The 72,089-nt window shown below is 38.5% G+C and overlaps 3 protein-coding genes across 3 annotated transcripts; 2 read left to right on the forward strand and 1 right to left on the reverse strand.

Moving 5' to 3' along the window:
* Positions 1–9,424: 9,424 nt before the first annotated feature.
* On the forward strand, positions 9,425–10,530 carry LOC141641727 (uncharacterized). Its single transcript, XM_074450378.1, has 2 exons — positions 9,425–9,775; positions 9,895–10,530. The coding sequence occupies exons 1-2, from the start codon at positions 9,425–9,427 to the stop codon at positions 10,528–10,530; spliced, it is 987 nt and encodes a 328-aa protein (XP_074306479.1).
* A 19,434-nt stretch (positions 10,531–29,964) lies between these two features.
* LOC141643555 (mitochondrial outer membrane protein porin 2) lies at positions 29,965–41,413 on the reverse strand. The gene is made up of 6 exons (XM_074452752.1): positions 41,124–41,413; positions 40,966–41,033; positions 31,661–31,771; positions 31,500–31,586; positions 31,209–31,417; positions 29,965–30,530 (listed from the first exon to the last, which is right to left on the reverse strand). The coding sequence occupies exons 1-6, from the start codon at positions 41,170–41,172 to the stop codon at positions 30,224–30,226; spliced, it is 831 nt and encodes a 276-aa protein (XP_074308853.1). The 5' UTR covers positions 41,173–41,413; the 3' UTR covers positions 29,965–30,223.
* Positions 41,414–43,898: 2,485 nt separating this feature from the next.
* LOC141643556 (large ribosomal subunit protein uL24z-like) lies at positions 43,899–44,562 on the forward strand. The gene has a single exon (XM_074452753.1). It carries the CDS (start codon positions 43,968–43,970, stop codon positions 44,406–44,408), a length of 441 nt encoding a protein of 146 aa, XP_074308854.1. The 5' UTR covers positions 43,899–43,967; the 3' UTR covers positions 44,409–44,562.
* Positions 44,563–72,089: the final 27,527 nt, after the last annotated feature.

Raw genomic sequence — 72,089 nt, forward strand, 5'->3', positions numbered from 1 at the left:
CGTTTTCTAGTCATAAAATTAAGACATTTTCAGTAACATATTGTATTTTATTAATGAATTGTTCATCTCAACTCAAAAATTATTGAGTTGAGATAATGTTTTGTATGTTTACTTAAAAACTATTAACCCGTGTTAAATCTATTTATGCACAGGGATTAGAGCCTAGAAGAGCTAAATTAGTAGATCAACATATTACACATCTGTGACTAAGTCGAGGTATCAACTTCAACGATGTCATTTGTTGGTTCAGCTACAAATCTTACGCGCATTTGCAAAAATTAAAACAGGAGTATTCTATTATTGGTTTGGATTATTAATTAATAAAGTTAAAGTATTAGGTTAGCAATAATGCAAGAGTGCAGAGTGGTACTATATTTAAAATTCAAATGGCAGTTTGTAAGCAATAGACAATGATCGTGTCCGTTCCGCGTAACGATGTGAAACATGGGCTACCACAACTATCCAATCCTTGCTAATTTTTGCAACTTTGCAAAATGTATGCACCCCGGGTCTTCCTTGACTCAGCTAAAAAACAAGGCAACATATCGTGGATGGTAGGACGGAAACTCTTTTAACCATTACTCGACTCTATAGATGAGATAAAAAAGTAATATCTACGAAAGGACAAAACTTTATCTTAATTCTTGTCTGTCTATATAATGGCACAAATTCTCATTGAAGATATGACATATCCGTCACAAGCTGAAGACGGATACCATTTTACCTCACAATGTACCCACTTTTTCTCTCTCTGCAACATTATTCATGTGGTCCCCTTTCTCCACTAATCCATTTTGTTACCATTTTATCTCACAAAATATCCGTCACAAATGGTAACCCGTCACAAGGGAGACCAATTAATATAATGGAGTATTTGGCTGAATTGGCTCATATTTTAGCTATAAAACGGATATTTTAGCCATAATGGAGACGGATTAGTAAGAATAAATTTACGTAGTTGCGATTTTTACTTAAATCATGGATACATTTTTTCATAAAATTGACACACACTAGTACACCAATGAGGACTCTCTCCATTTCCTAAAAGAAATGTTGGGTCCATTTCTTTTTAACGAACAAGATTTCATTTGAGGACGATCCAACGCTTCGGGTTTTATCGCGACAAATAAAGGCAAAAGGTAGTAAAGAGAGGAGTGTAATATAATATTACATTGTAAGAGAGAAATGGACTCTCCATTTCTTTTAAGAAATGGAGAGGATTCATACTCCTAGTACACTACCCTTTCTATCACTCACCCCTCCCTTCACAAATTATTATCCGTCATCTCACAATAGCCCTCCCAAGAGTCCCAACCACCATGCCTCCTCCCAATAAGCCACCTAGTCTGCACCATCGCCACCACTGCGTTCTGTTTCATCGACTCCATCACCATCGTAATACTTGAGCAACGATACCCCATCTGAAACTGGGGAGAAACGTTAGGTAGGCTCACCAAAAACTTTCTCTCTCTTAAAGTTTAGAGAGAGCTTTTTTCTCTCTTTTGTGAGAGCACGTGACTCTTTCATTTCCCAAAAAATTAATCATCACTTCCTTTTCAATCTAATTGGGTATGCTGTATGTAAAGTATGGGTAGAATTGTGTGAATTGTATTGATGAATTAACTGATTGCAAACATGTGAATATATACTAGCATATACATTAACAAAAGCCTAAATCTAAGGTAACTAGAAGCTACAATCTAGGATAAGATATGAACAAACATTGACTAACATATAGACATGTGCTAATTATTTTGTTGATGAGGTTGTTGCACAATGAACGTGGACATTGGATTGTATATTGTTAACATTCCCGCTCAAGATGGACGGTCGGAGACGAAGACCAATCTTGGAAGATAATTCATAGAATCGAGGCTTATGTAGTGGCTTCGTTAAGGTGTCAGCGAGTTGGTCCGTCCCGTTAATGTGATGTATTCGAATTGTGCCTTGACGAACATGTTCCTTGACAAAATGAAAAGCGATGACAAGATGCTTCATCCAAGAATGGAAAACCGGATTGACGGGAGTAAGTGGTGGCGCTGAGATTGTCGCAATAAATCGTTGGAGCTGGGACATTAGTGATACCAAGTTCATGAAGAAGAGAATTGAGCCACAACAGTTCGGTGGTCGTAGCAGCAATGGCACGAACTCGCCTTAGTGGAGGATCGAGATAAGGCGCGCTGCTTTTTAGAGGACCAAGAAATCGGATTGCCACCCAAGTAAACAAGGTACCCAGTCGTTGATACATAGTCCGAAGGGTCACCACCCCAATCGGCGTCACAATATGCGTGAAGACGGAGTGGGGAGGAACGACTGAAGTGAACACCAAGATGTAAAGTACCATGGAGATAACGCAATAAACGTTTAAGAGCAACCCAGTGTCCATGTGTCGGGTTGGTTAAAAATTGTGCTAGTTTGTTGACCGGAAACGCAATATCGGGTCGGGTCAACGAAAGGTATTGTAGGCTACCAATGATAGCCCTATAGTCACCATGGTTTTCGACAGGTTGTAAAGGTTCGGCAATTAAAGGTGGGTGAGATAGCATAGGGGTAGGGGCGGGTTTGCAGTCTTGAAGATTAAATTTATGAAGAAGGTCGGACAAATATTTTGATTGATTTAAGTGTAACCCGGTTCTAGTAGGTGTGACCTCAATTCCTAAGAAATAAGAAAGAGGTCCTAAATCTTTTAATGAAAATTTTTTTGACAAATGTGAAATAAATTGTAATATGTGGTCTTGATTTGGTCCTGTGACGATAATGTCGTCGACATAAACAAGAACAAACAGTTTAATTTGTGGTTGGTTTAAAATAAACAGTGACGGGTCCGAGATTGAGTTTCGAAAACCGTGACTGACCAGGTAGGTTTTGAGAGAAGTGTGTCATGCTCTCGGGGCTTGTTTGAGACCATAGATTGCTTTTTGAAGTTTACACACATAGTTGGGTTTTTCCGGGTCAATAAACCCGGGTGGTTGTGCCATAAAAACAGAGTCATGTAATTTACCTTGTAGAAAAGCATTGTTTATATCCAATTGATGAAGGTGCCAATTTTGTGTCACGGCAATGGTCAAAATCAGACGAATGGTAGTTGGCTTGATTACCGGACTAAAAGTTTCCGAGTAGTCGATGTCAGGTCGTTGATGAAAACCTTTGGCAACGAGTCTTGCTTTGTGTTGCTTGATGCTTCCATCAATGTTGTATTTGACTCGAAAAACCCATTTACAACCAACAATGTTAGGGGCTTGAGTTTTGGGGACAAGAGTCCAGGTTTCATTGCGTAATAAGGCTTGGTGTTCTTCGGTCATAGCGTGTCTCCATCGTGGGTCAATAAGGGCCTGTTTGGTCGTTGTTGGGGTGGTATGAGCGGAAGAAAGGGTGGTTGTTTTGGCTGTTTTAAAGTACTTTGGGTTAGGTTTAATAATGTTGTGGCAAAGTCTAGTGATGGAACGGTTGTTAGGTGGGGGTGGCGGTGGTGGAGGTGGAGGTGGGGAGGAGGTGGCAGGAGAGGAGAGGGGTGTGGTAGGTGATGTGGGTTGAGAGGAAGTGTCGGGGTTGGTTGTGGCAGGCGAAGTGGGCGAGTTTGGGAGGGGTGTGGAGGTGGCAGGGGTCGTGGTATTTGGAGGGAGTGGAGGAGGTGGTGGTGAGGCTGCTGGGGTGGGTTCGAGTGAGGGAGGTAGGATGGGAAGGGTAAGGGTACACCACTTGTCCGGGGAGGGTAGTGTCGAGGGAGAGGTTTTGGTGAGCTCGACATAGGGAAACTCGGTCTCAATGAATCGTACATAACGGGAGGTGTAGAGCCGGTTAGAAATGGGTTCAGGGCATAGGTATGCACTTTGGGTTGTAGAGTATCCAACAAACACGCAAGGTTTCGATTTGGGTTCGAGCTTGTGATTGTTGTAAGGGCGAAGCCAAGGGTAGCATAGGCAACCAAAAGGGCCTAAGCTTATGGTAATTTGGATTTTGAGTGAAGATAATTTTGTATGGAGAGTCGTTGTTTAAGGTAGTGGATGGTAGTCGATTAATTAAGTAGGTGGCAGCGGAGAAGACGAGTGGCCAGAATGTGAGGGGCATTTGAGCTTGAGTAAGAAGAGCAAGACCCATTTCAACAACATGGCGGTGCCGTCGTTCGGCAAAGCCATTGTGTTCGGGAGTATGAGGTGGGGAGGTGAGGTGTTTTATACCCGAGTTAAGGAGGGTAGGCGTGAGCTTTTTGTATTCGCCACCGTTGTCGGAATAAAATTGTTTAATCGGTTTCTTAAAGTAATTCTCGACAATGGCTTTGAATTGTTTAAAAATTGATAAAGAGTCGGATTTGTTTTTAATTGGATATAACCAGAAATAATGAGAGAAGTGGTCGACAAATATAATGTAATATTTGAATGAGTCATAAGACGATATTGGGGAACACCATACGTCGGAGAAAATGAGGTCGAGTGGGCCGTGTGAGGCTAGCGTGGAATCGGAAAATGGAAGCTTGTGACTTTTATTAGTTAAACAAGCATTACAATGTAAAAAGTTCGAAATACGAAAATTAAATGCGGAATTCAATAAATTTAGAGTAGCTGAGGAAGGGTGTCATAAGCGATTGTGCCACAAGCTGCTAGGGTTGGAGACGGCCGAGTGTGCAATGGGCCGTGGTGAAGACGGGTGCCACTGGTAGGATCCGTCATGGTACGGTCCTTGTAGAAGGTTCGCTCCCGTCGTAGTTTCCTTAAAACAAAAAGAAGTTTGTGAGAAAGAAGCAGTAGCATGATTATCGAGACAAAATTAAGAAACGGAAAGTAAGTTGCGTGAAATTGTGAGTACAACAAGCACATTATTAAAAATAAGGGTGTGAGTAGGAGTAGAGATAGAGTATGAACCAATATGAGTGATGGGAAGGGACGAGCCGTCGCCGATAATTAAGTCATCGGGTCCATCGTAGGGTTGATGCATAGATAGTGCTTGAAGATCATTGGTGACATGATGTGAGGCTCCGCTATCGATAAGATAGGAAGCAGTGGGTTGTTGTGAGACGGTAGCAGTGTAAGCATATGGGCGGTTTTGACGAGGTGGTGGTGGAGGGAACACAACATTCGGGTAGTCGCGTTTGAAGTCGGGGCAGCTACTAATAACATGACCCGTGGTACGACAATATTGACATTTCCCTTTGAATGGTTTGGGTTGGTTGTCATAGTGGTCACGATTGTTGTTGTTTTGATGGTAGGGCTGGCGGTTTTGGTTTGTGGATTGAGCGGCAGTAGAGTGATAGGTGGTGGATTGGTGTGGCCGAGAGTGGTTGGAGTGGTGACGGGTTATAGCCGCATGTGCAGACGGCGTGAAAGGCGTGGAGGTGACGGGTTGTTTGCTAACGATGAGTTTATGATGAATAAGTTTCTCATGAAGAACATCGAAGGTGATGGGTACGTCACGAGCACGAATTGCATCGATGACGGGTTTGTAAAGTTCTTGGTCAAGGCCATCGAGTATTTGGCTGGTGATATCTTCACTATCAACAGGTTTAGCAAGTTGAGCAAGGGTCGCGGCACAAGTTTTGATTTCAAGCATGTAATCGGTGATGGACTTATCACCGTGGGTAATGTGTTTTAAACGGTCTTTTAGTTGGAGAATGTGGCCTCGGGATGGGTTAGCATAGGTCGAGGCAAGTAGGTTCCAAGCATCATGGGAAGTGGTGCAATCAAGGATTATGGGTGCAACGGTGTCGTGAAGTGTACCCGCGATTGCTCCGAGTATGAGTTGGTCCTGTTTGAACCAAGTGTTGTAGGAGGGGTTTGGAACGGGTTCGGGTGTGGGTTTCTCAGTCGTGGGTGCGGGTGTACTGGTCGGTGGTGGTGGGGTTTTGGAACCATCAAGGAAGTTGAATAAGCCAAACCCTTGAAGGAGTCGGGTGATTTAGAATCGCCAAGAGCGATAGGTCGTAGGAGTGAGTTTTGTGCAGGTTGGGAACGAGATTGAGATGAGGGGCTTGTTTGGTTCGTCGACATTGGGGACGAGGTTGTTGGAGTTGGCCATGGGTGTTTGGTTGTCAAATACAACAGTGAGTAGAAGAAGAGTAGTTAGGATCGTAAGTCGGGATGATACCATGTAAAGTATGGGTAGAATTGTGTGAATTGTATTGATGAATTAACTGATTACAAACATGTGAATATATACTAGCATATACATTAACAAAAGCCTAAATCTAAGGTAACTAGAAGCTACAATCTAGGATAATATATTAACAAACATTGACTAACATATAGACATGTGCTAATTATCTTGTTGATGAGGTTGTTGCACAATGAACGTGGACATTGGATTGTATATTGTTAACACTGTAAACCCTAATCTTTTTCTCTGCAAAAAGAAGATTGCTTTCTTCTAAATCTTTCTTTATTATTGTCATCATTGGTTTTCGTCTTAAAGTATTGGGCGTCCTTTCTTTTGAGTTTTCCAAGCGTTTCATCCCCAATCCGCTTGCATCCTTTCATCTTCCATTGGGGATTTGCTGGGTAGGGCAACGGATTTCTGGGGTTTCTATGGGTTATTTAAGGGATTCAATGGCTAGGGTTCTTAATCCATCAAAAACTATTCTTCTTCCATCCTTAATTTCCAGAATAAATAAATAAATCAAAAAATATAATAATCGTTGTTTCCTTAAGTCTTCCATCTACCAGTTTCTATCTATGGATTTTGAGACTCAATTTGAGAGATTCGTTAATGGTGCTGAGGGTTTTGTGCAACCAGATGGTCCTGATGTTCATCAAAATTTCTATAACCATCAACCTTTTCAGCAGAATACGAACAACCCTGAGTTTAACCCCCTTAACCCTCTGCATGCTAATGTTTGGAGGTATCCGAGGAGTGGGGGAGTTGTTAATATTGATCCGGGTTTTCTGGGACAATCTAGGGAATATTGGGGTAATTGTATTTTAGGGTTTTTAGTGGATTATCGTCTGTTTTCGCCGGCGTTTGTAAGTGATGTGATAAGGAAGAAATGGAAGACAAGGGGCCTGATTACTGTCCACAAGATGGGGGATATCTATGTGCTTCACTGTGCTGAGAGTGAAGATATGGAGGGTTTATTGAGAAGGACGACGGCTACTATTGATGGAGCTATAATGGTGTTTGCCCGTTGGTATCCGGATACCATTCCTAGAACGGTGCGATTCCCCTATGCTGAGGTCAAGGTCCGTGTTTGTGGGCTGCCGTTTGAGTATCTCTCCATGCATGTTGCTCAAGTAGCGGGTAAGCTTCTTAGTCACTTCTTCCAAGTTGAGTCGTTTGAGGTAATACCACAAATTGATTACTTAAGGTTAAAAGTTTGTGTGAAACTGAATGAACCATTGATGCCTGGGTTCTTTTTGGCTATGGATGGGGGTTATTTGCTTTGGATACAGTTCAAGTATGAGGAGATCTTTAAGTATTGTGTTAAGTGCGGTAAAGTGGGTCATAGGGGGGCTCAATGTAGGGAGTCTATTATGACTATCGTCTCAAGCATAAATGGGATGTTGGATAGGACTATGAACAAAGGGTTTGTGGTTTTCCATGCTAACAGTAACCATACTATGTTTAATATGGACCTACGTGCTACCCCATCGACCACTAAGTTTATTTCTTCTGATGTTCGCCTGGTACGTGAGAGGGTGGATAGGGGTCGTGAGAGGCAGAGGGAATCACCTGAGAGGCTGGTGGATTTTGAGTTGGGAACCACCCTTGGTGGTAGGGTGTTCCCTGGGATGCGTTTTGCTGTGACTGATCAACCTTTTGCTGCACCAGTTATTTATCCCATGGGCTTTGCTGGGGGTGCTATGGGGGGAAATGCTGCTGGTAACCAGGGTACTCGTGATGCTGCTGAGGGTCAGAGGAGCCAAGGGGATGCAACTCTGGTTGATGTGCAGGGTTCCCAGGTTAATAGGGAGGGGGTGAATGAAGGGGTGCATTTGGGTGAGGGTAATCAAGCTTTAGGGGTCCAACATGGGTGTGATGCTTCAAGGGTTGGAGGAAATATCCAGGACCAGGTTCCAAGAGGTTTTGGTCAAGGAGCTGCTGAAGATAGCCGTCCAGGGATGGGAGGGTGGTTACATGGGGAGTCCTCTCAGCCTGGTGGTGGGAATAGGGTTCTTTCTGAGCAAGTGTCTGCTGTTGTTCCTGTCAATAATAATAATAGTAACTCTGATGACTATCACAGTGCCCCTGAGGACTTTGATCAGTCAGGAAATCCACTTCATGGGTTGCCAAGTTTCATTCATCAAGTACAAGCTGTTGATCCATACTTGCTTTATACTGGGGCTAGTAGTTCAAGGGGAGGGTTGGACCGTGATTTAAGAATTCAGGAAGCCATTTTGAATAGGGTGGAGAGTGATGTTGACTGGGCAAGAATAGAGGATGATCATCGTGGTCTGAACCAGACTTTTGATCCCCCACCTCAGGGCCTGCCAATTATTTATCACTATCCAGAAGGAGTTGGGCATCAACCTGGGACTGGGGAGGAAGGATCTGATGACATGGAGTTGGGTTCTCCCTCTGAGGATATGGGTACTCCTTAAGAGGATTCTTCTGTTGAGGTTATTGTTATTAGCTCTGATTCAGATTCTGATAGGGGTCCTCCTGCCTGTTCTTGGGTGTTGAATCCAGCCATGTTGGGTCGTTCTTCTGATGAGTCTTCTGAGTTCCATCATAGCAGTGCTATTAATCTAATATCTTCTTCTGAGGAGGCAGCTAAGGTCACTTCTGATATGCGTGTTAATGTTGTTGTTGATGAAAGGGGTGCTGGGGTGAATAGGGTCGACGCTGGCATTGAGGGGAGTGGAGTGGGTAACAGGGAGGACAGGGTGCATTCTACACTCTCTTCTACTGGAATTGCTCTGATGGAGGCTAAGTTGAATGCTGTTGAGGAAGCTCTGAACAAGAAAATTGTTACTCTTAGGGCAGCTGAGGTTAGGGATACTACTGCCCGTTTGAAGATGAAAGGATTACTCATTGAGGAGACCATGTCTTCTCCTCAGGATGGCTTTCCCTTGTCCTCAACATGCCGCCCTTCTGCTAAGCTCATTGCTGTCATGGATGAGGGCAGAGAGGTCAGAGCTGGTCTATCTGATGGGTTTATGGGAACTGCTGACTTGTATCATCACTCTGATAATTTGGAGGCTAAGAGGGAAGTTATTTGGGGGGATAGGAAGAGGAAGTGTTGTACTACTGTGGAGGACGTGGTGCTTCCTGCTGCTGCTATTGATTCAGTTGAGAGTGCAAAATTCTACCTTGTTCAGTTGGCTAAGAGACTTTGCAGTGGAAAGGGCATTCATGGTGACAAGGGAGCGGTGGGCAAGGGTTTTCGCCTAACTGTACCTGACTTGGTGTTGGATGATTCATCTGAGTCATCTGTTAATGTTGCTGATGCTGATGGTTTTGCGGAGGTTGGGCCGTCACAACCTCCTCGTTCACCATGATGGGATTGGCTTGGAATTGTAGGGGGCTTGGTAATGCGCTCTCCCCTACAATTCCTAAGATAAGAGCGCTTCTTAGTAAGAAGTATTATGATTTTATCTTTCTTATGGAGACAAAATGTAATGTTAGTTCGATTAGCCCTTTGTTTCGTAGTTTTGGTTTTGAAATGTATGTTGGTATGGATGCTATAGGCGCATCGAGAGGTTTATGGGTGGGATGGCGTAGTGGTGAAAAAATAAGCCATGTCTACTCTTGTATGAATTTTGTCATCCTCCGTATTGCGAAATATAATGGGCTTTTGTGGTATTTGGTTCTTTTCTATGGGGCTCCGAAAGCATCTATGCGAGCTTCGGTGTAGCACGATTTGGAAGGCTGTCTTGCTTCTTTTGATTATCCTTATTTAATAGTTGGAGATTTTAATCAAGTAGAGTATTCATGTGATAAATGGGGCTTTAATTCTAATACGCTTAGGGCCTTAGGGGTGCCGCGGTTTTTAATGAATGGAAGGTACGAATTGAGCTTGTGGACATTCCCTTCAAAGGACCGTGCTTCACTTGGTGTAATAATAGAAAAGGTCTAAATCGTGTGTATGAACGAATTGACAAGGCGTTAGCTTCTAAGGATTGGTTTGCGGTCTTCCCTAATATTGGGTTGAAACATTATCCGATACAGATTTCTGACCATGCGCCAATTGAATTAGATCTTAATCTTGTACAAAATGTAAATAGGAAACCTTATAAATTGGACTCTTGGGCGCTTGAACATGAGGCGTGTCTGATGGAAATTAGGGAAGCTTGGTATGTAAATATTGTGGGATCCCCGGCTTTCAGAACTGTTAGAAAATTGGCTTTGGTAAGGCAGAGAGTGAAGTCATGGACTCTTGATAAGAAAAGTGAGTGGACTCAAAAATGGGAAGATTTTGATTTACGTCTGGAAAAGGGCATGGACTTGGTTATAAGGGAGGGAAAGGATGAGGAGTTTACCAAGGTTGATGAAGAAGTACGGGCTTTTGCTAGAGCAGCCGCTAGTTTTTGGAAACAAAGAGCAAAGTTACGGTGGACTATTGATGGTGATGCTTGTACCAAATATTTTTTTCAACTGGGTTAAAGGGAAAGCGGGTAGGAATTTTGTTTATGGGGTTCGGAATGATGAGGGCAATTGGTTGTATGATCCGGGGGAGGTGGGTCTTGCTTTTCAGAGGTATTTTAAGGATCTTTACAAAGCCGAACCTGAGAATATCGCAATGGAAAGTTTGGATTTTTTGGATGCTGAGGATGAGATCTTTGCGGGAGTCACCAAACATGTTACAAATGATGATGCGGATTGGTTACGGAAGCCTTTCTCCGCTCAAGAGGTTAGGAAGGCAGTTTTCCAAATGGGGGCGCTCAAGTCGCCTGGTCCTGATGGCATTCCGGCGCTCTTCTTTCAGAAATGTTGGGGGATGATTAAATCTGACTTCACTAAGGCTGTTCTTTCGGTGCTTAATTCCGGAAGGTTGTTGAGAGAGGTTAATCGCACTTTTATTGCTCTTATTCCTAAGGGGGACAATCCAGAACAGGTTCAGGATTATCGACCTATTAGTCTCTGTAACGTTTTTATGAGGATTATCACTAAGTGCATAGCTAACCGGATGGCTAAGGTGATGGGTTCGCTTGTTGGGGAATTCCAAAATGCTTTTCTCCCGGGAAGATTGATTAGTGACAACATCCTCCTTGCGCATGAAGCCATTCATGTCATTAATAGGCACAAATTTGGAAAGTATGGTAAATTTGCGTTTACAGCTGATATGAGTAAAGCCTATGATAGAGTGCGATGGCAATTTTGGGATTTAACCCTGAGGAAGTTTGGTTTTCCTGAAAATCTGGTTCATCTTATCATGAATTGTGTCTCTTCGGTGTCTTATGAGGTTCTCATTAATGGTTCACCTTTGGAAGCTTTCAGGCCAACTTGTGGTCTTCGGCAGGGAGATCCTTTATCTCCGTATCTTTTCATTCTATGTATGGAGGTGTTGTCCGGGAAAGTCCTTCAAGCACAAAATGAGGGGGCGCTGCGCGGTATCAGTTTGTGTTCGGATGTTCCTCCTTTGACGCATTTATTCTTTGCGGATGATGCGGTTTTTTTCCTGCAAGACTCCAACAAGTCGATTTATAGCCTAAAAGGTATCTTAGATGCTTATTGCAGAGCTTCAGGGCAGCGGATCAATGATAACAAGTCAGGAGTTCTTTTTAGCCCAAGTACAAAGTTGAGTCAGGCTAAGGAATGTTTGCAGGTGCTAAATATCCGTCAAAATTCAGGAATTGGGAAATACCTGGGTCTACCCACGGAATTTCAGGGTTCGAAGCGGGAGATTTTTGCAGGGCTTATTGAGATAGTCTCGAAGAGAGTTTCATCTTGGAATGGGATCTTTCTATCACCAGCGGGTAGGCTAACCTTGATTTCGTCCGCCCTATCAAATATTTCCAATAACTTTCTATCGGTGTTCAAAATACCGGTAAGTGTGACTAGCAAGATTAATTCAATGCTGGCGCATTTTTGGTGGGCTGGGTGTAAATCTGGAAGAAGTACTCATTGGTGTAGTAGAAGATTCCTTAGTTTACCGAAGAGTTCTGGTGGACTTGGGATGCGGAATATTGAGTGCTTGAATCAAGCTTTGGTGGCCAAGCAAGCGTGGCGGATTATTTCGGGTCACGAAACCTTATTTTGTAAGGTCTTTAAAGCCAAGCTGTTTGGCCGTGAGGGATGGTCTCCGGGAGTGGTTCCTTCACGACGAAATAATGTTTCTTGGGGCGTGCGGAGCATTCGTTATGGGTTGGAGCTCATTTTGAATAATGTTACATGGAAACCTGGGATTACTTCTAACCTCTCGGTGTGGAATTCTTGTTGGGTGAATGGTGAAAGGCCGGAGCCGAGTACTTACGCCATGCTACCGGAAAATACGGCTCTAAAAGACCTGCACATGAAGGACTTACGTTTGTTGAATGGAAATTGGGATGTAGAGTTTCTTCGATCCTTGTTCACGTCGGAGTCGGTGGCTAAGGTTTTAGCCATTCCTCTATGTCTTTCGCAGGTTCGCGACAAGGTGTTCTGGAAACACACAAGTAATGGGCTCTATTCAGTTAAGAGTGGTTATGGTGTTGCTTTTGCGGATTACATGAGGAATCATGGTACCACTAATGATAGGGATCGGATTAATGAGACAGGAGTGGTTTTCTGCAGGAAAGTACTTTGGAAGTTATCGAGGCCGAGTACTTGGAAGGTTTTTTTGTGGCGTCTTTTGACCAACTCATTGCCGCTGGGGTCTGAATTTGTACGAAGGAACATTGGAGTGGACCCCAATTGTAAGTTATGTCTGGAACCTGAAGGGATTATTGAGACAGGTGCTCATTTGTTTCGTGATTGTCAAATCGCTCGTCGGGTCTGGGCCTGTTCCGACCTTGGAATCCGGACATTTGGTAGTGACCACGTTAAAATTGGGGAATGGATCATTAACTGGATAAACTACTTCAGGAGACTGGAGGATGCGGAGATTAAGGTCACTAAATTTTTGGCCACCTTATGGTGTCTGTGGCTGGTGCGTAATCGAATTTCGTTTCAGGGGGAGCACTTCCTTACTCAAATGTTTTTTGGTTTATGGTCTTGTTTGGTGGAGACGGCCTTGAGGGCATTGGAAGTTGGGAAAGAGGAAAGACGGGGTGTGGAGGTGGATATGTGCCATAATGATTCACGTCGTCTACGAGAAGGGCGGCCGGTTTTTGTGGTAGGAGGAAGAGGAGGGTGTCAGGCTATCCGGGTCATGGTGGATGCAGGGTGGAAATCCGTGGGACATGCAGGTATTGGGTGGGTGGCTTATGGGTATGATGGTAACTTAGTATTATCCAGATGTGTGAGGATTTGTGCGGAATCTGGACTTCAGGCTGAAGCGTTGGGGCTTCGTGATGTGTTGAGGTGGGCTTTTTCGCAAAGGATTCTTCACCTAGAGGTTAACTCGGACTGTCTTCAGCTTCTTCTTCAAATTGCAGGGCTAGAGATGGAGCACCATCTCATTGATGGTGTCATTCAAGACAAGCGTCTTTTGTTTCCTTTTTTTCATTGTTTATCGTTTAAGTTTGTGCCTCGTAGCTTTAATAAGGTCGCTCATACTCTTGCGAAGAGAGCTATGAGTGACTAGGTGTTGAGTTTAGATTTTCTTTACAGCTACCAAAAAAAAAAAAAAAAAAGATACCCCATCTGAATCCGCAATCAGAACCTCGTAAAAGGCCTTGCCCACTTATTATGGTCACTAATAAGAAAACCGTACAATCAAGAAGCTGGTCCTTAATGCTATAACGATTTAGTCCTTGGCTAACAATTTTTTGTTACGGATAATAATTTATGTATAAAGGAAATTTTGGTCACTTTTTGCTCGATTTCTCATAGTTGCACAGGGAAGGCATGCGATGGGGAGGGATGGTGGGTGGGTGGTAGCGGCAGTGGTGGTGACGGGTGGCAGCGGGGGCGGTTGGGAGCTGAATGGTGAAAGGGAGAGAAACAAAAATCGACTGAAAACTGAGAAGGGAACATTGATATGGGAAGGGTAAAATTGGAAAATATGTCCATGATTGAGTAAATTATGTCATGTCCATGATAAGGGGAGGGAGTTATTTAATTTATATTTTCCATGTTACGTCTCCCACCAGTTTAGTGGGAGACGGTCTCTCAGAAGACCTACTGTGAACGTTTATACAGCCTAAATATTTGGTTAAAAACACACAATATGGGATCAACAAATCGGGCACCTCAAGATTGTAGGAGCTCAGGTTATAATTATCAAAGTTAAGAGACGAAGCAAAGTTGCGCACACTTGCACCTCAAGATTGTTTTACAAAATTGAACAGCAACAACAACAACAACAACAACAACAACAACAACAACAACAACAACAACAACAACAACAACAACAACAACAACAACAACAACAACAACATCAGAGCCTTAATCCCAAAATAATTTGGGATCGGCTGACATGAATCATCCTTTAGAATCTTCCATGGGTGAACGCACATCTCAAAATGCGAATAGAAAAGGGAAAATGAAAAACAAAGGGAGAGCGAAAATGTAATGCAAAGTCAAGTTAAACTTATAGGTTTTAAAATCGAATTCCGGATTTCTTTTATAAAAACTTAAAGTTTAAATCGAGAGAAAAGATTAAAACGATGTTGAAAACCGATATAGAATTAAGGATCCGGAATATCTTAAAAGTAAACCAAGTAAAATATATAAGAAAGTGGTCGGTAAAAAATGTAATAAAGGAGAGAAGAACAAATAATTTATTTTTTTAAAATTAAATAAAAACACTAAATATTTCAAGAAAACATCAAGTACTAAAAATCCACATGTATCTTTTCCCTCCATTGTGCCCTCTCCGTCACCATACTCTCCTCAAGCCCCAGAAATCTCATATCGTGCTCTATCACTCTCAACCATGTCTGTCTCAGTCTTGCTCTACCTCTAGGGACATTTTCTCTTCTCCAAGTCTCCAGCCTCCTAACTGGTGCGTCCATAGGTCTCCTTCTCACATGACCAAACCATCTTAATCGGTTTTCCATCATCTTGTCCTCTATTGGCGTCACTTTTACCTGTAACACCCCGGTTTATAAAAGAAGCCTTCGTCAAGACATTCCCTAATAAACCGGACTGTTACCATCTCGGTTTCCCGAGGTAGTGAATAACAAATTAAACTCCAAGGCAATTTATGTAATTATTTTTAACTTAATTATTACAAAACCTCTTTACGTCAAATTACAAGAACTAACATAAATAAAAGTGAAAGTCTTCTAGATGATGATCTAGCTACTAAGTAAATCGATCCAGTGTCTCACGCCCATCCAGCTCCCGTTCTATCTCTTAACCTGTCAAGTCTGCTCGCCAATATTTGGGTCATCACAGGTGTTCACGAATACACAGGGTCAACCACGAGGTTGAGTAGGGAAAACAATAAAACAACAAAATATGATATGCATGCTCCTCCGTCACCTCCATCTCCATCTCCATCTCAACTCATATCTCATATCTCATAACTCATAACTCATAACCCGGAACGCCCAGCCATACCGATCCCCGGTAGACTATATATATCGACCGTAGCCGATCGCGACTTGCGGTGAGGACACAGGGCAAGTCTGCAGAACCGCCTTTGGGCCTTATCACAACATCATCTTCACCACACCACATCACCACAACATCCTCCATCTCCAATGCATATGAATGCTCAAAAGAAATTAATGCAACACAATATATATATATATATCATTGAACTGATCAATCATAAAATCATGCCGGTTACCAGATGTTGTGATAACATACTCAATACGATCAATTCAGTCAATCACCTTCCAGTATATGAATCATAACGTAAATCAACAACCACGAATCAAGTCAACGTTCACAGCTTGGTCATATGAAACACAACAAGTCAACACAATTCAACAACAACGATAATAAGTCAAGTGCATTTCTCTACCTCAAAGTGCCAGCAAATCCAATTAAGCAGTTCAAGCAGTCCAGAAAATAAAGCAACGAATCTGATTATCGATCCTTCACGAATCCGTCACCTAAAACAATTATAATATTTATAATTACTAACTACTAAATATAGAAATCTCCCAAAATAGAAGCTTTCCCGAAATACAATCCCGACACCAAACTTAAGCCCAACTGATAACTAAAATAACCCGATTAGTATTTGACCCAACTTCCCAACATAGGAAGTTACTAAAGTAGAATTTCTTAAAATGGAAACTTTCCCGATATGGTAACTTTTCTATTAAACCCGTCTCTAATTAATTAATTATTATTAATTATTATTTTATTTTAAATAACTCGGAACTTAAACCAAAACGATAATTAGAGGATTTAAACGAATTATACGATGAAACGAATCAAGCATTTGAACAATTCTAACAATCCCGACTCAAAACCGTCTCTAAACATTTTGAATAACTCGGGAATTAAATTAATTAACTGAATATGATAAATAAAATATTAACGAATTTAAACGATTAAGAAAACCCGAATCAAACATAAAAACAACTCGAAAAACCCGACTCCACAACCCGTGACTTCTCACTCGCCTAAACTCCTCACGCGCCGCCTGAACCACCGCGACAACCACCAGGCATGCTGCCCACTTCGACCCCACCACCAACAACCACCACCAGCCTGGTCGACTGCCGCCGGCGAGTCGAACCAGAGCTGCCAAAGCCGCCTTAGCAGGGGTTGCCGCCACCAATGACCCACCTTTGCAACCCCACGTACCGCCACCGATATCAAGTACACTATTCTATCACCACCATTATGCTCGCCGCCAACCCACGCACACAGACACCATAGCACCACCGTTTCGACCTCCCCTAGTCCACGGTGGCGCCACCCCAAACCTATCCGTCTAACTCCGCTCGAAACCCGCACTCAAACCCGTTTTGATTGTCTCTGTCGACAAAGCCTCCAGCCGCCATTTCCACCGCCTATAATCACCCTAACCGCCACCAACAGGGGCGTCTCTAACCACCCATTACCAATACCCAGACACCAACCACCCTTATCCCCTCCCTAAGACACGCAACAACCACCAACAACCCGACAGAAAAACAAAAACAGAGGGAAGGTTGAACTCTTACCTTTTTCCGCCACCACACAGCCACCATGGCCACCCACGGTCGTCGACAATTGCCCCTAGCTCTTCCTTGTTGCGCCGCCAACACCCCAAGCTCACTCTCTCTCTCTCGTTTTGCGTGAAAGCTGGTGTTTGGTGTTGGTGAAGAAAGGAGGCGGGTTGAGGGAGTAAGGAATGAGGGAGGCGGGTTGGTTAGGGTATTATTAGGGTTAGGGTTAGGGTTTAGTTGGGCTTAGGGTTAAATAGGCTGAACAGTTAATGGGCCAACTCAGATGGGTTAGCTCATAATTCGAATTCTTATAAACCCGTCACAATTAACTTATATCGATACAACGCGGGTTAAGTAAAATAACTTAATTAAATTATCGACTCAATATTAACTCGACTTAATTAGTAATATAATATGTATAATAATTAATATATAATAATATCCGTTTAATTGGTTATATAAAAATACGGGGTATTACAGTCTTCCCCCCTTAAAATGAACTTCGTCCCGAAGTTCGCTCCCATACTCAAACGTCAGAAGGGTATTGTATATCGTACATACGGACGTCACGCATTTCTAACACGATCAACACACACTTTTGACACATCAATTAAACATAACAAACACGAAATGTTACATTCTGCCCTCCTAAAAATAAACTTCGTCCCGAAGTTTAACTCGTCTTTACTTAACCCAACTAACTACAACTAATAACTACCTGGGAACACAATTGTATAACAACTAAATAATCACTTGAGAACACCGTCCTTTTCCATCTAAATTCCGATCTCAAACTCAAATAACTCGATAACCATGGTCACACTGGACCGTAAACATAATTCAGCTCATAGGCTAACGCATAACTCAATACCAGTAGTTTAACTACACTCCCCTTTTACACATCAACCAACTAAAGAAGTAGGAACAAAACATATAGAACTCATTTGCATAGGTACCCCACAACTAAACATCGACTTGGTCAAAACTACAATCTACAAGCAAGTGCAATTTAAGCATTAAGATATTACAATCCTACCCGACTAGAAACATGGTTACGTCCTCGTAACCTCTTTTCAATTTTCATATACATATGCGACAAAATCATTATCAACCACATGTGACAGGAAAGAACATATGATAAAAGATTGCGCATTAACATTAAGGTCGAAACAAGGTTTTATTATGGGATTAACTGATTGTCAACAAGTAACATTTATTACTAGCTCATGCTTAACTTAAAAACACAACATCAAACTAAAGAACAACAAGAAAGGAACCAAGGTTTACACGGTTTCACCACTAAACAAATTTGATGATCAATTATAGACTATGAACGAGCGAGAGCAAAATCAACAAAACAATTTAAGAACTTCTCACATTGCAAACATATCACAGAAAATAGATCTACCACTACCATCCATCACACTCACAGGATCTTATTGACATGTCCGTACAACCATTTACTCACCCACTGGTTTAGGTCACGAATTGGGTCGATGAATTTAAGCAATCAACAACATACTCATAATTCATATTTTAAATTATAAAAATTGTTTGCACGATATCAATTCTGAAAACATATTTCCCAATAAAAGTAACTACATATGATCTATGACAACAACAACATCACTTTCATATCCAACATATGTTTCACATTTTAGCAATCATATCTTTCAATTGTGTCTAGCAACTTAGTATACTCATTTTCAGCAAAACAAAAGATATCGTATAAATAACTTAGACATATACATTTGCCATCATACACTTCGTAGAACACTAGCTATGATAAAAGATTAACAACTTGAACAGCTTCTCTGATTTGCATGATTGAATAATTAGGCAACTCGTAGGCTCAATTAAATGTAACTATAACGACTATCATTTAAACCAATGCATATCATGTGAATCATCAAAGGGTTATCCTATTATAATTGTCAACATAGTTATCATAACAATCTTTATTTTAATATAATTGATAGTAACGACTCGAGAATATAGATATGCCAATTGTCGTGTTATATCAAACAGTTTCCTTTATATCACACCCATACAATTGCAAGAATCACTTTAGCATTTTATGACATTGTAATAACGAACATATTCAATAAGAAATAACAACACTGTTTATTATCATGTTATAGGTTTAGGTTCAACTGAAATAATTTATTGCAATGAAAGTGATAAGTATAACTATAGGCACACAAATTCGCATAGAAGACATTAGAACTCAGATGACATCCTACACGTGTGAACATTTAGACACAATCATTACTACCACCCATGTGTAAACATTTAAACATAACTATTATAATATTCATGCGAGTATATTAGAACAATCAAGTTAACATTTAACCCCACCAACTTACCAAGATATGATAATATAGTTTTATATTTACATATATCTGACCACTATACAACTATGATGAACACACTAGAGATATTGCAACATGCCAAACATATAAAATATGCAAACAACTGGACTCGTATAAAATATTATCAAATTAAGCTATCCAATTTTACTCATACTATCATGCCAACAATGTTATCAACTAAGTTTTAATTTTATCACTTGTTAAGATACATAACTACTGAACATGCGTGCTACTATCGTCATATAAAGCATTATAAATTCACATTACTAAGGCTCATGAATTAATCAAACGACTGTATGAAAATTCAACATAGAACACACATTTTAAATGTTTTGATTCACGTTGTAACTTCCAAAGATCACGAATAAATAACCATTCGATTAAAACTTGATTCATATTATTTTTATAAAACACGGAGAGTTAAAAACACAGGGGAAAAAGAATTAGGTCTAAAGCACAAAAATTTCATTTTTAAAGAATTTTACAACTCAGTTGGTCCAAACAAACATGTGACAACAATTGGTCCAAACAAACATGTGACAGCAATTGGTCCAAAACTTGGGTCAGTTTGCAAAACCTACCGTTTAATATAGAGACATCAAGAATTTTCGTGGCTTATCAATTTGAAAACCTATGCGACTCTTTTGACCGATGGAGTTGGAATTATGCAAAAATTATTAATATCAAACATCACTGCACAGGAACTTCCTAACCACAGCTCACTAAAATATTTATTACTCCTAATCCGTATATCATATAAGCATGAAACCAACGCCAAATGAATACTAACTCCCAAGGCTATCTCTCATAAAATTTTCATCCATAGGCAATAAACAGAAAAGAAATGGCAGTAAGGTCAATTAAAGAGTACAATCAAACAAAACAAGTTTCAGCACTAAGTCGTTCATTTTCTATGTCCCAAACTCTTACAACCATACTATCGATACTAACTCATCCTAACTTAAATCTCACACTGTGTATTTCGTAACATCTACCCCATAGAATCCTTTCGCATCTCGATCTACTCCTTACATCTAAATCACGATTGCTATGACTATAAACATGCAATTCAATAGTGTTTCTAATTACTATCACAATACTATACTAGCATGGCTTTGGGATCACATAACCGCATATTACTTAGTCATAGTAGTGCTATCAGCACATCATTCAACATCCACCTAGGTAACTATCATCGACTCGCAATTATTTTCATGCTCACGTCTAGCACAACACTTCATTGATTATTAACCTGAACTCGAAATTTTATTTCTCATTTCCACAACATTATATGATCACGTCATCATTCATACAAAATACTTACCGTAGCGTTGTCCTGCAGAATGGATAGAATATATGGGTCTCAAAGTATACATCAACTCGATTATGCAATAATCAATGTATCAATCAGTTCACACTTAGGCAACGATATATGAATTTCCTGTTCAACCTCAAGCAACTTTTCTACCCTTTCTCTCGTATACACTCGGGGTTTCCGGGTCAAGCGAGAGGGGCTGGTTCGGTGTGAGGGGGCCCCTAACTCATACCTTACCTTAGTGTGCTCCTAACAGCTCTATCCCGGGGTTCATTTTAATTAGACACATCCTAGGTTCATTGGGCTCATTGGTTTAGGCCTGAGGATCGTTCGCTCTGATACCACTTTGTAACACCCCGGTTTATAAAAGAAGCCTTCGTCAAGACATTCCCTAATAAACCGGACTGTTACCATCTCGGTTTTCCGAGGTAGTGAATAACAAATTAAACTCCAAGGCAATTTATGTAATTATTTTTAACTTAATTATTACAAAACCTCTTTACGTCAAATTACAAGAACTAACATAAATAAAAGTGAAAGTCTTCTAGATGATGATCTAGCTACTAAGTAAATCGATCCGGTGTCTCACGCCCATCCAGCTCCGTTCTATCTCTTAACTGTCAAGTCAAGTCGCTCGCCAATATTTGGGTCATCACGGGTGTTCACGAATACACAGGGTCAACCACGAGGTTGAGTAGGGAAAACAATAAAACAACAAAATATGATATGCATGCTCCTCCGTCACCTCCATCTCCATCTCAACTCATATCTCATATCTCATAACTCATAACTCATAACTCATAACCCGGAACGCCCAGCCATACCGATCCCCGGTAGACTATATATATCGACCGTAGCCGATCGATCGCCACTCTTGTTGAGGACACCAGGGCAAGTCCTACTGAGAACCCGCTTGGGCCTTATCACAACATCATCTTCACCACACCACATCACCACAACATCCTCCATCTCCAATGCATATGAATGCTCAAAAGAAATTAATGCAACACAATATATATATATATATATATATATATATATATATATATATATATATATATATATATCATTGAACTGATCAATCATAAAATCATGCGGTTACGGATGTTGTGATAACATACTCAATACGATCAATTGGTCAATCACCTTCCAAAGTATATGAATCATAACGTAAATCAACAACCACGAATCAAGTCAACGTTCACGGACTTGGTCATATGAAACACAACAAGTCAACACAATTCAACAACAACGATAATAAGTCAAGTGCATTTCCCTACCTCAAAGTGCCAGCAAATCCAATTAAGCGATTCAAGCGATCCGAGAAAATAAAGCAACGAATCGATTATCGATCCTTCACGAATCCGTCACCTAAAACAATTATAATATTTATAATTACTAACTACTAAATATAGAAATCTCCCAAAATGAAGCTTTCCGAAATACAATCCCGACACCAAACTTAAGCCCAACTGATAACTAAAATAACCCGATTAGTATTTGACCCAACTTCCCAACATAGGAAGTTACTAAAGTAGAATTTCTTAAAATGGAAACTTTCCCGATATGGTAACTTTTCTATTAAACCCGTCTCTAATTAATTAATTATTATTAATTATTATTTTATTTTAAATAACTCGGAACTTAAACCAAAACGATAATTAGAGGATTTAAACGAATTATACGATGAAACGAATCAAGCATTTGAACAATTCTAACAATCCCGACTCAAAACCGTCTCTAAACATTTTGAATAACTCGGGAATTAAATTAATTAACTGAATATGATAAATAAAATATTAACGAATTTAAACGATTAAGAAAACCCGAATCAAACATAAAAACAACTCGAAAAACCCGACTCCACAACCCGTGACTTCTCACTCGCCTAAACTCCTCACGCGCCGCCTGAACCACCGCGACAACCACCAGCCATGCTGCCCACTTCGACCCCACCACCAACAACCACCACCAGCCTGGTCGATTGCCGCCGGCGAGTCGAACAGAGCTCGCTAAAGCCGCCTTAGCAGGGGTTGCCGCCACCAATGACCCACCTTTGCAACCCCACGGCCGCCACCGATATCAACAAAGACACTATTCTATCACCACCATTATGCTCGCCGCCAACCCACGCACACAGACACCATAGCACCACCGTTTCGACCTCCCCTAGTCCACGGTGGCGCCACCCCAAACCTATCCGTCTAACCCGCTCGAAACCCGCACTCAAACCCGTTTTGATTGTCTCTGTCGACAAAGCCTCCAACCGCCATTTCCACCGCCTATAATCACCCTAACCGCCACCAACAGGGGCGTCTCTAACCACCCATTACCAATACCCAGACACCAACCACCCTTATCCCCTCCCTAAGACACGCAACAACCACCAACAACCCGACATAAAAACAAAAACAGAGGGAAGGTTGAACTCTTACCTTTTTCCGCCACCACACAGCCACCATGGCCACCCACGGTCGTCGACAATTGCCCCTAGCTCTTCCTTGTTGCGCCGCCAACACCCCAAGCTCACTCTCTCTCTCTCGTTTTGCGTGAAAGCTGGTGTTTGGTGTTGGTGAAGAAAGGAGGCGGGTTGAGGGAGTAAGGAATGAGGGAGGCGGGTTGGTTAGGGTATTATTAGGGTTAGGGTTAGGGTTTAGTTGGGCTTAGGGTTAAATAGGCTGAACAGTTAATGGGCCAACTCAGATGGGTTAGCTCATAATTCGAATTCTTATAAACCCGTCACAATTAACTTATATCGATACAACGCGGGTTAAGTAAAATAACTTAATTAAATTATCGACTCAATATTAACTCGACTTAATTAGTAATATAATATGTATAATAATTAATATATAATAATATCCGTTTAATTGGTTATATAAAAATACGGGGTATTACAGTCTTCCCCCCTTAAAATGAACTTCGTCCCGAAGTTCGCTCCCATACTCAAACGTCAGAAGGGTATTGTATATCGTACATACGGACGTCACGCATTTCTAACACGATCAACACACACTTTTGACACATCAATTAAACATAACAAACACGAAATGTTACATTCTGCCCTCCTAAAAATAAACTTCGTCCCGAAGTTTAACTCGTCTTTACTTAACCCAACTAACTACAACTAATAACTACCTGGGAACACAATTGTATAACAACTAAATAATCACTTGAGAACACCGTCCTTTTCCATCTAAATTCCGATCTCAAACTCAAATAACTCGATAACCATGGTCACACTGGACCGTAAACATAATTCAGCTCATAGGCTAACGCATAACTCAATACCAGTAGTTTAACTACACTCCCCTTTTACACATCAACCAACTAAAGAAGTAGGAACAAAACATATAGAACTCATTTGCATAGGTACCCCACAACTAAACATCGACTTGGTCAAAACTACAATCTACAAGCAAGTGCAATTTAAGCATTAAGATATTACAATCCTACCCGACTAGAAACATGGTTACGTCCTCGTAACCTCTTTTCAATTTTCATATACATATGCGACAAAATCATTATCAACCACATGTGACAGGAAAGAACATATGATAAAAGATTGCGCATTAACATTAAGGTCGAAACAAGGTTTTATTATGGGATTAACCGATTGTCAACAAGTAACATTTATTACTAGCTCATGCTTAACTTAAAAACACAACATCAAACTAAAGAACAACAAGAAAGGAACCAAGGTTTACACGGTTTCACCACTAAACAAATTTGATGATCAATTATAGACTATGAACGAGCGAGAGCAAAATCAACAAAACAATTTAAGAACTTCTCACATTGCAAACATATCACAGAAAATAGATCTACCACTACCATCCATCACACTCACAGGATCTTATTGACATGTCCGTACAACCATTTACTCACCCACTGGTTTAGGTCACGAATTGGGTCGATGAATTTAAGCAATCAACAACATACTCATAATTCATATTTTAAATTATAAAAATTGTTTGCACGATATCAATTCTGAAAACATATTTCCCTATAAAAGTAACTACATATGATCTATGACAACAACAACATCACTTTCATATCCAACATATGTTTCACATTTTAGCAATCATATCTTTCAATTGTGTCTAGCAACTTAGTATACTCATTTTCAGCAAAACAAAAGATATCGTATAAATAACTTAGACATATACATTTGCCATCATACACTTCGTAGAACACTAGCTATGATAAAAGATTAACAACTTGAACAGCTTCTCTGATTTGCATGATTGAATAATTAGGCAACTCGTAGGCTCAATTAAATGTAACTATAACGACTATCATTTAAACCAATGCATATCATGTGAATCATCAAAGGGTTATCCTATTATAATTGTCAACATAGTTATCATAACAATCTTTATTTTAATATAATTGATAGTAACGACTCGAGAATATAGATATGCCAATTGTCGTGTTATATCAAACAGTTTCCTTTATATCACACCCATACAATTGCAAGAATCACTTTAGCATTTTATGACATTGTAATAACGAACATATTCAATAAGAAATAACAACACTGTTTATTATCATGTTATAGGTTTAGGTTCAACTGAAATAATTTATTGCAATGAAAGTGATAAGTATAACTATAGGCACACAAATTCGCATAGAAGACATTAGAACTCAGATGACATCCTACACGTGTGAACATTTAGACACAATCATTACTACCACCCATGTGTAAACATTTAAACATAACTATTATAATATTCATGCGAGTATATTAGAACAATCAAGTTAACATTTAACCCCACCAACTTACCAAGATATGATAATATAGTTTTATATTTACATATATCTGACCACTATACAACTATGATGAACACACTAGAGATATTGCAACATGCCAAACATATAAAATATGCAAACAACTGGACTCGTATAAAATATTATCAAATTAAGCTATCCAATTTTACTCATACTATCATGCCAACAATGTTATCAACTAAGTTTTAATTTTATCACTTGTTAAGATACATAACTACTGAACATGCGTGCTACTATCGTCATATAAAGCATTATAAATTCACATTACTAAGGCTCATGAATTAATCAAACGACTGTATGAAAATTCAACATAGAACACACATTTTAAATGTTTTGATTCACGTTGTAACTTCCAAAGATCACGAATAAATAACCATTCGATTAAAACTTGATTCATATTATTTTTATAAAACACGGAGAGTTAAAAACACAGGGGAAAAAGAATTAGGTCTAAAGCACAAAAATTTCATTTTTAAAGAATTTTACAACTCAGTTGGTCCAAACAAACATGTGACAACAATTGGTCCAAACAAACATGTGACAAAGAATTGGTCCAAAACTTGGGTCGATTTGCAAAACCTACCGTTTAATATAGAGACATCAAGAATTTTCGTGGCTTATCAATTTGAAAACCTATGCGACTCTTTTGACCGATGGAGTTGGAATTATGCAAAAATTATTAATATCAAACATCACCGCACAGAACTTCCTAACCACACTCACTAAAATATTTATTACTCCTAATCCGTATATCATATAAGCATGAAACCAACGCCAAATGAATACTAACTCCCAAGGCTATCTCTCATAAAATTTTCATCCATAGGCAATAAACAGAAAAGAAATGGCAGTAAGGTCAATTAAAGAGTACAATCAAACAAAACAAGTTTCAGCACTAAGTCGTTCATTTTCTATGTCCCAAACTCTTACAACCATACTATCGATACTAACTCATCCTAACTTAAATCTCACACTGTGTATTTCGTAACATCTACCCCATAGAATCCTTTCGCATCTCGATCTACTCCTTACATCTAAATCACGATTGCTATGACTATAAACATGCAATTCAATAGTGTTTCTAATTACTATCACAATACTATACTAGCATGGCTTTGGGATCACATAACCGCATATTACTTAGTCATAGTAGTGCTATCAAAGACATCATTCAACATCCACCTAGGTAACTATCATCGACTCGCAATTATTTTCATGCTCACGTCTAGCACAACACTTCATTGATTATTAACTGAACTCGAAATTTTATTTCTCATTTCCACAACATTATATGATCACGTCATCATTCATACAAAATACTTACCGTAGCGTTGTCCTGCAGAATGGATAGAATATATGGGTCTCAAAGTATACATCAACTCGATTATGCAATAATCAATGTATCAATCAGTTCACACTTAGGCAACGATATATGAATTTCCTGTTCAACCTCAAGCAACTTTTCTACCCTTTCTCTCATATACACTCGGGGTTTCCGGTCAAACCGAGAGGGGCTGGTTCGGTGTGAGGGGCCCCTAACTCATACCTTACCTTAGTGTGCTCCTAACGACTCTATCCGGGGTTCATTTTAATTAGACACATCCTAGGTTCATTGGGCTCATTGGTTTAGGCCTGAGGATCGTTCGCTCTGATACCACTTTGTAACACCCCGGTTTATAAAAGAAGCCTTCGTCAAGACATTCCCTAATAAACCGGACTGTTACCATCTCGGTTTTCCGAGGTAGTGAATAACAAATTAAACTCCAAGGCAATTTATGTAATTATTTTTAACTTAATTATTACAAAACCTCTTTACGTCAAATTACAAGAACTAACATAAATAAAAGTGAAAGTCTTCTAGATGATGATCTAGCTACTAAGTCGTCTGATCCGGTGTCTCACGCCCATCCAGCTCCCGTTCTATCTCTTAACCCTGTCAAGTCCGCTCGCCAATATTTGGGTCATCACGGTGTTCACGAATACGGGGTCAACCACGAGGTTGAGTAGGGAAAACAATAAAACAACAAAATATGATATGCATGCTCCTCCGTCACCTCCATCTCCATCTCAACTCATATCTCATATCTCATAACTCATAACTCATAACTCATAACCCGAACGCCCTGACCATACCGATCCCGGTAGACTATATATATCGACCGTAGCCGATCGCACTCGCATGGTGAGGACACCAGGGCAAGTCCTAGAACCCGCTTGGGCCTTATCACAACATCATCTTCACCACACCACATCACCACAACATCCTCCATCTCCAATGCATATGAATGCTCAAAAGAAATTAATGCAACACAATATATATATATATATATATATATATATATATATATATATATCATTGAACTGATCAATCATAAAATCATGCCGGTTACCAGATGTTGTGATAACATACTCAATACGATCAATTGGTCAATCACCTTCCAAAGATATGAATCATAACGTAAATCAACAACCACGAATCAAGTCAACGTTCACAGCTTGGTCATATGAAACACAACAAGTCAACACAATTCAACAACAACGATAATAAGTCAAGTGCATTTCCCTACCTCAAAGTGCCAGCAAATCCAATTAAGCAGTTCAAGCAGTCAGGAAAATAAAGCAACGAATCCGATTATCGATCCTTCACGAATCCGACACCTAAAACAATTATAATATTTATAATTACTAACTACTAAATATAGAAATCTCCCAAAAATAGAAGCTTTCCCGAAATACAATCCCGACACCAAACTTAAGCCCAACTGATAACTAAAATAACCCGATTAGTATTTGACCCAACTTCCCAACATAGGAAGTTACTAAAGTAGAATTTCTTAAAATGGAAACTTTCCCGATATGGTAACTTTTCTATTAAACCCGTCTCTAATTAATTAATTATTATTAATTATTATTTTATTTTAAATAACTCGGAACTTAAACCAAAACGATAATTAGAGGATTTAAACGAATTATACGATGAAACGAATCAAGCATTTGAACAATTCTAACAATCCCGACTCAAAACCGTCTCTAAACATTTTGAATAACTCGGGAATTAAATTAATTAACTGAATATGATAAATAAAATATTAACGAATTTAAACGATTAAGAAAACCCGAATCAAACATAAAAACAACTCGAAAAACCCGACTCCACAACCCGTGACTTCTCACTCGCCTAAACTCCTCACGCGCCGCCTGAACCACCGCGACAACCACCAGGCACGCCCACTTCGACCCCACCACCAACAACCACCACCACTGGGTCGATCGCCACGGCGAGTCGAACCGAGCCGCTAAAGCCGCTTTAGCGGGGGTTGCCGCCACCTGTGACCCACCTTTGCAACCCCACAGCCGCCACTGATATCAACAGTACACTATTCTATCACCACCATTATGCTCGCCGCCAACCCACGCACACAGACACCATAGCACCACCGTTTCGACCTCCCCCTAGTCCACGGTGGCGCCACCCCAAACCTATCCGTCTAACCCGCTCGAAACCCGCACTCAAACCCGTTTTGATTGTCTCTGTCGACAAAGCCTCCAACCGCCATTTCCACCGCCTATAATCACCCTAACTGCCACCAACAGGGGCGTCTCTAACCACCCATTACCAATACCCAGACACCAACCACCCTTATCCCCTCCCTAAGACACGCAACAACCACCAACAACCCGACAGAAAAACAAAAACAGAGGGAAGGTTGAACTCTTACCTTTTTCCGCCACCACACAGCCACCATGGCCACCCACGGTCGTCGACAATTGCCCCTAGCTCTTCCTTGCTGCGCCGCCAACACCCCAAGCTCACTCTCTCTCTCTCGTTTTGCGTGAAAGCTGGTGTTTGGTGTTGGTGAAGAAAGGAGGCGGGTTGAGGGAGTAAGGAATGAGGGAGGCGGGTTGGTTAGGGTATTATTAGGGTTAGGGTTAGGGTTTAGTTGGGCTTAGGGTTAAATGGGCTGAACAGTTAATGGGCCAACTCAGATGGGTTAGCTCATAATTCGAATTCTTATAAACCCGTCACAATTAACTTATATCGATACAACGCGGGTTAAGTAAAATAACTTAACGAAATTATCGACTCAATATTAACTCGACTTAATTAGTAATATAATATGTATAATAATTAATATATAATAATATCCGTTTAATTGGTTATATAAAAATACGGGGTATTACATTACATTTTCCCCTAATCACCTCATTCCTTAATCAACCTTTCCTTGTATGTCCGCACATCCACCTCAACATACGCAACTCCGCCACACTCATCTTTTGAATGTGACAATGTTTCACAGCCCAACACTCGGAACCGTAACACTCGGAACCGTAAAGTAAGGCAAGCCTAATTGTCGTGCGATAAAATTTTCCCTTAATCTTTAGGGCATATCTTTGTCGCACAAAATTGAACAGCAGAAAATAAGAAAATAAAAACATCTTCCAATTAAATGAGTAGAGCTATCTTCCAATTAAATGAGTAGCTACCAGAAAAATATTTCGCTAGGAGTGACATTGAGTTGCACTCTTACAATAAAAACAAACCCAAACACTGTTAACAGTACCAGTCACGGAATCAAAAATGAATATAGCTCCAAAATTATTTATTGGTTGCTCCAATAAATGGAACCACAAGTGAACAAATCAGCCGAAAGGAATTAATTATTCCAGAAAACAGCTGATCAAGGCTTGAGAGCGATTGCCAAGCCGAACTTCGGGGTTTTATCTAGATTCATGGTATCAAATTCACTGGCAATAGTGAGCACGGATCTGGGTATGACCTCATGCTGCAGGACAGCATTAAGCTTTCCATGGTTATTTAGCTTTGCCTTCACCACGGTTAAATTGTCAATAGCATAAGATCCTCCGACTGTGAAAGTGTTGTCGTTTGTGGAAAACCTTCGGCTGAAATCACCAACTATAGCACTTTTCTTATCTTGGTCCAAATGGTGCAAGTATGATGCATTAATAGTGTCTCCCTTGTCACCCCTGGTTCAAATAGTACAAATTAGTACTCACGGATTTACAGGGTCGTAAAGATTTTACTAGTGTGAGATGACCTATGTTACTAGTAGTAGGGTCCTGGTGTCTGACATGGGTAGATCTCAATGCGTCAAACTCATCCCAATTCAAATTTTGAGACATGGGAACTTTGTCCGAAAAAGAGGGATACGGAGATGGCTTACAAACATCAAAAGATAATATATACTCCCTCCTATTCACTAACAGCTTCCACATTTCCTAAACGGGTAAGTCACAACGATCTTCCACTTTCCTTATTTGTCTATCATTTGTGGTTAATATCACATGTAAGTATGTAACCCCACCTTTTCTCTTCTACTTTCATTTTCCTCCACATGTTACCATTCCACTAAATAATTGTCTAAAACTAATGTGGAAGAAGATAGAGAATATGAGGGAGTACTTCATAGACTCGTATTTTCCTCGACTTTTGATATGAGAGCCTTCCTTTTTGCAGTGTTAGGAGAAATGTCCAGTTGATTAGTTTTGGGTATAGGTTTATAACTCATATTAAAAAAGCTGAGTCACACAAGGTCATCACCCAAAAGTGAAAGTCGAAGTGACATAAGTTGCTACATCACATTCAATTTCAATGGATAAGAAAACAGAACAATAGATTCAACTTCGATCTAGAGTAGGACTTACAGAACAATCGAGGCACTTGATTCTGGTTTTGACAGACCAACACCAGCAGTGTACTTGGTAAAGGCACCAGAAGTGGTGTCATATGCAGCTTCTACACCAAAGGCGATGGTTGGGGTACCAAGTGTAGCCGTAAAATCAACAAGTGGAGACTTCTTCAGACCAAGTGCCGTTGTAAAGGTTGCATGATCGTGGAAGTATTGAACCTCCAGCTGTATGACAAAGAATAAGGTAATTAAGGAATAGGTAAAAAATGATGCCTTCTATCCTCAAAAATTGTTGGATTAATTATACCTTCCCAGAAGAAGCATCAGGAAATTTCAGAGAGGCGATTGTTTTTGTTGATGGGATGAAGTCCGTGATGGTGAATGTGGTTGAGATCTGCAAAAGCATAGTTGTTGAGCTCATGTTCATACAAATATACATCAAAGACCAAGTGGACAAGAAAACCTTACATTGGACTCTGTATCAACTTTGACATTGGCCACAGTGTTCTTATACTTGTATAAAGCAGCCACATCACCAGTAGACAGTCCTCCTTTCTTTACAGCAGTTGAAGTGAATGCCTAGAGTACAGAACGAAGAGAAATGAGACAATAATTTCGGACAACAGTCAACAGCAATGTAAGACTAATTGAACATACTGAAGAAAGCTGCTTCATTTTAAGAAGAATATCATGCACATCAAGAGAAGAGAGAAACCACAAAGAAACAAACAAATAAATTGAGGGGTTTATCCAACACACCATCAATGAGATAGATCTTAACACATGAGTTCAATAACTTCTACGACTTCCATATAACCACGAAAAAAAATGAGCTTGAAGGAGACCGGCTTACAGCATAAAGTAAGGATTCATTCATGCCTTCTAAAGCAATCTACACTACGACAGCTTCGTTACATCAGATGAGTCAACGGATACACCAAATGTACAACATGAGCAACAGCTGATTTCTCCGCCAAAGATAATGTATGGCAAGAGACTCGTACTTGGGCCAGTGAAAAGGTGAAATTTTAGGCCTATATAATTCATTTTCCAACTTGCACAAAAATGCAGCTTTCTGTATTTTCATGATTTTTTAGCTTTATGTATTGGGACTTTTGAGAGTACTCTCTTCGTCCCAATGAATAGTTTATGTATTCTTTTTTGGGGTGTATTAGTCAATAGTTTACATTTCCATTTAAGGAAAGTTATTTTAGTTGCGAAATGAGTGTTGGTATGTGAAATGTAGCCCTTCGCCTTCCTCCACTACCAACTAGCCCACAGTACCCGCTCTAATCACCATCCAACCCATAAACCCTGTGACCCAACCCACGACCGGCCAGCCCCTCGTGATCTCTATATCCACAAAAATACTAAGCAACCTGTCAGCCACTCACAGCATTTATAAGCCCAAAAGGACTCCAACCACCTATGGACCTACAAACCCCATCGGCCCACATTAAGTCTAAACCGACCAACCATTGAACTCAGGCCAACTACCACAACACCAACTACCCCATGATTAAAATCAGCAGACAAAGCGGAACGGCATTGACACCATCCCTCCTCGGCTAATCATAACCAAATCTGGAAAATTCCGACAGATTAAACACCACATTTGATACGTCAATTTTTCACTGTCATTTGTCATTTGATGCTGAGAAAAGAATTGTCTCTCTCCGCATTCAGCAGACTAGCCCTTGCCCCTGAAGATTATTCTCTAACATACAAACATATGATATTGAATGGTATACGGTTTCAATTAATCACCCATGTTCTAATCTCATTCTCAACTAAGTCTGCTTCATTTTGCAAGCATTCCATTGTCCCTTCTTCCATAGCTTTCCCTTTACAAAACTTAAGTCAGTTTTGTAAATACAAATAGACTAAATGTTCAGTTATTCAAACCTATCTAATGACACAAACGTTTTTATTAAGGTTTAATAGTGCAATTGCAAATAAAAAAATAGTTTCTGCAGCTTCCCCTTGTTGCAGCTATGGTTGTTTCAATGAGTTATTTGCATACACTCAGTAAGGCTGTGTGAAACTGAAAATTATATGAATGACTAGGTAGCATCCCGTGCTTCGCACGATCTGTTTGTATATTTTATTATTATAATTGAAGGAAAAATAATACAACTGATATATGACATTTAGTATTTTACTTAAAAATAAAATAGATTTTTTTTCAAATACGGAGTATTATTTTTTACATATTTTTCGAAAGTATTTTTAAATAAAATATATAAATTAAGTAATAGACGATGTGTTATAAATAGTGTAGACAACATTTATTTGAGAATATCTAAAAAAAAAGAATTATAATTCTTATTTTCTCACATCTCTTATAAAACAAATGTTCTTAATGTTATCATTATTTTTATTGTGATTATAAATATGCGGTTCATGTCACAGTTAGAGGTGGCAAACAATGACACGACACGAAAACACGACACAAACCCGGCACGAAATTAACGGGAGTGGGTTGAGGCCGATTGACCCGTTTATGTAAGTGGGTCGACACGAACACGACACGATATTTAATTGGGTAGGGTTTGGGTTGACCTTTCTAAATACGAACCCGACACGAATAACCCGTTTACTAAATTAATCCTAATTTTTTTGGATCCTCCATCACATAAATATACTTAAACTTTCCAAATATGGACATGCATGACATGAAAATACGACACGAACCGGACACGAAATTAACGGGTTAAAGTTGAGGATTGATGACCCATTTATGTAAGGGGGTCCACACGAACATGACACGATATTTAATTGGGTCGGGTTTGGGTTGGAGGGTTTGTGACCCGTTTACATGTGACACGAGCACGAAATAGACACACCCGATCTGTTTGCCAGGTCTAGTCACAGTGTACATACCTACTCCTTACCACATACACACTTGATATTTCTCGTTTCTTTTCAATTAAACAAAAAAAAATTGAATATAAAATAACGTAATTTATTTTCTCAAATACATATTTACTTATTGTAGTACTTTTTGTACAAAATCTTCCATTTGTTACCCTTACCAAAACATGAAAACCTAATTCTCTCTACCTTCTCTCTATTGCCAACTCTCTTACCTCCATCAAAAAATGCACAAATTCTTCAATTATGAATGATAATTCGGTTATTAGAGCGATTACTTAATTCATCAATCAATTGTTATCATCAATTAAATTGATTATTAGTTATAATTTTGCATCTTTTTTTCAATTAAATTTATTAGGGTTTAATTGGTATGGCATGAAGGTATTGGTTCACTGGGATATCGTTGGTTACATGGGAGTGCGTGTCGGCGAAGAGAACGATAGGTGGTTGTCAGTGGCTGTTCACGGAGGCAGGTGCGTGAGAGAGAGGTCGGGCTGTATGTAAGGACGGATTGTATGTAAGGACTTGTGGAAGAGGGGTTGTGCATAGATCGGTTATCGGCGCCGGTGGCTGCCAATTGTGGTGGTATTGGCGGTACTGTGTAGTACATGGTAGTGTATTGGTATTGGTACGTGGTGATCATTTGATCAATCGTGTTGGTGATGGAAACATACATGATGAAGATGGGTAGTACGCATGTCATTGTTAATTTTTTTTTTTTTTCCATCTTTTTAGATAGTACGTAGTACGTTTATTCGTTAAATGAATATATGCGTTAGTGTAAAAATAATCTAATGAGTTTGTAAATATATTTTATCAATGAAACACATAATTTATCAACCTCATGGCATAATTTTTTTGTGTATCAAAATAATTTATCGATGTTGTACACATAAAATAAGAAGAGGATATGTGTGAAATTAGAGAGAATATATTAGAGAGAGATTAGAGAGGGAAAATGGGAAGGGATAAATAAGAGGGGTATAATTGTCAACAGATGAGTAAAATTTGTACTGCGGAAATCAACAACCTAAAATAACTAGGGTTATTTCATGGGAATAATCCATCCTATGACCCATCTTCTCAGATTAATCTATCCATAATCTATCCTCGTATTTAACTGAGAATAATCTTATCTTTGACGTCATTTGACTTATACTAATCCCTTGGAAGGGATACCTGTAAAACCGGTTACCTTTCCTCTTGAACACTTTCATTTTAATGAGAAACAAAAAAAAAATCAATTACATTCCCTTCATCAATCAAAAACCCTAAATTATTTTCCCCAAATTGATTTTCTCACCTCTAAATTATTTTCCCCCAATTGTTTCCGCCCAAATTAATACAAGTACTAATATAAGAAGACAACTGAATTAGTCTTCGTATACAATCCCAAATTCTATTTTTCTAATTTTTTTATCTTTCTCTTAGCTCGTGACAGAGATATTTCTTCAACCTTCTCACGCCAACACCCCCGAACACCAACAGGCAACAGCTCCGTCAAGAAAAAAATATATTCCGCACTGAATATATAGTGGGCTTAACGCTGTCAGCTTCGTCGCCATGATAAGGATGATGATTATTCTCGTAGGTGTACTCCATCGCCAAAACCCATGTTATAATCTGGGCTTTCGCCAGCTTCGCCGCAAGATTACTAGATACCCTAAATAAGTGTCGTGATGGTGGTAATTACCGAAAAGATCGCGAAGGCTTTAGTCATTAATTCTTCGACGAATTGAAAGGGCAAAATGTGTGACTTGCTGCACAAGGTTATGATGACTATGAATACGATGAATGATGGCTTACATTTAACTTGGAATGTACGGGGTTCAATGGTGAATTAGACCTATAACAAGATGAACAAGCGAAGGAAGCAATTACCGCTTCTTCATTCCGATTAAACCCCCAAAAAAATATGGATTTTTGGGTTTAAGGTTAGGTTTTCAATTGGAATCGATTAAAGATGGTGGCTGATTAATTAGGTTGTCAATGACTAAATCGATTTATTTTGTCTGCTACTTTTTAATTTGTACTTTTTTTTGCTGATTATTTGGGTGTTGAAATTAATTGATTTGGGTTTCTTTTTGGGAGATTTTTTGGGTTTGTTGATGATTAAAGTAGTATGATGCTTATTCTAAAGATTGATAGCAAGGTCTATACATGAGGATGAAGATAAAGAAAGTATAAAGAAGAAATTTAAAAAATTAAAAAATAAAAGAAAAAAGTAATGACCTGTCGGGAAACCCGTATTAACAAGTCAATTATGAGCTCAGTTCAGTAAGAGTTAAATGAGGTCAAACATGAGATTATTTTCAGTTAAACACGAGGATAGATTAATATGAGAAGAAGGGGCATAGGATGGATTATTCCCATGAAATAACCCAAATAACTATATGGAATTCAATGTTAAGTTATGTTTTAAAAGACTCAATTTGCATAATAAGGTTTTAAAATTTTGTTATCATAACTATATAAAAATATTTAAATAATATTTAGACAATTTGAAATTTGTATGAATAGAGTTTTTAGATACGTGCAAAAATAAAAATTAAAACAATGTACTCCCTCCATTCAACTCCACTTTACAACTTTCTATTTTGCGCACTATTCACAAGCGGACATTCAACTTCAATTTTCTCTCGATACATAAGTGAAAATATATTCATGTGGGATCTTATTTGATTCGTCTTTAAGAGTACATTAAAAATATCTGACTTATATAATTTTTACAAATATGCAGCTAATGATATTTATCGTGTAAAAGCTGTCTTGGCAAACGTGATAAAAGAAACTTGTAAAGTGGAGTTGAATGGAGGGAGTATATAAATACTTAACTCTTATGTAAATTGTTTGTATTGTACTGTATACATGCATTTAAAATAAAAAAAGTGAAATTTGATACATTTCTTCTTTTTGTGTGATCTACATAATTTATTTATTTCTACGCGGAGCACATATTCATTAAATTTAATATTTAATGGGTCCTGATTTTCGCAGTACACATTCTACTCATCATAGTACACTATTGACAATTATACCCCTCTCATTTTCCCTCCCATTTTCTCTCTCTAGTTTCTCTCTAATCTATTCTTTCTAATTTCATGTACTCATAATCCTCTAATTTCACCACATTATGGTTAATGAACAAAACATTAGGGGAGGTGGTTCGCCGATCGGGTACTGACCGGACAAATAGCCGCCACGGGCGTGGAGTTTTATTGGCTGCCCGACCAGACAGCAGGCGATAACGGGCCGACATTGGCCGGTGGGGTTGCTGTTGTGGGGCTGGGCTTGCGGTGGTTGGACAATGGATGGTGGGTTAGGGTGGCGTGGTGTATAAGGAATCGGCGATCGATGGTCTGTTGTACTACGCTGACTTCCTTTATCACTTTTTTTTTTAATTTAATACGTACTAGGCAATTAGGCATGGATGTAAAGCTTGTAATCATGAAACAATCCAAGTTGGTGTTCAAATGGCGATGCGAAGAGGTTAGAAAATCATATTTCTTCATTGAAAGTTAGGTTATTGTTTAATGGTTTTTTGTCTTTTTTGATTATTTCGTAGTACTGCCTGACGATAACTACTACAATAATACTCGTCGGCCAATCGTCACCGTCCAACACTGCCGTCGTAGCAGTGCTTCAACGATGGCAGACCACCATCGAACCACACCACCGACGACTGGCTGTGAACCACCGCCAACAAAACCACCGTACCACTATCAAATCCTCAATTAATTTAGAAATAAACCCTAATTAAAAAAAAAGGAACAAAATTATAAGGGTCAAATTAATTATTGAAAAATAGCATAAACAAATTAATTACAAGTTCGTCAGTTGAATAATCATCAATAATAATAATCAATAATTGAAAAGTTATAAGAAAGTTAAAAAAGTTCAGGTTTCAAGTTTCAACCGTATAGAGAAAGTAGAGAGAATTAGGTTGATGTTTTTTAGTCAAGGGTAAACAAATGGAAAATTTGGTACAAAAAGTACTACGATGAGTAAAAATCGTACTGCGAAAATAAATTGCGTATTTAATAACTCTAATGAAAATTATACTCATACGAAATCATTTTTTCGCTATAAATTTAAAAAAATTAGTTTCGTATTTTTTCTCAATTTTTTTTTTAAAATTAGCTATATTACTTATTTTATTTTATCTAATTAATAACTTTATTAAATTATTGTTGATGTTGGTGTTGATGTTACATTAATGCTGTAATTAATGACTAAGATGTCATTAATGGTGTATTTAAGGCTGAATTGGACATGTGTCGAATCCACAATTTCTCAACCCAGTTTTATATATATAATATATATAAAACTGGGTTGAAATATTGTGGATGCGCCACGTGTCAAACCAGCATTAAATACAAGTATTAATTATAGCTGGACATTAAATATAAACATAATAAATGCTATATAAATCTCAGTAAAGTATTAACTAGAGTTTAATAAATTTTATTATAAAATTATATTAAATAATTATGGTGATTTGATTCTAAATTTACTAAAAAGTTATTTTGATAAAACTATAAATGTAAATAATTACGTTCATTGTGAAAAATGCTTTCAGTTGAGTATAATTTTCATTATATTTATAGAAATATTTATTTTGATATGTAGTGATGATTAAAGTGAGTGTTTCACAATGTTTTACATTTATGTAAAAAAAAAAAACATTTTGAGAAAGTTATAAAACTTAGATTATTAATCCATTAAAAAAAATATATTTGGAAGAGTCATTGTATATATTAAAAACACAAACTACTAAGAGATAAGTTTTATAGTGTGGAAATGAAAAAAATTATATTGGACAAATTGAATACTTGTGAGATTTTGATAGGTTTCAATAGTGTGATAATGAGTATGTGTACGAGTGTGTATGTACATAGTGATCGCGAGTGCATTTGACTAATCAAAACAAAAGTAACGATTATTAAGTAATATAGTATTATAAACGACATAAAAAAGTAGAAAACACGTTATATTTTTCTTTAATATCTTTAATTAAATATGTATAATTCAAATATAAAATATGGAGTATTGATTATGACTAACCAAATACTCCGTATTACTATTAGTTAAATATTTTATATGTTATTTTTTAAATACTTTGAAGTTAAACATCAAAAAATAATATTTGAGAAAGTTCAACCTAATATATTTAGAGGTAAAGTGGTAAACCCTTAAACATCATTATATATAGTTGTTTAAAAAAACAAGGGTGCAAATTTCTCATAGATATGTTTGACACATATCACATGCAAGACACAATCAAAATATTTGAATAAGTTGAGTTTGAACCCTATATGTTTGATAGATAAATGTTACATGTTATACATATAAAATTAAAAATTACATAAAATTATATTCACATCATTTTGAACAAATGTTAATTGATTTGAAACATAAAGTATCGTGAAATGATATAATTTGAGAACTTATTGTTGATTGTTGTATTATTCGAATAAATTTTATTTTGATTGATATGATATTTCACCGGTCACAAATTTATTTATCAAACGTTGGTCATGCGTAATTAATTATCACTTATTAGTTTGAATTAAACTTGTTATGTATTTTATTTTAAAACAATGAAGTTAAACCTAAAAAAATTAAATTTGAGAAAAAATTATTTTAAAGAGAAAATATTGAAGGTCATATACTATGAATTATATTATTTTTCTTAATTATAATCATAAAATATTAAAATAGGTCGCGCGAAACGCGGGATACTACCTAGTAGACATTAAAAACAAAATGCAATACACTATGCGCAACATAAGCCACAACTACAAAATTTCTAACACAGAAGTTAGAGCCCTGAAGACCATAATACACAAGATGGTGAAGACCATAATACACAAGATGGTGAATAAGTCTCATACAAACAGCGAGATTCCCAAATAGTGTGTGCAGACCACATGAAAATCATGACAAAATATAACATAGTAAAAGGTGGTTATTTGTCTCCAAATTCCATGAGCCAAACACTACCTTAAAGCAGTTTTGAAATCCAAAATCATTATCATATATCATATGAACCTACAGCTAGCAATCAAAATTTGAACACAAACATTCTAGCACCAACAATGACTGATATTATCAACTTCCCACATACAAAATGGGGCTGAATATATAGATATTTATATAAAAAAAACTACTGAAAATCCCTAAGAAGCGTATCTTCATTTTTAAATCAAATTTTGGTAGCCCACACATAATAAATATCTCCATTCTATTATGGAAATTTAACCATGAAGGGTCATAAAATACCAATGCATCAAATTTTGGTAGACATCACATATCTACGACACAACATATTACATTTCGCTACACAGCACGTCACAAAAATAGACGTGTACGATATATCATATCGTAAGTCGGAGGAACATTGTCAACATACGAATTCATCCCTGGCATTAGAAATGGAAGAAAGGACCTTCAGAGGTCAACATCTAAACATGAATGGGCACGAACTCATAACGTATGCACCGATACATAGTTAGCATCAAGCTAGCGTAATTAATAATTAGCACACTTGGAATATCCAACCTCCACAATTAGTTGCATATAACAATGCAAGTAACATCGAGAATCAATTCATTCAGTTCCATGCATATATCAAAGCCTAAAATAGATCTCGATGAATTTCAATGCAACAACAAGCAAAATACACAAATCAATTAATAAAACACAGCAACTACAATAACAGAATATATCTTGTTCGTCACGAAAATTCACAATAACCTCAATGAATTCATGAGCATATTTACAGCGCAATCTATCAATCAACCAAATCACACTAACGCATCGCAATTAAACGCAAGTACAAAATTAAAAATCTAACAAAACTTTGAATTAAATCACGAATAAAAACAAGATTATACCACTCCAGAATCGCTGGTTGATGAAATCGAAAACTTCTGATCGGAAACATAATCCTTATTCAAAAGATCTGCACCGAGAATAACAAAATTAAATCAATTCAATAAGCTAGTAATTGGAAAATTAGGTCTGAATTGGGGAAGAATAGATAGAAAATAACCTTTGGGGCGTTTGCCGATGTCGGAGAAGAGACCGGGACCGCTGAACATGGTGGCAGCTACGGAGACAGAGAAAGAAAAGAGAGAGAAAATAGAGGAGAATGACAAGTTTGAGAGAAGGGAAATTGCGATATCAATTTTGGATGATTTTAAAGGGTCACCACTAACGCAATTAAACAAATAAACAATTCGGAAATTAATAATAATAATTTGATAATTTGATTTAATTAATTATTGCTAAACTATTTATTTATAATCTTATGCTAATGTTGTGATCATTCGAGTGATATGCAAATTTCCGATTTTTTAGTTTTCTTCTAGTGAATAAACTTGGTGTTTAAGATCTAGGAGTCGTTTGGTTACATACGGGAACTTACAATGCCTAAGAAGTGTCATATCACATGATTTTAGAATTCATGTGAATTAGAAAATGTTGTTTGGTTATATGTAGGCATTGTAATTCATGTAGGCATTCCCACTTACCTAGGGGGATCTAGGTAAGCAACTTCCTCCATTATGGAGGAATTGGAATTCATGGGAAGTTCCAATTCATGTGAATTTGGGTAACCAAACAACCTACCCATTTTCCAATTCACATGAATTAAAGTTCCTGTGTAATTTAGTGTGCAACCAAACGACCCGCTATGTTAGTAGAAGTTTTGAATTTTGTAGGGGATTTGATATTTATTAAAAATGTATTAAGAATTTAAAAGTTGGATAGTGATTTTTTATGTAACTGGAGATGAAATGTTTGTTAATCGGTAGTTAAATAATGATTTTTATTTTTTAAATAAAATGGATTTGTCTGGTTCCAAAAATTTAGAGCTTTGGTCTCGGCTAATTCATACGGAGTATTTTACGTGTTATCTTGTGAAAAAAATGATTAATTGATAGTCATTTTAATATTGAAAGCGTTAGAAAAAGTCAAGGTCTTATCATGTTCTCAAACCCTTATCAGAGACCTCTCTACCCACAATTGGTGCTTCTAATTAGTATTTAGTGGAACTAGATAAGATAAACAACGATCAATGCACAAACTCCTTATTGTAAGCATACTGATTATGTGCGCGATTGTAGACCTATATTATCGAGTTTTGTTTTTTGCTGAAGAGGTGGGGTGCCTATCAAACTTCTATGTGCTAATCTTATGTGTTGCGGTTTTAGAGTCAAATGAATCCCACGAAGATAATCCTAGATTGACCGAAAAGTTGTTTTCGCATTGACTAAAGCTAGAGCATAAACGGACCGGGTCAGGATGGAGCTAGAAGAGATAAAATAAACCTTCATGATCGAGTAACAGGGTGATGATATATCTCATATAAGAGATATTGGACCTCTATTGTGTGGATCGTCTCTTCCGACGTCCCATTTCATGAATCTCGTTACAATTTGAGTAACAAGATGCTACCGTCTCAACATGTAGTCTCGCAATCGGGGTTAGCTTGCACGGTTAACCGATTTCATCCACTAGATCCTAGAGTGATTAATTTAATGCATACATGCGGTTGAGATGAACATATGACACGCGTGACTTAAATCCATTGTGAAAAGATTTTTCTTTCGCGATGCTTTTAATAGGTTTTTTTTTGTGCAATTGCCTTAGATGCATTGCCCGACTAACTCTCACAACTTTCAAGATCGTCCGTTTCGAGTTTTGATACACCATTTGACTAATTCACTACATTGCATTAGTAATAGTGGTACTTTGAGAAATTGGCCTTCCAAACACTTAAATTGGTCATTATGTGGTATTTAGAATGAACATTTTCATGTAGTTAGTTTGTGAGTGGAAGAAATTTCATTTTTCCTCAAACTCTGTCATTTTAACACTTTGTATCTCATAATATATCAATAAAACCAATAAACTCACATTTAAGAATCACCACAATCTAGGTTGTGGTGGTCATGTGCCATGTGCCCGAGTTCGACGAAGGCCACATCTAACATCTCTCTCTTTGGATTTGGGTAAATTACGGAGTATTTCCTTAAATCAAAAGAAGTATTACCACATTTAGTATAGAGTATGGAACACAATATTACATTTGGTAAAGGACGTAATATTGATGTAAGTCGCGTAATATGTACCTTATTGGTGAACCGTCTCACGTAGCCCTGTTAAATGGGTCGGGTCAGAATACGGGTCGGGTCAGGTTAGGGTCAGAATATGAGTCAAGAAATAACTTCTAACGCCTTTTTTTAACGATTGTTTTAATCATTTTTTTTTTCAAATCTAAAATATATTTAAAATTAATATTTTAATCATATTCAATGTTTACATTAATTATAATGACATAATTATTAAAATAAAGTTTTTTTTAATAATTATTTTATTATTAAATTTATAAAAATTATATAAAATTGACTTTTTAATTTTGTTTGTAATTTTAAGTAATAAAAAATTATTTTTTTAACCATTTTTACAAATATAATATATAAATATTAATATTTTAATAAATTTTTTTATTTACTCTTGACCCAACGGGTGAACCCATTTGAGTCGGGTCTCGACCCTAAAATAAAGTGTTATTTTGGGTTTGGGTCGCCGGGTTGAAACTTTCGGATCTTCACTCTGAAAAACGGGTCCGATTGGGTCGAATTTCGGGTTTGACACGTCTAGCTCAATTCTCATTCTCAAGTTAAATCCCTCGACCAAATTATAAGCCACTCAAGTTCAATCCTTGATTAGACAAAAACTATTGGACCCAAACCAATATCGACAACCCGAAAAAAAGCCCACAAATCCACCCAAAACCCTGCATTCTTCCATATATAAAACCAAACCCAACCCTAATTTCCCATTTCCTCCGCATCCAGCCGCAACACACACACACACAAATCCCACAAAAATGAAGTACAACCCACGCGTCTCCTCCTCCAGGCGAAAGAGCCGAAAGGCTCACTTCACCGCACCCTCCAGCGTCCGCCGAGTCATAATGTCCGCACCACTCTCAACCGACCTCCGATCCAAGTACTCTGTCCGGTCCATGCCGGTCCGCAAAGACGACGAAGTCCTCGTTGTCCGTGGCACCTTCAAAGGACGTGAGGGTAAAATCGTCCAAGTGTACCGTAAGAAGTGGGTGATCCATATTGAGAGGATAACCCGAGAGAAGGTCAACGGGTCTACAGTCAATGTTGGGGTCCACCCTTCGAAGTGTGTTATTACTAAGCTCAGACTTGATAAGGATAGGAAGAGTTTGCTTGAGAGGAAAGCTAAGGGTCGTGCTGCTGCTGATAAGGATAAGGCTACTAAGTTCACTACTGATGATGTCATGCAGTCTATTGATTAGGGTTTGGTTTTTTTTGTTTAATTAAATGGTGGATTACCGGTTGCGGTTGCGCCTTATCGTTATCCTTTTGTTATCGTACTTTTTACTAAGTAATGTGATACTCTCTTCGGTTATTATCATTTCCGTGTTGTTATTATCATGTTTGTTTCTTTTAGATGGCTGAACGGCGGTTGCGCCGTATCGTTATCCTTTTGTTATTGATGTTTTTATTTAGTAATGTGATACTGGTTGTTTTTAGCTTGATTGTTAGTTCCCGATCATTTGTTTACTTATTCTATTTTTGAAAGTCTCATTGATTTGGTTGCCTTTCCATATTAGGCACGTTTCTCTCCCTCCCATTTGTACTGTGGCGTTTTTTCTCGCTTTTTTGAATTTAGCGAGTAAAAAGAGCGAACATCTGTAATTCAATTGAGGTGATGTTGTCGTTTTGCATTGAGTCTAGCTATGTGTTAATTGTGCAATTGTTCATTGCTGTTTTAACTCGACTGATATCCTACTTTAGTACCCGAAGTATATCCATTTAAGTTATGGAAGTGATATCATGCAACTAATATCAATTCAAATGCTGTCGAAGTGTTGCTATGCTAATGTTATATAATGCGTCTTGTGGCTAGCATCAAGATGAGAGGATACAAGTTTGTTAAAAGGCATCCCTCATTCCCGCTCTATCTTCCAATTATCCGTGTACGTTTAAATGTAAGAATGTATGATTTGTATGAATGTAATTATATTTGGTGGAAGGCGGGGGAAGTGGTATCTGAAGTATGGTGTTGCTGGACCATTAATCCTGCTGATGTACACCAAATGTGCATTAGTGGTGGTACCTGCAATCTTAAATCCATGCCGATGATGAGCCCCTAAGGCAGAGGCTTTGATGCTTAAGCAACGATTGCTTAGAGTAGAGTGGTTTGTAGTTACGACGGTTCATTTGTTGGTAATGGTGTGGGCATATTTTGCTCATTATCTGCATGATTCTGTGATACTGTATAGGACTAGGGTTTTGCTCATTATCTGCATTGATCAATTCTGAGGTGTTATGCTGAATTGAGATTTACTATCGTGGTTTGTAGCTAAGACGACTCATTTGTTGGTAATGTCGTTAGCATATTTTGTTCATTATCTGCTCGATTTAGTGTTACTGTTGAGGGTTAAAATGCAATATGCATTCTCCAGTTTGCGGCATTGTTAAAATCTTTAGCAAGACAAATTCGTTTAGATGGTGAGACGCTGTTTTGTTAATAGGAAGTAATTAAGATTGTTTTCTGAACTACATTTTTATTCAGTTATCAGATTCTTTGATTTTGTGTGTTTTTATATGCCATTTGGTCTTAGCTTGTGGTTGCACTGATATTTCTACTTATATACATGGTCTTCTATAAAGGAGTTGAAAACTTGAAATCGTATTAAAGTTAGGCGTCGGTTTGATTTTGGGGTTGTTTGCTCCCTAAACTAAGGCTAGTCTTTAAAATTTTCTCAAAGAGTGCAGCTGTAGATATAACACCATGGATTCTACATTTCTATTGTAGATATAACACCATGGATTCTACATTTCTATTCTATTGCTGCAGAAAATTCGCCGCGGCTCTGAATATCCTTGAATGTCATCTATATGGCTGTCTTTCAAGGTTGCCAGGATGCCATTACCTAAATGTATTGCATCACTGATATGTCTGACTCTGAGCCAATAATTTAACTGGATGATGTATGTTTCTTTCGGAGCTTTGCATTTATTCGCTATTGTGACCTGTGGGTTGTCGTCGTGTTGATTCGAGGAGCATTGGAAGTAATTAAGATTGTTTCGTGAACTACTATATTTTCAGATTTTTGGTCTCTGATTGATTGTGTATGTTTTATATGCCATTTGGCCCTAGTATTTTGCTTGCAGAGCAATTTGCATTTCTACTTGGGCCTTAATTTTGATTTTGGAGTCAGTTTGTTGCTGTTTATTCTCGGTTACAGTAGTTTGCCTGCCTATAACAAGACTAGTCGTCTTCAAAATTTATCGCTATGGAGTGCAGTTTTAGATATAACACCGTTTTTTCTAATCTATTGTTGTGGAAAGTATTGCCGCTGTTCTGATATCAATGAATGTCGTCTATACGAGTGTATGGTTGTATTTGAAAGGTTGCGAATTTGCGATGATGCCATTACCAAAATGTATTGATCCACTTAATACATGTTCACAAATTCCAGGCATTTCCGTCACAAGTTTGTGATGGGTTAAGTACTACCCTATGTGGATAGATAAGACAAAAGCAGAGTACCTAAAAAGTAGCAATTTGTTTTGTCTTATCTACCCCGTCACAAGCTTGTGACATACTCCCTCCAATTCAATCCAAACTACCCATTTGACTTTTCACGGTGTATGAGATGACACTTTGACCACATTTTTCTTCATTTATATACTCCCTCCTATTCTACATAAACTTCCCTCTTTCCTTTTTCATCTATTCACAATAACTTTCTTATTTCCTTATTTAGTAAAGTTTTATACTTATTTTAATCACCTTACCCCACAATAATACCCCACCTCACCCCACAACAATACTTATTTTAATCAACTTACCCCACAACAATAATTATTTTAATCACCCCACCCACAATAATACCCCACAATACCTTCCCTCTCTCCAATTACCAAACCCCACTACAATACTTTACCTTATTTTAATCCATCTCCTTAATTCTAGTGCCCCCCATGAATAGGGAGGTTTATCTAGAATAGGAGGGAGTATTATTTTTTTGTGTCGAAATTATAATTTTTTAAAACCTCTTTTTATAACAAACGTAAATATGTTGACTTTACGTAAAAATTTTAAAAATTTGATTAAATATAATCGATGTCAAAATTTAATAAAGTTGACTTTAAAAAGTGAGTGGGTAGTTTGGATTGAATTGGAAGGAGTAATACATATATACCTGTCTGTCACAACACTCACAAGGGAGACTTGCTCGTAATCTAAATGCAGTTGGTGTTGCTTGTGACGAGCACTATCCGTCACAAGCTGAAGACGGATAGTGCCTCTCTCACAATCAGGTAAATGGGAGGTGAAAATGGAGCACCTCAATGAGATTTTGTGATCTAAATGGAGGATATAATTTTCTACCTGAACTTTGCATTTATTTGCGAACGTGACGTGTAAGTTTATATTTGAAGGGTTGCTAGTTTGCTACGAGGCCGCTTATACTAAATTTATTCCTCCACTAAGATGAGTTAGAGCTTGATTTAAAGGTCTTATCCTTGCATAAAATATGAGCTGCTTTTAATCATCCTTTTTCATCCACTACATCTGCATACTTTTTAAGAAGTGAAATTTCAAAGGTTCAAATTCAATGGATCCATTTTTGAAATAATGGTCAAAAATAAAAAATTTGTTGTTTTGGGTCGGTTTTGAAAATATTTGTCAAAATGGTGTCCACGTAGGCTCGGGATTTCTGGACCTAAAACACGCCACTACCAATGGCGTGTTTATAATGAGTACGGAAAGAAACTTCATTAAAAAATGGACTAAAACAAACACGGCATTGAGAATGGCGGGTTTCGGAGGGGAAACACGCCACCCTTAATGGCGTGTCTTATGTAACTTTTTTTTTTTTTTTTTTTTTTTTTTTAAGTTCTGTCAGTTGAGGAAAAAAATTGTTGTAAAGACACGCCACTACTAATGGCGTGTTTCCTTCACAAAACACGCTATTAGTAGTGGCGTGTTTCAGGTCTAGAAATCCCGAGCCTATGTGGACATTATTTTGACAAATATTTTCAAAACCGGCCCAAAACGACAAATATTTTGTTTTTGACCATTATTTCAAAAATGGACTCATACTCAAATTCAATAGATAATATATCAAGCTGATAGAAATGAAAACGGTCAAATTTGGTAGATGAGACAAAAGGAGAATGTATAGGGACTGACAAATGGATTGTTTTACGTATGCAAGTTGAGTATATTTGATATATTTTCACCTTAAGATATATACTGTTGTCTATTGATGAAATTAATAAGGATTTCAAATTTACTTAGAAAAATCTTATTCAATCACAAGCCATGGCTAAAACAAGTCCTAAACTTAATAAGAACTAACTACTACTCCGTATATGTCTACTGTTAGAGTATAAAAACCGATCATGGGCTTCAATCATGAGTTTAATTTTTTGGTTCATATGGTTTCTTGACGTGGTAACAAAGCCGTGCGATTGAAGAGGTCGCGGGTTTAAATCTCATTGCTCCCCATTTCTAAAGTGGAATATTAAGCACCAGGTATAGGGAGGCCTGCAATTGCATGCACACTTCAAGAGTTCAAGCTCAACGGACATTTGTGTAAGAGGGCGTGTTAGAGTATAAAACGAACATGGACTCCAACCATCAGCTTATAGATTGTTTCTTGACATCTACACCCAACCAAGTCCACAATTGACCCGTTTGTGAACATGGTTGTTTCGCGAGGGCTAGCGCCTTGGCTACATTCTTTTAGGAGTGCGCATTCTCAATATACTTACTTCAATGAATAAATCGTGCGACTAGATCGTCATAAATCACAATGTTTGCTCTGTAACATGTTCATGTAGAAACTAATGTTAGGCGGGTAGTAGTAAAACAGTAAGTAAAAAGAGGAACGATCTTATCTGGAACAATTGTTGTGGCGTGACTTGAGGTCACTGTCTTAAAGTCGATTATGCCTCGTCTAATAGACACATACTCAATAGCATTCGACCCCAGGATTACACAACCGTTGCAAACTTCGTGTAGGTAAGAGTGCAAATGAGAACCGCCAAAAACGTTGCCACGACTTCAATGAAAATATTTTGACTAGAATAAGGAAACATTAACAACTAGGCTGAAGTATTTTAAGACAGAATGCTTTCATTTTTGTAGAGAAGAAGAGGAAGAGGAGAACTGAATTTTGTTCTGTTGTAACTGTTGTGAATGGGTTGGTATTTATAGCCAAATTCAGGGGGAAATGACTGAGTGACTATTATAATGACGGACATGCATTGGTCGTAGCTGGGCAGTGTCATGCAATGGCTTGGTCAGCTGACTCTACTCTGCAAAGCTGTGACTGCAAAAGACTGAGAGCTAGTCTAGAGAGGACTGAGCTATAGCGGACTCTACTGTTGGCTAAAGAATAAAATAAAATAAAACCAGTAGGTTTTGTTGTGTTGAAATTGCTGGGAATGGGCTGGTATTTATAGCTAAATTCAGGGGGAAATGACTGTTATAATGATGGACATGCATTGGTCGCAGCTGGGCAGTGTCATGCAATGGCTTAGTCAGGAATCTGCAGGTAGTAACTGACTATACTATGCAAAGCTATGACTGCAAAAGACTAAGAGCTAGTCTGCAGAGGACTGAGCTATAGGTTACTCTACTGTTGTCTAAAGAATAAAATAAAATAAAACCAGTAGGTTTTGGGCTCAAAACGTATGGGCAATCCCGCACCGCAGGTGCTCTACCAAAGCCCAAAGCCCAAAGCCCAAGCCGGCTTGGTTATTTTATCAATGTGGGGACAAAGACACTAAACTATTTTTTACTTCACAAATTCTTGTTTGTGACGGCACATATCCGTCACTCTTGAGTGACGGATACCATTTTACCTCATAAAGTACCCACTTTTTCTCTCTCTGCAACACTATTCATGTGGTCCCCTTTCTCCACTAACCCATTTTGTTACCATTTTATCTCACAAAATATCCGTCATAAATGGTAACCCGTCATAAGGGAGACCAATTGTACTTACTTTTGAAGCATATTTCCAACAACTAAGTCAAAATGTGTTGTGATTTGACCAATGTGATAAATACTCATTCAAAAGGAACTTCTTTAACTTGTTACCGGTTATACTTTCGGAGAGTTTCAGTAGGTAACTGCAGACCAAAATTTGCCAATTAAGATGCTCGACTTAAAGATATCGCGAACATTCAGGCCCGTCTTTCTCTATAACCTCCCTCTTCTCTCTAAAAAACAAAAAGAAAACCCTAATTTCTTGCTTTTGACCCGCCGCCTCCCCTTACCAATCTCTTCCCCTCCTTCTCCCCCTACCCATCGTCGGAGATGGGGTCACTCCTTGACCCATCTCCGGTGATTAATCACGGATCCTCTTTGTGGCGGCCCCATTATGGCTTGATCCCACCCCTCTCTTTCTTCGGTTCGTGATTTCCGTCCAGCTCGTCCGGTGGGTTTGACTGGTTTTGATGTGGTTTTCGCTGAGGTCGATCCGTTCGGCGTTCCTCTGTCCTGTCATCGAAGCATCGTGTGCGCTCCAGGGGTCTTTCCCCTCTCCCTCGCCCCTTTCCCCACTTCTGGTAAGTCCCGTTGTCTTGAAGTTGTCGGTCGTCGTTGTGTCTAGTCGATGAGCATAGCTCATCTGGGTGGTGTATTCTGTTAAGGGTGTTGTTTTTGGGACGATATGGTGTTTCCCCTTTCCCTCGCCCCCTCCCCCACCAGATTGGTCCAAGTTCCTGGTGTTCTTTTCTCGGTCTGATGTGTTTTAGGTTGGTTGGGCTGCACGTGTGCCGATGGTCCTGGGGGGTTCGTTTTAGAATTTGGAGTCTCAGTGTCTGGTGTTTGTTGGATGGACCATGTCTTCGTGGATGGTTGGTCGAGTCCGGCTGTTTCTTAGTTGGGGTTAGGTCAAGTTTGTTGGGGTCCGTTTTCTTGTTTGAGGCGTGTTGGGTAGGGTGGGTTTGGGTTTCCGGGGATGGCGTTGGTTGGGACTGAGGTGGTGGACTTCTCGTCTTGGAATGGTGTTAATTTTGCTTTTCTTGTCTTTTCTTTTTCTTTTAATAAATTTTAGTGGTAAGCCTTGTCCTTTAAATGGTGTTAGAGTTGCGGTGTTTGTGTCTTTGGGGGTTCGTGTTACTCATTGTATGTTGGCCTTCTCGGACCGTCTGTTCTATGATCAATGGATGCGTTGTCTTAGGTGTAGGAGATTTATCTCCTTCGAGGGCAGACTCCGTCTTGTTTTTCATCTTTTCTTTCTACGTTCTTTTCGCAAGAGCGTAAGTGCACCTTGTCATTGTCACTCCGTCGGCTGTATGAATCGATTGTTTTTTGAGGTCTTCCGTGTTAATGAAGTTGACATCAACGTTCGTGACCAAGCTTCCGTCTTCTGCCTTTCTACCATCGTTCTTCCTGCTTACCTTAATGTTGTAGATTTACTTTTGAATAAAGGTTATGTAATCTCTATGTATGGCTTTATAGTGCTAGATCTAGTTATGAAGTGTCTGGTGCTACCTAGTCGAGTAGCTTACGTTGTATCGGTTACAATCATGTAAGTTATTCACCTGCTGTCAAAAAGAAAAAAAAAATACTTAATGATATCGCATGTCACTATGGTTACTAGAGAAAATTACTTGTGTCTCCCAGAAGGACGTCTTTTTTACAGTCTTACACCTAAAGGAGGAGAACTATCCTCCTCATTTCCATTTTGGTCATCCCGAAGGACACAAAATATAGTTTCCGGTTACTAGATTAGTAGTACAATTTTTCTTTAGCTTTTTGTGAGTTGGTATTATCATTCCAAATGGTTGTAATGATTTAGATTTTATCGTTAATGATGGGGCATATTCTGCACCGTTGACCAAGTCAACACACTGAGCGAGGCCGAGAGGAACGATAGAAGCAAGAAGGGGTCAACTCAAGACATTATTCTACAAGCCAAGGGTGGTAACGATACTTGCTCTGGAATTACACCCGGAACAATTGGCGCCGTCTGTGGGGAAAGACACTAGAAGCTAGCCACATTCATTCCCAAACAAAAAAAAAACAAATCAACAAAAACCCACCCAAAAAGCTAAGAAAATGTCGAAACAACAAGACGCAGTCGTGACCGACGAAACCGCGTTCTACCAAGATGATGCTTTCAACAACTCTGGAGTCGTGCAGCCCTCCACCGGCGGAGTAATCCAACCAGAGTTCGGGATGCCAATAATACCCGACACGCCGCTGCCAGCCAACCAGGTCACCATCATGGGACAGGTGGTTGACGTAGCGAAACTGAAAATGCTCCTGGACCTAATCGACACGCCCTCACACACCGTCACGCCGACAAGAGCGGCGGAAAGCGTCCAGAGACTAGGGCCCTAAACGTGACTCCAAGAAATTTGAACGGAGCACTAGGAGAAGCTGACCAAGCCAAGACGCCGGGGGAGCCCAAAGTGGGCGCGGTAGACCTAAGTCCTTCCCGCACTCGTGGGAGGACAGCGTCCCCGCCACACGAACGAGGCTCACCCCGAAGGAGCCAGAGGAGTCCGACTCAGCAGAGTTGGAGAAGAAGTCCGAGTCGAAGAAGGAGCCCCTCCCGCTACGGGGGGAGGAGCCAGGTTAGGGATGCGAGGAGCCGATCGCCGCGTGTCGTCCGACACGTGGTTAGGGCGACCCCTCAACGCCTACGTCCTAGAAGTCCCGGTGCCAACTAAGCTCAAGTTGCCACCTATTTCATACAAAGGAGATAGTGATCCATCCGACCACGCTGAGGCTTTCGAGTCTTACATGTCGGTATGGGAACAGACTGATGAGGTCTGGTGCCGAGTTTTCCCAACAACTTTGCATGGGATGGCTCAGAGCTGGTATAAAGGGCTTCCCGACGGCTCGGTGTACTATTACGCCGACCTGAAGGACGCCTTTCTAGCCCAGTACTCTTGCAACAAGAGAAGAGCCGTAGAGACATCTGACCTCCTGACTATCAGACAGGAGGGAGGCGAGTCTCTCCGGAGCTATGTGAAGAGGTTTGATGGAAAGGTCCAGCAGATTCGAGAAATTAATCCCGGCGGCGGCCTTCGCGCTGATGAAGGGCCTCCCAAGGGGAGCCTTAAAAAATGAGCTCATCAAGAGCGGAGGCCAGGGCTTGGACGCCGCCAGGAAGTTGGCCGACCAAGCCATCAAGGTGGAGGACTATCACAAGACCTGGGTAGATCCCAACGAGGCCGAGCACTCAGAAAAGAAGAGTCGCCGGGAGGACAGCCAGGACGAAAAACGCCGTGACAACAACGGGTCGCGGTCCGATGAAAGACGCCGTGAGAATAATAGGTCACGGTCGGACAGATCCGACCGGAAACAGGACTCGGCGGGCGCCGGGTGGAATTCAGGAACGTACCACCAGAGGCGGTATAGTGAAAAAACCCCTCTCGTCGTATCAGCCGCCGAGGTCTTCGCCCTGAGCAAAAACGAGGGCCAGAAGTGGGAGAGACCCCCCAAGCCAAAAAGTGACGGTGACACGAGCCAGTACTGTGAGTACCACGGCCACACCGGCCATCTAACCAACGACTGCCGGCATCTAAAGAATGCCATCGAAGAGCTGATCCGGAAGGGGAGCCTCGGCAAGTACGTTGCCAAAAGCCAAAAAGATGACGCCGGCAGTTCAGATAGGAAATCCGTCTTCGAACGGATAGGGGTGATCCATGTTGTCATCGGGGGCAACGAGAACGGAGGGTCCGCTCACGGGCACAAACGACACCTGAACGAGCTATATCAGGCCATCAACTTTGTGCCCAACGCAGGGATCCCCTCTACCAGCGTCCCCGACATGACTATTGGAAGGAAGGACTATGAAGGAGTCATCGCTCCTCACAGCGACCCACTTGTAGTCAATTTAGACATATCCAACCACCTAGTCAAGAGGTGCCTGATCGACACAGGCGCATACACGAACATCATGTTCAGGGAATGCTTCCTCGGCCTCGGCCTAAAAATAAAAGACTTAAGCCCCTGCACCAACCCACTATACAGCTTCTCTGGGGCCGGCCTGGTGCCACTGGGATCAATCAGACTCCCGGTGACGTTCGGCGAAAAGGCGGCGGCCAAGAACATCCTAGCTGAATTTGTGGTCATCGACGGCTCGTCCGCATACAACGTTCTCATAGGCCGGGTTACCCTGAGCGAGGCCGACGCAGTGATGTCCATCCGGGCCCTAACACTGATGTACGTCTCGGACCGGGGGGAAGCGCATAAGCTCGTCTCCAAAGACGAGAAGGATGAGGTGATCAACATCCAGATAGCTGCCCGAGGATGCAACATGCAATCCCTCAAAGAGGCAAGGAAGTCCGAAAAAGGAAAAAGTCCGTCCTTACAGCAGGAAGGCGACCTCATGGAGACAACTAGTGGCTGACTGGGGAGGTGTGCCTGTGATGAGCCATTAGGGGGTTGGTAGTCTTGTAAAAATCGATGTAGCGGCGGAGGTGTCCAAAACAGCTGTGGACACCCCGACGCATGTTTTTACCTAATGAAAAATCATCCAAACCTTCCATCAAAGTGTAAATTTTTCCCATCAGTTATCTATCAAGAAACCGACGCCGGCTCATACTGTCATACCGACAAGAGCGGCAGTCGTTGTGAAGAAAAAACTGCCGTCGCATCACCCCAAGTAGTAGACGCTTCGGCAGATACCCAAGTGGTAGACGCCACGTAACACGCTATCAAGAAACCGACGCCGCTCATACTTGTCATACCGACAAGAGCGGCAGTCGTTGTGAAGAAATCATGCCGCCGTCGCAGATCACCCCAAGTAGTAGACACTTGGCAGATTACTCCAAGTGGTAGACGCCACGTAACACGCTATCAAGAAACCGACGCCGCTCATACTGTCATACCGACAAGAGCGGGCAATCGTTGTGAAGAAATACGCCGCCGTCGCAGTCACCCCAAGTAGTAGACGCGCAGTCACCCAAGTGGTAGACGCCACGTAACACGCTATCAAGAAACCGACGCCGCTCATACTGTCATACGACAAGAGCGGCGATCGTTGTGAAGAAATACTGGGCCGTCATCATGATCACCCCAAGTAGTAGACGCTTCGGCAGTCACTCCAAGTGGTAGACGCCACGTAACACGCTATCAAGAAACCGACGCCGGCTCACACTGTCATACCGACAAGAGCGGCAGTCGTTGTGAAGAAATACAGCGCCGTCGCAGTCACCCCAAGTAGTAGACGCCACGACAGTCACCCCAAGAGGTAGACGCCGTCGCAGTCACTCCAAGTGGTAGACGCCACGCAACACGCTATCAAGAAAACGACGCCGGCCCACACTGTCATACCGACAAGAGCGGCAGTCAATAACGAGGAGCACTCGCCGGCTGACACCGTCACACCGGCAAGAATGGCAATCATCCTCAGGAAATAAATACCTCGACGGTCTCCACCAGCGCAGTCGATACTCGCAAAGTGATCAAAACGCCTTAGAAGCGTCGCACAGTTGAGGAACGCACTCTAAGACCGCCTCGGCCAAGCCAAGGCGGAAACAGAGGCAAAAGAGAAAAAAAAAAAATAAAACAAAAAAACGCTAAGTACAGATTGAGATGCTCAACTATTAGCACAAGGGAAAGGAGAATGAGGTAAAAACCTCGGCCAAGCCAGAGGCAGAAGAAGCGAGCTCTTATTAAATATGTTCAACAAAATTACAAAAAGATTACAAAGACGAAAGGCAAAATGGTAGACACAATATCCCTATGTCTGTTGCCGCTCGCCACCAGCGGCGGTAGTAGCGTCTTCTTCGTTGGGCAACCCAGCAGCTTTCCGAGCAGCCTCATCTTCAGCAGCCTCGGCCGTGGCCTCGGCATCATCAGCTGCCCTCATCCTATCGGCCTCCTCTTTGGCCGCCTTAGCCTTCTCAGCAAGAGCTGCTTTCGCAGCGGCCGCCTCCTTCTCCATTTTCGCCCTCACCGCCTCCTTGGCCTTCTCCGCCACGGCTTTCTCCTTAGCCTCGAGCTTGTCATCAAGCAGCTTGTCAAATTGGCCCCACGGAAAGGAGCCGGCAAGAGGGAAAAGCTCCCCGATCACTTCCCTAGCAGTGTCTTCGGACAAATCCCGGAATTCAGCGCACAGTTTGGGGAGCATAACGGTTTGGAGCATTTCAATGTCCTTCTCCTTCTGCCTAATGATGGCCTCTTTACCCCGAACCACCTCCGCCTGGGCCTTAAACAGGTCCCTGGATTCGTTCCTCTGCTGGAGATAGAGGTCGGCACGCCCCTGAACAAGGTTACATTTCTCCAACAGCTTCGCAGCTTCGGCCGCCGCAGCCTCGGCCTTGGCTCTCTCAGCAAGGACCTCCTTTTCAGCGGTCTCCCTGAGTTTTCTCTCAGCCAAGAGCGCCTTCTCAACGTCTCCCCTAAGCCTCCGCTCATTAAGAAGATCCAGCTTCGCCGACGCAGCCACCTGCTTGGTGGCATTACGCTCAGAAACAGCTCGAGCCACGGCCTTCTCCTGCTCCATGAGGCGAGCGCCGGTAACCACGTTCCACCTCGCCAGCTCCTTAATCAGCTTCGTGCCTTCCTCTATAAGCTGGGAGACGGAAGCCTTTTGGGAGAGAGAGACGTTGGTGACACTTTGATCACCGGCCTGCAGCTGCAGCTGAGAGAAGGAAACCTTCTGGGATGAAGAATTGACGGTGACGCCTTGATCACCGACCTGCGCGGGGATCCCCTCCACTTGCTGCCCAATGGGAGCGGAAGCCGGCAGTGGTTGGTCTACAAAAATTTAATAAAGGCATCAGCATTAACATATTTCGACTAAATTTGAGCCACAGGATAGATAGGTACCATGTTTGGCCTTCTTGACCGGAGGAGGCACTTCCTCGCCAGCGGTAGAAGCTGTCCCTTTTCTCTTACGGATAAGGGGAGATCCCTCTGCATCAGAGTCCCCCTCATCGGGAATATCGACAATCTCCACCTTCTTAAGGGAGGGGATGGGAGTTGGAACCGGTGTCGACGCCGTTGCCGCTGAGGACTTTGTTTTCCGCGTCCGACGCGCTACGCCGCTAACAACCCTCGCCTGCGCTTCCTCCTTGCTCAAGACCTTCAGCCGCTGTTCCATAAGATCATTCGGCGACGTCCTGCGGTCATGGGCTAGAGCCTTGGGATGCAAGTTAGCAACGGTTTTATCTTTGTGCAGCCCCATTCTCCGAAGGATATCCTCAGATAGGTCCGGTCCAAAGTGGTCTGCAAAAGAAACAAAGCAAGAGTCAAGTAGAGGAAATAAATCGAGGTTCGAAAAGCAGGAACATTAAGAGCGGTGATGGGCCTCACACCGACCCCACTCACCCCGTGCTAGGGCCGGTATGAGGCCGACATAGCAAAGCGGCTCATCCTGAAGAATGATCTGCGTCGGGGGAATCCATCTCTTCGGCATCCCACTCTTGTCCACCTCAAAGAGCCTCATTGCCAGCCTCTCATCCTCCTTGAGATGGACCTTGCTGGCATCCATTTTCAGATGCTTCCGGGTGACCCATCTGTCATGCTCCGCCCTAGTCTCACACCACAAATTAACTTGGTGCTGGAAGGAGCGGGGCAGCGGATAGTCATCTGGCACTTTAACGTACACCCACCGACCTTGCCAGTCCTTGCAAGAAGAAAGTTTGTCAACAGAGACATAACCCTGTTCCGTTTGCACACTGTACCATCCGACGCGGCCAGAGATCGATGGTTTAAGATGATGAAGTCGGCGGAATAAATTCACCGTCGGAGCCTCTCCCTTAAAGAGACAAAGCCAGACAAAACCGATTATGGTTCTCATAGCCAGCGGGTGCAGTTGGGCAACGGCAACGTTCATGGCTCTAATTATGGCCATAACGTACCCATTCAGCGGAAACCGGAGCCCGTACTCCAAATGCCGCATGTATACGCCGGTGTGGCCCGGTGGAGGACAACAGACGGACTGACCCTCCCCAGGGATAACAATTTCGTATCCCCTACCAAAGAAAAAATGGCCCTCGAAAAATTTCTCACGGAACAAGCGGCAAGCTTATGGGACCAAGCACGGTCAAGGCGAACCTTACAGGCATCGCCGTGATCCATGACGTACTGTCTCCCCTCACTAGGACGAGACCTTTCCTCCTCCTCACCGAAATCATCACCAAAATCACCATAAGAATCATCATCCTCCCATTCCTCCAGAATTTGAGGATCGACTTCAGGAGAAGGAGACCTAGGGCCCCCCGACGAAGGTTTACTGGGTCCAGCATCGGCAGAGGACATGTTCACAACAAATTACTAACGAAATAAGAGATGAAAGAATTCGTTCGTTTACCTTAAAAGAAAAACACTCGCCGGATCAAAGACTCTGAAGATTGGAAGAAAAAGGGAAGCCCTTGAAAGTTTAGAAAAATGAAGATTTTGGAGAAAATTTGAGAAAACGAAATTGGTGGCCAAAATCACTTTAAAAGCGCCCTATTTATAGGAAAAAGCCCATGAAGAAGGACCAATCAAGGCACAGCCCATGAAGCGACGGCCAATCACCGAAAGCGGACACGTGTCGAGCATGCAACCACGGAATGTCAATCGCCGCAATGATTGAACGTCAATCAATGCAATGGTGACCAAGCGTCTTCAACACGCCCGTTCACATCTCTTCGACTATTCATCTTCCTCAACAAATTCCTAGGTATCTAGTCTCCGCCGGCCACCTGATCAACCAAGCTAGGAAGCACCGGCCGGGGGCAATCAAAATCAACCGGCACTCTCAGCCCTGGTCTCGGCCAGCGTCATGTTCTTTTCCACATCGGATACCCTTTACGCATCCATGTGGAGGGGGGATATGGTGTATGGTACGGCCTCAACATGACCAAGCCGACGAAGATGCTCGCCGATGAAGAAATTTTTACTTGTGCAGAATATATGCTCAGCATACATCGGAGCCCATACCACGGCATAGACTACGCTGGGGGCAAATTGATGGGGCATATTCTGCACCGTTGACCAAGTCAACACACTGAGCGAGGCCGAGAGGAACGATAGAAGCAAGAAGGGGTCAACTCAAGACATTATTCTACAAGCCAAGGGTGGTAACGATACTTGCTCTGGAATTACACCCGGAACAGTTAAGACGAGTTAAAGTTTCTTAGGTTTTTATCACGGTGGAACTTTAATAATGTAATTTGCCAAATTTATCTAATGATTTTCCCATGTTTTTGTTTAATCTTTTTGGCCATACTTCACCTTAAGGGAAACAATCACTTTGTTATTGTATAAATTACTTCCTATATGTTTACATACTCAAGAACTTTAACCAGCAATGTTAAAACTCATAAGAATGAGCTTTACCGTCCAGTGGTTTTACACTCTTATCCGACTCGAATTCAAGCTAAACCGGATGATATACATCCCCAAAAATTACTCAGTATATGTTTACATTAGCTAATTAATTGTGAAAATTTATATGCTTACACTAGCTAATTTAATTGTGAAACTTTACAAACTATGAAAAGATCATAGTCATAGGATATTGAAATGCAAACTTCCTAATTACACCATTTGTTCAGTTTCGTTTTAAAACTCTACCGAGTAAAAGCGAAAAAATAAATATGTGAAGACACTAGTTTTTTTACCCAAAAGAGTTGACCTAAACCAATGTCAACTTTTCCGTCAAAAGAAACGAGAACACTTGAACGGCAAGGCCATATTTAAGGAAACGGTTGATTTCTCTTGTGACGGTCTTAAATATGACCATTTTATAATAAAAAATAACCATTCATAAAATGTTACCTATCATATGATGGTCACATTTTCTCATAAAAATGGTCATATTTGGATCTGTCACAATTTGTGACGAAAAGAGCCTGTCACAAATAAATTTTTTTGTTAAGGAGTTGGGTTTCTACAACTAAGATGTTAGATTTAGAGTCTTGCTGAAAATTGTCATCTCGTTCAGAATGTGATCTGATTTTGTACGTATTTGAATTTACCAAAAACAAGTTATATTGTTCTCCAAAAGATACGTTCAAGCTTGCTACAATGCTACGTATAAAAGATGTAAAATTGAATTTCAGATTGATCTCCTTACATCAAGTAAGTTACTGTTGAACTACAATATGTTGATGATGACAAGTCCCTTAATCTTTATTTACTCCTTAAGCTAATGTATATTGGCTAGATATCAGGTATAACAGGTTTACAAGGATTGACATTCTTCTCTAAAATATGTGCTTGAGCAACAAGAAGGATATCTTATTAGAATAAGTCAAAAATCAATACTATATATTAAATCTAGAAACCAATGGACTACAATGTAATTAAAGAAAGTTATACAAATTAATTATACTATATAGTTTTAAATCACTAGCACCGTGTGATGGACTCGATTAAGGGATCTCAATGCAAATATTATATAGTTTGGGTTAAAATTAAATTATATAGAAACTTGGTAATTTTCCTTAACATTTGTAAGAGACTAAAACATGGTCAATTTCCATAAAATAAAATAATTAATTAAGATGGTCAATTTCCTTAAAATAAAAAAATTAATTAAGATGGTCAATTTCAAGGAGACTAAAAGAAAAAAGATGCTTGATAATTTTCCTAAATATTTATAGAAGATGGTCAATTTCCTTCAAATAAAATAATTAATTAGTATAAACATGCACACTTATGGTATTAATTATTATCGTCATAAAATTATATATTAAATTTAAAATCAATGCAATTTTATTAAACTTTATAGTTTATTAGATGTATAGAGATGTTAATTATTTAACATACAAAAATATAATATAAGTAGGTTATAAATATTTCAAGTTAGATTTCATAATATATAATATTGCATAATTCTTTCGATTTGATTTAATGCATATATGTAATATATTTATATAAATATATAATCCTCTTAAAATTGCATGCCTAAGTAGTAAAAATAATTTCGTCAGTAAAGAAAAGAATTGTAGTAACATTGGATATAGTTATATGATAATAATCACTCATTTGAATATAGTAAAAGTAATAATATTATCAGCGAGATTAGTGAAAGTTGTAGAAAATAGTGAAATAATCAATATTAATGCGTCAATAGTGAAAGTAACAATAATTACGGCGAGAGTAGTGAAATTATCAATATTAATGCGGCAATAGTGACAATAACAATAATAACGGCGGGAGTAGTGAAAGTAAGAATGATTACAGGCAAGTAGTGAAATGTTATTACTATTGTTTCATTAATAAGAGTAAAATATTAATAGCGGGAGTAGTGAATTTGTCTCAAAATTTGTTTTATCGTAATTTTAGAATATATCATACAAAAATATATTAATGATAAATTTATGGGTTATGCAACTTCAAGTAATTTTATTTAATGAAAAAAAATTTAATGATAAGTAGAGGTAGCCCGGGCGAGGCCGGGCACCAATACTAGTATTTTTAAATATTAAAAGACAAAGATAAACAAGGATACGATATTAGAATATCTTTTTAATATTATATCATTGCTTGTTTTGTGGAGAATTTATTCATCAATATCTTCTCCTATAAATATGAGAGTGAAATTTCAGAATAATGCATCTTTTACAATTCACATTATTTTCCACGTTTAAAGCATATACCTTTCTAAGATATTTGTGAAAATTGTTTTAACAAAAACTTTATCTTTGCAAAAGCCTTTTTCGTGCCTTAGAGAATTTATTTAGAGTGTTTAAGTCTTCATATCTCCATGCATACTTTGTCCTCCAACGTTCCAAGTTGAAAACCATATAAGGAGACAAAAAAAGTTGTGATTTTTTTTTTTTAGTGAGAAAATTGTTTTTGGGGTACGGGGTTGTACTCTAGTCGCACGATCGGGTTGGTCGTGGGAGTTTTCTCTGTAATCGGGTTTGGTTATAAAGGAAATAATAAAAAGAGAGATAGCGTGGACGTAGACCTTTAAAGAGTAGGTCGAACCACTTTAAAAATTCTGGTGTTCTCGTTTTGTCATTGCTTTTATTTTATCATTGCTTTTCTCTTTTGATAGTCACGTATACAATCAGACCAGTACAACATAATCTCCCTACTACAAAGAGAATAAAAGTTTTCTAAAAATTTTCCGCTCAACTGAACTACTCTATGATTTGTCCTCACTCCTCACACTATATCATAATTATATCACATTAATTATATACCATAAATAGAAGATACTACTACTAATTTTTAATTTGTAAACACACATTAATGGGATATTTTGTTTTTCTTATACATATGTCATTGCATTAATAATACATTATACATATGAGACAAAATATACTACACAACTAGTTTAGAACCCGTGCAAAATTGCACAGGCGTATATAAAATTATAGATAGACAATCTTTAAAAATTTAATAACTACAATATTATATTTGTTTAAATGTACAAAACATTACATAAGCGGATTATTATACAGGAAAACATATATTCACTCAAAAATCACGTAGAAAAACTTCAAAGACAAATTATATTTTTGTTTAAATGTACAAAACATTACATAAACGGGTTACTATATAGAAAAACATATCTTCACTCAAAAATTATGTAGTAAAACTTCAAAGAGAAATGCTTAGCACCCCAAATATTATTGTAATTTTTCAATCAAGTAAAGTAAATAATATTATCTATTTCATAAAATAATCGATATATCTCATTACCATACTCTAAAATAGTAAAATTCACCTCACACATTAAACCACACTAATAATTTCTTCAAATCAACTTTTCCTCCCTCACTATCTGATCTAGTATTGTATAAAATTAGTTACAATAACTTAAGCCAAATCTACCCCAATAATTTTTGTCAATTATGTATAGATGTGAGCCATGTGACATATAATTTAAGTATTAATACACATTGCGTTAGTTGTTGTAGGTACAAAAGTCTCTTAAACAACGTCGCCATGCTTGATTAGTAGACCTGTCAAATTCTGACCCGACCCGACCCTTTTTTTCAAGGTCAAGACCCGAAAATTTTGACCCGTTAACCGAACCCAAAATGATCCGTTATTTTAGGGTCGAGACTCGACCCGAACGGGTCGACCCGTTGGGTCAAAGGTAATTCAAGAATTTTATTAAAATATTAATATTAATATATTATATTTGAAAAAATAGTTAAAAAATATTATTTTTATTACTTAAATTTACAAACACAATTAAAAAGTCAATTTTTATGACTTTTATAATATTTAATAATAAAATAATTATTAAAAAAACTTTATTTTAATAATTTTGTCAATTTAGATAATGTAAACATTGAATATGACTAAAATATTAATGTTAAATATGTTCTACATTTTTAAAAAAATATTTTTTTGATTAAAAAAATTGTTAAAAAAGGCGTTATAAATTATTTCTTGACCCGTATTCTGACCCTAACCCGGCCCGTGATCCGTATGATCCAACCCGTATTCGACCCGACCCGGGACCCAACCCGTTTGACAGGTCTATTGATTAGTGACATAAATTTTCAAGTTTTACAAAATAAACAACTTGCAAAGATTAAGTAATTCTCCTTAATTCTCTATTATATTAAAATCGTCCCTATAGTCAAAATTTTCATATAATCTTCAATCAAAGTATATGTTTTCATGAGTTGTCTACATAAAAAAAAAATCAATATGTTTCTTAGCAAAATGCCCAAATCTCATTTTGGTTCGATAGTAGATAATCAATATACCGTAGATTAATGATGTCGCTTAATTTGTTTAAAAATAAAAAGTACAATGGAAGACCTTATTTTTTGGCATTTCCCTCGTATTTTTTGAACTTTCTTTAAATTATATCCTTAGGATTTAAGTGTGTAGTAAATTAATTGCTTATTGAACGAACTAAAATATCTACCGTTTATTTTTTTAAAATCTCTCATTGTGGGATAATTTGCCTCCCAAGGCTCCCAAGCATTAAGCTCTCCTCTTCTTCAAGCTTCAATTTTTAATTTACTAGCTTATTTAACGGACTAAATTTTTTAATTTAATTGCTTATTTAATGGACTAAAATATCTATGTATATTTTTTTTTAGATAGATGATGGATTGATGGCTGGGCATTGAAATTAAATAAGAATTATGATATTGGCTAGTTTTTAGGAATTAGTAAATTGAAGAATATTGCTCAAATTCTTGTATGGAGTTTTGATATGCATTAATGTAGATGTTATATTTTATTTACTTAATTTTCCTCTTCCAAATATATTTCTTAACTATTTTTTAGGAAACAAAATTATTTTTTAGGTGAACAGTTTAATATTATAGGGCAATATAATAAGTAAGGAAAAAACAAAGTCTTCTCAAACATGAGCGGGAAATTTTTTAATAAGGAGCTGTCATGTGTATAGGTGGTTCTTCTATTATAATTATATATAGATAGATTTTATTGTATAATTAAGTCATTACTTAAGGTTATTCTTTTGGTAAATTTAATCGTATAATAATATACTCCCTAATGTATAAAATTAGGTTCAGTTAAAACATCAATCTTATTTGGTGTAAAAATTATTAAATACTCTCTCTTATTATACCGCTTAAGCATGTTACCGAAATAATATTCAACGTCTTTTTACATTAGTTTCTAAAAACCCCGCATTTGTGCGGGATCTATACTAGTTCATATTGTTTGAACAGTCGCCTGAACTGTTCAATTTGCCTGTGTAATGATTCAGAATCACTCGTGTACGCTTTTCTTGTTTAAATTTTAAAAAGGGCACTTAATTCACCCTCTCCCCCTCGTAAGTACCAGATCAATAAACTCAATAGTTACCATCTAATTAAAGAAAGAGTCCCATTGCATTAAAAAAAAAAGTCAAGAGTCCCATATAGTGTTTTTTGTAGAGTTTTTTTAAATTTTTTATTGGGCCAAGCCGATCTGGAAATCTTGGGCACTAGCCCAGCCTAGGTAGAGGGGCTGGCTGGGGCTGGGCTAGGAAAAACCGATCCATGGATATGGGTCGGGCTAGGCTGGGCCAAGCTGGTCCGCACTATTTAATAGCTCTAGTTAAAGTGGACATTATTTGTATAGCAAATGAGTGTGGAGGGAAATGGAAGGGGAGAGATTTAGAGGGATCCAATTTCCCTCCTCTAAACCTAATCAAAATCTCTCCACAATAGACAAGATTTGGAGGAAAATTGTATCCAAATAACCACACTTTATTCCCCTCCCTTTTCCTCCACTTTTGCTATCCAAATACACCCTAAAAGTCTAATCTAAAATCTTGTTTTTACCGGTCGAGTCAACAAGGATTAGAGTGCCCTTTGGGCTTTAAGTTAAGGCTAGGAGAGTGCGAGTTCCCTTTTAACGGTTGAAGAAAGAAATTATTCTTGATAAGTGGTATGCTTAATATCATTAATGCTTTTACGAGCGGTTTACTTGATTAGGTAGTACGTTGTTAAGTGTTAGGATCTAGTAAAGTTACAAACTCGAGATCAACGTGCTATTCTAAGCTACCTAATACACACTTGCACAACATAAGTTTAGTTCAGATTTTATATGTACAAAAAAGTTTAACTTTTCCATCTAAAAATACCTAGCCTCCATCAATCAAATTTGAGGCTTACATCGACTATTGACAGGTGGTAAGCCCCCAAATAGCTTTATTTATCAATTCTTGGTATGAAACTTTATGAAATAATCAATAAAAGTCTCCCTTTTGGTGACATCTGTTTGTTCGTCTATATTTTCGGAGTTTTTTCAGTCCTTGCCTTTCTAGGTTTTAGTTCAATTGGAAATATAGATAAGAGCGCCTTGGTCGTTTCTCATATGGTGAAGATAGACCTGGCAAAAGCAACCCGGCCCAAAAAGACTGACCCGAGACCCGAAGTGACCCGAACTACATCACCCGAATGTGACCCGAAAACCCGAATCGATCCGACCCGACCCGAACATGACAAGAGCTTTCTTGACCCGTAATTGACCCGACCCGAAAATGACCCGATCCGAAACCAGCAAACCAGAAAATGACTCGACAAAATATAACTCTAATTGAACCGAAAAGACTTGAAATGACTATTTTTTAATTATTCATTGACTCGAAAATGACCCGACCCGAAATAACTCATTGTTCTCTAAAAGATACGTTCAAGCTTGCTACAATGCTACGTATAAAAGATGTAAAATTGAATTTCAGATTGATCTCCTTACATCAAGTAAGTTACTGTTGAACTACAATATGTTGATGATGTCATGTCCCCTAATCTTTATTTACCCCTTAAGCTAATGTATATTGGCTAGATATGAGGTATAACAGGTTTACAAGGATTGACATTCTACATGGAGGAAGCTTAAAGCGTCAATCAAGTTCTTATCTTTGTTATCTAGCTAATTGTAAAGGTGAGAAACTTAAGTTCTTCTCGATTCATCTGAAGTAAACAATCCCTAAGACTGTTCAGTTCAGAGCAAGTTCATAAGGCACGATAAACTTGTTTTTCTGAACTTTTTCGAAAATATCTTTTAAGATCAAACTAATTTTGAACGTAATTATTCTGATGGATATCCTTCATTATCTTCTCTAAAATATGTGCTTGAGCAACAAGAAGGATATCTTATTAGAATAAGTCAAAAATATTTTTAAATATTAAAAGACAAAGATAAACAAGGATAAGATATTAGAATATCTTTTCAATATTATATCATTGCTTGTTTTGTGGAGAATTTATTCATCAATAACAACCTATAAATATGAGAGTGAAATTTCAGAATAATGCATCTTTTACAATTCACATTATTTTCCACGTTTAAAGCATATACCTTTCTAAGAGATTTGTGAAAATTGTTTTAACATAAACTTTATCTTTGCAAAAGCCTTTTTCGTGCCTTAGAGAATTTGTTTCGAGTGTTTAAGTGATAGATGAACCAACTCAACCAAAACCTTAAGGTGATAGTTGAGGCCCAACTATTATAAATATTCCTATTACGCTCCCTCATTCAAATGCCCGTTGGGCTTGAAGAGTGGTTAGTTGTGCACCGGCTCTGATACCATGATAGATGAACCAACTCAACCAAAACCTTAAGGTGATGGTTGAGGCCCAACTATTATAAATATTCCTATTATTAAGTCTTCTCATCTCTAGGCATACTTTGTCCTCCATCGTTCCAAGTTGAGAACCATATAAGGAGACAAAAAAAGTTGTGATTTTTTGTTGGTGAGAAAATTGTTGTTGGGGTACGGGGTTGTACTCGAGTCTCACGATCGGGTTGGTCGTGGGAGTTTTCTTTATAATCGGGTTTGGTTATAAAGGAAATAATAAAAAGAGAGATAGCGTGGACGTAGACCTTTAAAGAGTTGGTCGAACCACTTTAAAAATTTTGGTGTTCTCGTTTTGTCATTGCTTTTATTTTATCATTGCTTTTCTCTTTTGGTAGTCACGTATACAATCGGATCAGTACAACATAATCTCCCTACTACAAAGAGAATAAAAGTTTTCTAAAAATTTTCCGCTCAACTGAACTACTCTATGATTGGTCCTCACTCCTCACACTATATCATAATTATATCACATCAGTTATATATCATAAATAGAAGATACTACTACTAATTTTTAATTTGTAAACACACATTAATGGGATATTTTGTTTTTCTTATACACATAACATATGTCATTGCATTAATAATACATTATACATATGAGACAAAATATACTACACAACTAGTTTAGAACCCGTGCAAAATTGCACGGGCGTATATAAAATTATAGATAGACAATCTTTAAAAATTTAATAACTACAATATTATATTTGTTTAAATGTACAATACATTACATAAGCGGATTATTATACAGGAAAACATATATTCACTCAAAAATCACGTAGAAAAACTTCAAAGACAACTTATATTTGTTTAAATGTACAAAACATTACATAAACGGGTTACTATATAGGAAAACATATCTTCACTCAAAAATTATGTAGTAAAACTTCAAAGAGAAATGCTTAGCACCCCAAATATTATTGTATTTTTTCAATCAAGTAAAGTAAATAATATTATCTATTTCATAAAATAATCGATATATCTCATTACCATACTCTAAAATAGTAAAATTCACCTCACACATTAAACCACACTAATAATTTCTTCAAATAAACTTTTCCTCCCTCACTAACTGATCTAGTATTGTATAAAATTAGTTACAATAACTTAAGCCAAATCTACCCCAATAATTTTTGTCAATTATGTATAGATGTGAGTCATGTGACATATAATTTTAGTATTAATACACATTGCATTAGTTGTTGTAGGTACAAAAGTCTCTTAAACAACGACCATACGCCATGCTTGATTAGTAGACCTGTCAAATTCTGACCCGACCCGATCCGACCCCTTTTTTCAGGGTCAAGACCCTAAAATTTTGACCCGTTAACCGAACCCAAAATGATCCGTTATTTTAGGGTCGAGACTCGACTCGTTGGGTCAAAGGTAATTCAAGAATTTTATTAAAATATTAATATTAATATATTATATTTGAAAAAATAGTTAAAAAAATATTATTTTTATTACTTAAATTTACAAACACAATTAAAAAGTCAATTTTTATGACTTTTATAATATTTAATAATAAAATAATTATTAAAAAAACTTTATTTTAATAATTTTGTCAATTCAGTTATTGTAAACATTGAATATGACTAAAATATTAATGTTAAATATGTTCTACATTTTTAAAAAAATATTTTTTTGATTTAAAAAATTGTTAAAAAAAGGCGTTATAAATTATTTTTTGACCCGTATTCTGACCCTAACCCGGCCCGTGATCCGTATGATCCGACCCGTATTCGACCCGACCCATATGACCCGACCCGGAACCCAACCCGTTTGACAGGTCTATTGATTAGTGACATAAATTTTCAAGTTTTACAAAACAAACAACTTGCAAAGATTAAGTAATTCTCCTTAATTCTCTATTATATTAAAATCATCCCTATAGTCAAAATTTTCATATAGTCTTCAATCAAAGTATATGTTTTCATGAGTTGTCTACATAAAAAAAAATCAATATGTTTCTTAGCAAAATGTCCAAATCTCATTCGGGTTCGATAGTAGATAATCAATATACCGTAGATTAATGATGTCGCTTAATTTGTTTAAAAATAAAAAGTACAATGGAATACCTTATGTTTTTGCATTTCCCTCGTATTTTTTGAACTTTCTTTAAATTATGTCCTTAGAATTTAATTGTGTAGTAAATTAATTGCTTATTTAACGAACTAAAATATCTACCGTTTATTTTTTTTAAATCTCTCATTGTGGGATAATTTGCCTCCCAAGCATTAAGCTCTCCAATTTTTAATTTACTAGCTTATTTAACGGACTAATTTTTTTAATTTAATTGCTTATTTAACGGACTAAAATATCTACCGTATATTTTTTTTAGATAGATGATAGATTGATGGCTGGGCATTGAAATTAAATAAGAATTGTGATATTGGCTAGTTTTTAGGAATTAGTAAATTGAAGAATATTGCTCAAATTCTTGTATGGAGTTTTGATATGCATTAATGTAGATGTTATATTTTATTTCCTTAATTTTTCTCTTCCAAATATATTTCTTAACTGTTTTTTAGGAAACAAAATTATTTTTTAGGTGAACAGTTTAATATTATAGGGCAATATAATAAGTAAGGAAAAAACAAAGTCTTCTCAAACATGAGCGGGAATTTTTTTTAATAAGGAGCTGCCATGTGTATAGGTGGTTCTTCTATTATAATCATATATAAAATAGATAGATTTTATTGTATAATTAAGTCATTACTTAAGGTTATTCTTTTGGTAAATGTAATCGTATAATAATATACTCCTTAATGTATAAAATTAGGTTCAGTTAAAACATCAATCTTATTTGGTGTGAAAATTATTAAATACTCTCTCTTATTATACCGCTTAAGCATGTTACCGAAGTAATATTTAACGTCTTTTTACATTAGTGTCTAAAAACCCACGCATTTGTGCGGGATCTATACTAGTTCATATTGTTTGAACAGTCGCCTGAACTATTCAATTTGCTTTTTGTTAGAACACATTTGTTGATGATGACATGCCTATGTTTAACCATGTTTTAAGATGTTCCATTTCAGGATTTAGTCCTCTTCCCCAATCAAGAATTAATCAATATTCAAGGTCAAGAAGTGTTGATGAAGCTACCCAAGAATTGTGTTGTAATTAAGAGTCACTTATGTAAGGGTAAGAGAGTATAGTACTAAGGCAACGATAAGCAAAGACATCGTTGTTGAATAATGATCTGCTTACTAAGGCAACAGTCAGCCAGACCGTTGCTTCAACTCGTGTCACTTGGAAGAAGTCCATTTTCAAAATATTCATATTTCGAAAATACTAACTTCTATTTTGAAATTCTATGGGAAAAGTCTTAAGAAAATGAAGGAGAAGAGTGCTCCTTTTATAGGGAAGCAAACTAGGGTTTAGAGGTCAAGACATGAGGTAGAAAACAAATAATTTTGACTTACCCAAGTTTGCACAAAATAGAGCATTCTTCCAAAGGTTAAAGAAGAAAAGGAGCTTTGTTACTATCTTGAAAGGGCCTTTGAAAATCAGTCAAGGTAAGATGGACAATCAAGTGAGGACATTTTAGAGAAACAAATTTAGAAAGAAACAAGTTCTTCTTTCTAAAAGTCATGATAAAAAATATTGCCACTTTGAGTTAAGACCTTTTGAAAGATGCCAATAGAATATCCTTTTTTTAAACAATAACCTTTTACAAGATTCAAATATCAGAAATTTGTATTTCAAAATAGAAGTTAGTATTTTCGAAATATGAATATTTTGAAAATGGACTTCTTCCAAGTGACACGAGTTGAAGCAACGGTCCTGTTGATTTGTTGCCTTAGTAAGCAGATCGTTATTCAACAAAGTCTTGCTTCGTTGCCTTAGTACTATACTCTCTTACCCTTACATAAGTGACTCTTAATTACAACACAATTCTTGGGTAGCTTCATCAACACTTCTTGACCTTGAATATTGATTAATTCTTGATTGGGGAAGAGGACTAAATCCTGAAATGGAACATCTTAAAACATGGTTAAACATAGGCATGTCATCATCAACAAATGTGTTCTAACAAATTCCCCCTTTGATGATGACAAGCCTTATAAAATGAATGTTCCAAAAAGTTCCCCCTCAAATGGTTAGTCCAAAAAATAATCATGAAGGTAGAATTAGGGAGTTAAACTTATGAGGTCACAAATCCTAGAGCAATATCATTAACATACTTAGTCTACCACAAAACAAGAGATTAATCAACAAACAAGTAATAAGAACATGAATTTCCCTTTTCCCCCTCTTGACATCATCAAACCGATAAGAGGCTACCCCGGACACGAATAATCATGCATGAGACGTCACATGAAAGACAACCATAGTTGCATCATAATAACAAGGTCAACACAAAGCAACGGTTTAAACATGAGTTTAAACGCAAAGTTCAACAAGGCTAAACCATAGTTTAATTAGTACACCACCGAATGATAATGAGCGAGGGACGAGAGGTTTAAGGCAAAGACAAGTTTGAGTATGAGCAAATTTAGGGTGTGGAAGTGTTTTTTTTTTTTTTTTTTTTTTTTTTTTTTTTGAATAACGAAGAGGATTTCAAAATGGTTGAGGTTTGACAATGAAGGCTTGAGTTACAGTGACCTCTACTGTTGCATTGAACTTTGTGAAAAGAGAATCATCAACTTCTTGTATTTTGCTTTCATATCATGAAATCTTTTGACAAATTTGATCTCGACCTTTGAGCATAGCAATGATTGCATACACTGTTGCTTTTCTTTCTATTTTGACCTTTGAGCATAGCAACAAATGCATACACTGTTGCTTTCCTTTCTACTTCCCCCAATTTTTCGCCCTACTACTTTCTTCAAGAAATTCATCCTCAATGCTTCTATATGTTTTCCAATAATTACCAGCACTTTGACATTCCTCATATTATCTTCCCATTTCTTTCCACTTTTTTTTTTTTTTTTTTTTTTTTTTCAACCAATTTCTCAATCATCT

This window comes from Silene latifolia, chromosome 2 (genome assembly GCF_048544455.1).
Source record: "Silene latifolia isolate original U9 population chromosome 2, ASM4854445v1, whole genome shotgun sequence".
NCBI lineage: Eukaryota > Viridiplantae > Streptophyta > Magnoliopsida > Caryophyllales > Caryophyllaceae > Silene > Silene latifolia.

What these genes read in the sequence shown, in the direction of transcription:
- LOC141641727 (XM_074450378.1), top strand. Translation starts at nt 9,425, where the DNA reads ATGGGATTGGCTTGGAATTGTAGGGGGCTTGGTAATGCGCTCTCCCCT. An exon ending in AAGCATCTATGCGAGCTTCG is followed by an intron (nt 9,776 to 9,894) that starts GTGTAGCACGAT and finishes TAATACGCTTAG; the next exon opens with GGCCTTAGGGGTGCCGCGGT.
- LOC141643555 (XM_074452752.1), bottom strand. Translation starts at nt 41,172, where the DNA reads ATGTTCAGCGGTCCCGGTCTCTTCTCCGACATCGGCAAACGCCCCAAA. An exon ending in CAACCAGCGATTCTGGAGTG is followed by an intron (nt 31,772 to 40,965) that starts GTATAATCTTGT and finishes TCTGTACTCTAG; the next exon opens with GCATTCACTTCAACTGCTGT. An exon ending in TCAAGTGCCTCGATTGTTCT is followed by an intron (nt 30,531 to 31,208) that starts GTAAGTCCTACT and finishes TATTTGAACCAG; the next exon opens with GGGTGACAAGGGAGACACTA.
- LOC141643556 (XM_074452753.1), top strand. Translation starts at nt 43,968, where the DNA reads ATGAAGTACAACCCACGCGTCTCCTCCTCCAGGCGAAAGAGCCGAAAG.